At 46.0% G+C, this 72,089-nt stretch overlaps 1 protein-coding gene and 3 non-coding genes across 4 annotated transcripts; all 4 read right to left on the bottom strand.

The window, feature by feature from the left end:
* Positions 1 to 43,253: 43,253 nt before the first annotated feature.
* Positions 43,254 to 47,141, bottom strand: LOC123102473 (heat shock cognate 70 kDa protein 2). The gene is made up of 2 exons (XM_044523843.1): positions 46,778 to 47,141; positions 43,254 to 45,189 (listed from the first exon to the last, which is right to left on the bottom strand). Exons 1-2 carry the CDS (start codon positions 46,989 to 46,991, stop codon positions 43,460 to 43,462), a joined length of 1,944 nt encoding a protein of 647 aa, XP_044379778.1. The 5' UTR covers positions 46,992 to 47,141; the 3' UTR covers positions 43,254 to 43,459.
* On the bottom strand, positions 45,377 to 45,520 carry LOC123109350 (small nucleolar RNA F1/F2/snoR5a). The gene has a single exon (XR_006452583.1). It is a non-coding gene; the product is annotated as a small nucleolar RNA F1/F2/snoR5a (small nucleolar RNA).
* LOC123109172 (small nucleolar RNA Z196/R39/R59 family) lies at positions 45,582 to 45,665 on the bottom strand. The gene has a single exon (XR_006452468.1). It is a non-coding gene; the product is annotated as a small nucleolar RNA Z196/R39/R59 family (small nucleolar RNA).
* LOC123109171 (small nucleolar RNA Z195/SNORD33/SNORD32 family) lies at positions 45,752 to 45,838 on the bottom strand. Its single transcript, XR_006452467.1, has one exon. It is a non-coding gene; the product is annotated as a small nucleolar RNA Z195/SNORD33/SNORD32 family (small nucleolar RNA).
* Positions 47,142 to 72,089: the final 24,948 nt, after the last annotated feature.

The raw sequence follows: 72,089 nt of genomic DNA, 5'->3' as shown, positions 1-72,089 counted from the left end.
GAGCTACATGAATGTGTTGTCTCATATCACGCACATTACTGAATTGTAGTGCTTCTCTGGTTGCCCATTCATTCATTGTGTCAATGTTGCTTTCGTGTTACCTTACTTGGCTGATGATAGATGTGCCATATTGTGTTAATTTGGTGTAGGCTAGTTGCCCAAACGTTCGTTGTGTCAATGTTGCTTTCCTATTATCTGACTTGGCCAATGATAGCAATGCTAGTGTGTTAATTTTGTGCAGGCTACTGAAGATAAGAAGACAAACTCTGAAAACAGCAAGGCAACCCCATTGTTTCTTTCCAGTAAATCTAGGCCAAGTAATATGGCAATAAATCATGATTAATCTGTTTGGTGCCCGTCCTAATTTATGTTATGATGCAGTGGTCAAGACACTCTCCACTATCAATAATACAAGCCTGCCAAAATCGCCATCTGAATCTGTTCAGTATCCTCTGTCTCGAATGTGAAAGAATAAATGTATGTTTGTGAACCAATTAATGGCTTAAGCAATGATGGAAATGGTGGATGAATTAGAGGTGCAGAGTCGTGCGACACAACAACTGATCAATGTTTTCAGAGACAGTGTGGAAAAGCAGCAAGAACTTGCCCACATGCGTATGGGCGTCATCTGTGCTGAGGTTGCAGATTGTGACGTTGTAGATGGTTAGGTTCTGCTCGTTTAGTTGCACTGGCATCAATCTTTAATTTCCCAGTGGATGTAATTTCTTGTAATATATTCTGGATGTGCAACGTTATTCCCTGTATGTCGTACCTTTGCTCGTCGTAATGGGCTCAAATTATCTAATTTGGCCTAAAGACATGAACGAACTTTAGTGGGCCCATTAAGTTAATGGGCCGTTACTAGGACGAAAGTTAATGGTCGGCCTCTTACCTCCCGGGTCGTTAACAGGCCGACATCGAAGCGGGCAACAAGTGGCCCCAATTTATTTCACGGGCCGTTAACAGGCCGTTAGTAAGTTTGGGCTACATATGGTCCAACTATACTGTAGGCCTTTAGCAGGCCGAAGGAGACAGCGGGCTTGTATTGGACCATGAAGAGCATGGGCCGCCAAGAGGCCGAAAGTCAGGTCGTATTGTAAATGGCCCAATTGTGTTATGAGCCTTTAGCAGGCCGAAAGAGAAACCGGGCTGGTATTGGACCATGAAGGGCATGGGCCATTAAGAGGCCAAAACTAAGGTCCGACTACAAATGGCCCAACTCATTTATGGTCCGTTAACAGGCTGAAAGGCACACAGGGCCGGGAATTGGCCCAACACTTAAATGGGTCGCTAAAAGGCTAAAACTCAGGTCAGACTACAATGGGCCCAATTGATTTATGGGCCGTCAATAGGCTGAAAGTGACACCGGGCCAGAAATTGGCCCAACACTTAAATGGGCCGCTAAAAGGCCGAAACCCGGGTCCGACTACAAATGGCCCATCAGATCTATGGGCCATCAACAGGCTGAAAGACACACCGGGCCGGAAATTAGCCCAACATTTAAATGGGTCGCTAAAAGGCCGAAAGATGTACATCCTGAAAATTGGCCCATCCATTAAATGGGCCGTTAACAGGCCGAAATCTCATCGGGCCGATATTGAGCCCAAATATATAGCGGGCTGTTAACGGGCTCGAACTGACGATGGGCTGCAATGGTGTCAAATCTTTAACGGGCCGAATTGGCACATCTCGTATGTGCCGTGGGCTTAAATGGACCTGACACAAGTAGGCCTTATATGGGCCGGCCTGCTAATTTTTACTGGGTCGGCCTTTTTCACCGGAATGGGCCACTGTTGGGCCGTGCCACGTGTTGACCTATCATAGGCGCCTCCTGTCCAATGAGTGGATGACATCTGTCCCAACGATGAGCTGACACGTGTTTCCTCTAGCTAATGATGATTTTACACGTGGAAAATCCCCATTGGTCGGTGTTGTTAACGGGTTATCAGATCCAAAACCCGACCTGATAGCTTAACGGTGTTCCGTTACGGTGGATTCCACGTGTCGGTCACCCTTGACGAAAGCACTTCTATGACGCACGATTTATCATCATGGAAGTGGACACTTCCGTGATGATAATTTTGGTAATGTCATGTAACACTTCCACGACAGCACGGGTATGACTATCTTGATTCTGTCATAAATTTGTCATGGATGTACATGCATGACAAAAAAGCGATCTACTGTGACAAACATGTATCATCACGGAAGTGTATTTTTTTTTGTAGTGCGTGGAGTGTATTTGTTGGTGGAGGGGGAGTAAACCTTTACTTTTATCGCTTGGGAACCGCCGCTAATGTGTTTAGCATGGAAGGTATTGATAACTCTTGGTCGTAACATTGATAGGAAGGGCGTACCTCCCAAAATCATATTTATATCTGTTTTAAGCTTTGAGCTCTGGCACCTCTGCAAATCCCTTCTTCCCTCTGCGAAGGGACTATCTATTTAATTTTATGTTGAGTCATCACCTTCTCAAACAAGCATCGGACCTGAGAGCACTATTGTCATCCTCGTGCATTGTGTATAGTTAATGTTGGATGCATCATGATTGGATCTTTTCAACCATGAATTACAATGTTTAATCGTAGCTTGAACTTTGGAGGTGCTATGCATTTATGTTTTGCGGTCTCGGAAAGGGCTAGCATATTGTATCATGATTGTTTTGACAAAGTGTTGTCATTTGATATATCTTATTATTGCTCTCTAGTTGATTATGCTATTGATATGAGTTAATGCAATTCCTAAGAGTTATTGTTACAAGGTTAATCATAATCTTTGCTGAAAACCTCGGTGCTACTTAATCTTATTTATGTAAACAAGAGCAAAGGAGTTCGTAAAAGTTTCTATTTTTCAGTTTCAGTTTGTCAACCGAATTGCTTGAGGACAAGCAAAGGTTTAAGCTTGGGGGAGTTGATATGTCTCCATCGTACCTATTTTTCCTAATGCTTTTTCTCTTGTTTTGGACTCTAATTTGCATGATTTGAATGAAACTAACCCAGATTGACGTTGTTTTCAGCAGAACTACCTTGGTGTTGTTTTTGTGCAGAAATAGAAGTTCTCGGATTCAGATGAAACTTTTTGGAGAACTATTTCAGAATATATCAAAAATACTAGCACGAAGAACCACCGGAGGAGGGCTGGCTGGGCACAAGACACGAGGGCGCCCCCCCTTTGGCGTGCCCTGGTGGGTTGTGCCCACCTCATGGCCCGTAGACCTAATTCCAACTCCATAAATACCTATTTTTGGAGAGAAAAATAAGAGAGGAAGTTTCATCGCGTTTCATGATACAGAGCCGCCGCCACCTCCTGTTCTTCACCGGGAGGCCAGATCTGGAGCCCGTTTGGGGCTCCGGAGAGGGGAATCTTCGGTCTTCATCATCATCAACCCTCCCTCAACACCAATTCCATGATGCTCTCGACCGGGCTACTAATCACTTTGCTGCAGATATTTAATCTTCGGGTGTGGTTGAATTGACAACTCAACTTCTAATACTTGCAAATATTCTTTGGCTCCATTTGTGTCGAATCTATAAATTTGGGTTGAATACTCTACCCTTGAAAACTGTTGCGATCCCCTATACTTGTGGGTTATCAATTGCTCGGCAAAGAGAGAAGCTTTCTCTTTCAGAAGTGCATTATGAGATTCCTTTAGAGACTCGAGTTCTTGATTCATGTTAAATTCATCAGATAAACTCTCGAAGTTTTCTGAAACCTGTGACAGTGGGAGAGGCTCCCACTGTGATATATTAATTTTCAAAAGTTACAATGTACATTGTGAAAGGGCTATACAGAATGCATCCCTGGCCACTTTGTGGCACAGGTAATGTGAAACTAGTAGTGGGGACTAGTCAGAAGGGAGGGAGTCTAAAACTAGGAAGATAAAGTCCTTCATATTATCTTTTACTCTATATTCTAGTAAACCAAAGTCTGTTTTAAATCTAGCTAGCCAAGAGTTGTAGGATGGGTTGATGTTTCTGAAGAGTTTATTATTTCGCTCCTTCCAAATACTCCAAGATGCTTGTAGGAAGATTTCCATGAACATAGGTTTGTTCCAATTTTTCTTGGCCATTTCCAACCGGGGTAGCCGTGTGACATGATGTTCAGGATTGATCCCAAGTTTGGACCAACAGTACTTACTGAACGGGCAGTTTAGAATCATATGATCCACATCTTCCTCTGTATGGCCGCAGAGGAGGCATGTCAGGTCCTCTCCCACATTGTAGTGTCGACGTTTGAGCATGTTTCATGTATTGAGGCGATCAGAGAGTAGAAGCCAACCAAAGACCTTTATCTTAATTGTGACCTTGGATTTCCAGAGCCAATGATATGATCGATGGGCTTTAACATCTGTTGAAGATATAACCACTGAGGGTAAACCGCCCAGGAGGGGCCGGTTCACCTTCAGTTATACTGAAGCCCAAGGAAACCCAGAAGATGGCGCTTTACGGATGAAGCTTAGAGGCCCAGAGCCCACAGGCGGTTTAGGGCCCATGATAGTAAACTGCCATGATTGTATACTTGCATTGTAAGATAAGAAAGAAGAGACCGAGGCAGACACTTGTATGAGCCAGCCTCGGGACTCCGTAGACCGGCCGGGATCCTCCCTGAATATATAAAGGGGTGACCCGGCGACGGTTCAGGGACAGAAAACAACAACTCGAAGCCAGACAAAGCGGATTCGCTCCCTGGTCTTCGAAACCCCAGCAATACCAATCACAACTAGACGTAGGCTTTTACCTTCATCGAAGGGGCCGAACTAGTATAAACTCTCGTGTCCATTTGTCCGGTTTAACCCCTTCAAGCTAACCCGTAGTGATGGCTCCATGACTAAGTCCTTCCATGAGGACATCTATCGTAACAATTCCACGACAGTTGGCGCCCACCGTGGGGCTATCACACGATGGTTTTGAGTTCTTGAAGGGCAACTTCGATGGACTGAGGGGATACGTTGTGGGCCGGATGACAAAGAGTTGCCGCGGCAAGCTCTACATCGACAACGCAGGATGGGGTCCTGAGGTGTAACACCCCGGATATATTTTCCCAATTTGTAATCCAACTCTTGCCGTTTCTGGCGTTAAGTTATTTTATTTTCTCGGGTTCGGGTTTTTGTCTCCGGGTGCTGTTGTCATTGTCATGCATCTCATATCATGTCATCATGTGCATTGCATTTTCATACGTGTTCATCTCATGCATTCGAGCATTTTCCCCGTTGTCCGTTTTGCATTCCGGTGCTCCGTTCTCCTCCGGTGGTCATTTCTACCTTTCTTTTGTGTGTGGGGATTAAACATATCCGGATTGGACCGAGACTTGCCAAGCGGCCTTGGTTTACTAACGGTAGACCGACTGTCAAGTTTCGTACCATTTGGACTTCGTTTGATGCTCCAATGGTTAACCGAGGGACCGAAAAGGCCTCGTGTGTGTTGCAGACCAACACCCCTCCAAGTTGGTCCAAAACCCACCAAAACCCTCTCCATCATCTAGATCGTTCGATCACGATCGCGTGGCCGAAAACCGCACCTCATTTGGACTCTCCTAGCTCCTCCTATGCCTATATAAAGACCCCCCCGAAATTTCTCCTTCCCCTTCCTCCCAAAAAACCCTAGATCTGACCCTCCGCGCGCCGGACACGCCGCCGCCAGCCATTCCCGCGCCACCACGTGGCACCCCGCGCCGTCCCCGCCGCCGCGGCCCAGAGAGCCTGGATCGGGCCCTCTCGGCCCATCTTCCCGCGCGCCGCCCGGATTCCGCGCCGCCGCCGCCTGCTTCTTGCTTCGCCGCCTCTGCCGCCCGCCATCGACGCTGGCCGCAAGCTCGCCGGAGCTCGTCGCTGGAGCCCCGCGCTCCCTCGCCTTCCCCGCGCCTCGGGAACAGTCGCCGAGGGCGCCCGCCGCCGCCCGCTGTCAGATCCGGCCGGGTAGAGGCCGGCCTCGCCTCTCCTTCATCTCCCCGCCGACGGACCGACCTCGCCGGAGCGAGTTGACCTCGCCGGAGTCACCTCGGGTTGCGTGCCCGCGAGGAACCCTAGATCCGCGGGTGGTGATTTTCTTCTAAGTCCTCAAATTCCCAGATCCATATGCCCATGTTCATCATGCTATAAATTAGCATCCGTAGCTCCGTTTTGGGCATATGGCATATCAAAATGTTCGCCTCAGGGAGCACATTATTTCATCTCATTGCATCCTTTTCATTTGAGTTCATCTTGATGCCCGAAATGTTGTTAGAAGAATGCTATTTGAGATAATTGTCAGATCTGCTGCTCCAATTAGATATTTGTCATTTTTGCCATGATTATTGTGTGCATGATATGCCCCTAAGCTCTTCATGAGTTTTGTTATATGTGTTGCCATCTATCCATAGGTGCAACCCATGTATTTTTGTGATATGTGTGGTGACTATCACAAGCTTGCAAAGTGGGGCATTCGTTAATGCTGATTTCAGGGACTTCGCATTTCCACTAAGTCCTTGAGCTATTTATCTCATTATGCCATATGTTCATGTTGTTTCCTAGTGATCCGTGCCTCTTTTGAGGATGGTCAGTAAGGATGTTTTGTTAATCTTGTAGTGCTCTATCCATCCATGCCTTTGTTTGCAATTATGGAGCACCCTAGCTTGAGTCAATCGAGCTCTACTTTTGTCATTTCGTGAATCTGGGCAAATTGTCTACTTGTTAGCGATTTTGCCGAGGATGTTGTAGTTGATCCGTTGCTATGTTATTGTTAGATGCTCGCTCTTTTGCTATGCCTATGCTACGATGCCTACCACTTGCTTATCATGCTTCCTAAATTGCCATGTCAAACCTCTAACCCACCTTGTCCTAGAAAAACGTTGATTGGCTATGGTACCGCTTTGCTCAGCCCCTCTTATAGCGTTACTAGTTGCAGGTGAAGATTGGAGACCGTTCCTTGTTGGAACATTATTTACTTGTTGGGATATCATTATATTATCTTGTTATCTTAATGCATCTATATACTTGGTAAAGGGTGGAAGGCTTGGCCTCTCGCCTAGTGTTTTGTTCTACTCTTGCCGCCCTAGTTTCCGTCATATCGGTGTTATGTTCCCGAATTTTTTGCGTTCCTTACGCGGTTGGGTGATAATGGGAACCCCTTGATAATTCGCCTTGATTAAAGCTTTTCCAGCAATGCCCAACCTTGGTTTTACCATTTGCCACCTAGCCCTTTTTCCCTTGGGTTTCCGGAGCCCGAGGGTCATCTTATTTTAAACCCCCCCCCCCCCGGGCCAGTGCTCCTCTGAGTGTTGGTCCAACTCGTCAGCCGTCGGTGGCCACCAGGGGCAACTCTGGGCTGGCCTACCAGAAGTTAAGACAATCTGAGTGTGCCCTAAGAACGAGATATGTGCAGCTCCTGTCGGGATTTGTCGGCACATTCGGGCGGTGTTGCTGGATTTGTTTTAACTTGTCGAAGTGTCTTGTAGAATCGGGATACCGAGTCTGATCGGAATGTCTCGGGAGAAGGTCTATTCGTTCGTTGACCGTGAGAGCTTGTCATGGGCTAAGTTGGGACTCCCCTGCAGGGATTTGAACTTTCGAAAGTCGTGCCCGCGGTTATGGGCATATGGGAATTTGTTAGTGTCCGGTTGTAAATGACTTGAACCTTAACTTAATTAAAATGAATCAACTGTGTGAGTTACCGTGATGGTCTCTTCTCGGCGGAGTCAGGGAAGTGAACACGGTGTTGGAGTAATGCTTGCGCAGGTTGCTCTCTAGTTTCTCGTTCGCGCTTTGCCTCCTCTTCTCGCTCTCTTTTGCGAACAGGTTAGGCACCATATATGCTAGTCGCTTGCTGCAGCTCCACATATATTACCTTGTCTTACCTATAACCTTAAATAGTCTTGATTGCGAGGGTGCGATATTGCTGAGTCCCTGTGGCTCACAGATTACTTCCAAACCAGATGCAGGGCCTGATGATTCCGTTCCAGATGACGCGCTTGAGCTCAAGTGGGAGTTCGACGAGGACTCACGCCGATACTACGTGTCTTTCCCTGATGATCAGTAGTGGTGCCCAGTTGGGGTGATCGGGACCGTGTCGCATGTTGGGTTATCTTTCATTTTGGCGCCGTAGTCGGGCCATGAGTGTTTGATTGATGTAATGCTATTTATGTACTTTGATTGACGTGGCGAGTGTAAGCCAACCATGTATCTCCCCTTTTATTATCTATATTACATGGGATGTTGTGAAGATTGCCTAACTTGCGACATTGCTTTCAATGCGGTTATGCCTCTAAGTCGTGCCTCGACACGTGGGAGCTATAGCCGCATCGAGGGCGTTACAAGTTGGTAATCAGAGCCTTCCTCGACCTTAGGAGCCCCCATTGCTTGATCGTTTTTAGCAGCCGTTGTTGAGTCTATAAAAATGTTTTGAGTCATTTAGGAATTATATATCGGAGAGTTTAGGAATTCTTTTTACTCCCCAGTCTCCTCATCGCTCTGGTAAGGCATCCAGACGTAGAGTTTTGACTCTTCTCTTCTCAAATTTCACTAAAAAAAATTTAGGATCACGCGGGTATCTTGGAATCGTTCCGATGGTTTTGTGACGAGAACATTGTTCTTGGTGCCTCCTGACTTTAGGGGTTGTGGCAGTGTCCCGGGGAGTTGAGCTCCGAGGTGTTGTCGTCACAATTTTATCGTTGCAGTTCTGGAATACCTGAGTTTAGTATGCCGACATCGAAAATCTCTTTTATGCAGTTCGTTGGTGAGATAACCTCGATGCCACCCAGTACTGGGGCGGGAGTTCAGGAGTATCGCCATAACTTGTATAACGGATGCTTTTCGAAGGTTGAGGTAGATGGTTTCCAAAGTTTTCTCGGTTATGTGTTGAAGGATGGATACAGCTGGATGTAGGAATTGCTAGATTTGGGTGAGATATTATGCTTCCCCTGTATCCCCAACACCTGAATGCATAACCGGAAAGGTTTGGGAGTTTCATAGGTGGGAATTCTTGTAGCTCTAGTTCTTCTTCCATGGATATTTGGTTTGAGATTGGGATTTCTTACCGAGTATTCGTCCTTGATCCGTACCTTGTTGATTTATTCCTCTACCTAGATTCTAAGTGGCTTCTCAATTTATGGATATGTGACCATTTCAAGTGGAATGCATTCGTTTTTATGTTCGTATGTGAAGACTATATGTTGCAATTTCAACCCGTTTGATTCAGCTTCATTTTATCTATCTATGTGCTAACGGTGGTCAACCTCTTCAGGATGGCTCCCGCTAAGAGCACCAATCAGAATCAGAATCAAGATCCGCCACCACCTCCACGTCCTCCGGAGGCATGGAAAGCTGTGATGGCCGCAACCAATGCAAACACACAGTTGATCATGCAAATTCTTCAAGAGCGCAATCAAGTGAACCAAGGCAACAATCAAAATCACTTTGCTACACTCAACCAGTTCCTTGCTAACGGGCCAAAGACTTTCAGCAATTGTGTTGAGGCAACTGATGCTGACGATTGGCTCGTGGATCTGTGCAAGCATTTCGAGTGCAGTAACGTCAGGCCTGAGGACTTCATCAAGTTCGCTTCCTTCCAACTCAAAGACCAAGCTGCAGATGGTTCCAGCAGTACAAGGATTCCAGAGGAGGCCGTGCGATTACCTGGGATGAATTCCGTCAAGATTTCAGAGCTCATCATATCCCCCAGAGCGTGGTTGAAAGCAAGCGTGAGGAATTCCGCAACCTGAAGCAAGGCTCTTTGTCTGTCTATGACTACAACAAGTTGTTTCAGAAGCTCGCCCGCTTTGCTAAGAAGGATGTCCCTGATGAGAAGAGCATGATATACCAGTTCAGGGGTGGTCTCAGGGAAGAAATTCAGCTAGCTCTTGTTCTCTTTGAGCCCTTGAGGTACGATGAGTTCTACAACATGGCATTGAAGCAAGAGGCCGCTCAACTGAGGTGTGATGCTTCCAAGAAGCGAGCCAGAGACACTACTCCTTCTTCCTCTACTCAAGTGGCCAAGCAGTAGAAGTATTGGCTTCCTCCTCCTCCGTTTCGTAGCCATATCAGCAGAAGAGCAAAGATGGCAATGGATCTTCCCACCCACCCAACCCTGGCTTTCAGAACAAGACTTCGTCTCAAGCTCCAAGATCGAGTGCTCCGTATCACCGTCCGCTTTCAGAGGTCACGTGCAACAAGTGCCAACAGAAGGGTCACTATGCCAACAAATGCTTCAATCAGAGGCGTCTTCCTCCTCCTCCTCTTGTGAGATCGGCAAGTACAGCTGTGGTCAAGCATAACCCCAAGCACGCCAAGGTCAACTTGATGAACGCAGCTCAGGTAGAGGACTCGTCAGATGTCATCATGGGTAACCTTCCTGTTAACGATGTTCCTGCAAAAGTTCTTTTTGACACTGGTGCATCGCATTGTTTCATCTCGAGACCTTTTGCATCTAAGCATGGGTGGTTTTCTCAAGTTATGCATACACCGTTAGCAGTTGTCTCTCTGGGTAGATGTTAGCTCACTAACTATGAGGTTCCGGATATTTCTATCTCGTTGGGTGATTTCAAGTTTCTGGCTTCTCCAATGATCCTTGGTAACTCGGATATTGATCTTATTCTCGGGATGGATTGGCTATCTAAGCACAAGGCTCAGCTTGATTGTGCAGCCAGGCAGATTCAATTGACGCATTCGTCTGAGGATGTAATTGTCTTTGCCGCTCGGGATAATACCATCCGTCTGTTTTCTCTCAATGAGAAGGGTGAACTGGATGCTATCTCGCAAATTCCAGTCGTTTGCGAATATCAAGACGTCTTTCCAGAAGAGCTTCCAGGAATACCTCCGCACCGGCCAGTTGAATTCGTCATTGATCTTGAGCCCGGCACGGAACTTGTGTGCAAGCGTCCTTACAAGCTCGGACCTGAAGAGTTGAAGGAGCTGAAGAAGCAACTCGATGTTCAAGAGAGAATGGGTCTCATCCGACCTAGTTCTTCTCCGTGGGGTTGTGGTGTTCTTTTTGTGAAGAAGAAGGATGGAATGGACCGACTTTGTGTTGATTACCGTCCATTGAACAAGAAGACCATCAAGAACAAATACCCACTTACCAACATCAATGAGTTGTTCGAACAACTCAAAGGTTCCCAAGTATTCTCCAAGCTTGATCTCTGTATGGGTCATCATCAGATTCGAATCCGTGAGCAAGATATTCCCAAGACGGCTTTCAGGACAAGCTTTAGTTCATATGAATACACTGTCATGTCTTTTGGTCTCGTCAACGCTCCTCCGACTTTCTCTCGCATGATGAACTTCATCTTCAACGCCTACACCAATGACTTCATTTTGGTCTATCTCGACGACATTCTGGTCTTTTCAAAGAACAAGGAAGATCATGCCAAGCACTTGCGTTTGGTACTCGATAAGCTCAGGGAACACAAGTTCTACGCCAAGTTCTCCAAGTGCGAATTTTGGCTCGATGAGGTTCTTTATCTTGGCCATATCATCTCTGCCAAGGGCATTGCGGTGAATCCTGAGAAGGTGTTTGCAATTGTAAATTGGGAACCACCTCAGAACGTGAAGCAACTCCATAGCTTCCTCGGTCTCGCAAGCTATTGTCGAAGATTCATTGAAAACTTTTCTAAGATCGCGAAGCCTCTCTCAAATCTTCTCCAGAAGCACGTCAAGTATGTTTGGTCTCCGGAGTGTGACATTGCTTTCAACATTTTGAAAGAGAAATTGGTCATTGCTCCAGTTCTGACTCCTCCTGATGAATCCAAGCCGTACGAGGTCTTTTGTGATGCCTCTCTCCAAGGTCTTGGCGCAGTATTGATGCAAGAGAAGAAAGTTGTGGCTTATACCTCTCGCCAGTTGAAGCCCAACAAGAAGAACTACCCCACTCATGATCTCGAGTTGGCGGTAGTAGTGCATGCTCTTTTGACTTGGAGACATCTCTTATTGGGAAGAAAAGTGGACATCTTCACTGACCACAAGAGTCTCAAGTACATCTTCACTCAGCCTAATCTCAACCTCAGGCAGACTCGATGGGTCGAAATGATTCAAGAGTATAATCCGAGTATCGAGTATACTCCAGGCAAGGCCAATGTGATTGCTGACGCATTGAGCAAGAAGGCTTATTGCAACAGTCTGATTCTCAAGCCTTATCAACCCGAGCTTTGTGAAGCTTTCCGCAAACTTAATCTGCAAGTTGTTCCTCAAGGTTTCCTCGCCAACCTTCAAGTCTCTCCTACCTTGGAAGACCAGATTTGCCAAGCTCAACTTCTTGATGCTATGGTGAAAAAGGTGAAGATTGGGATTTCCAAGAGTCAACCCAAGTACAAGTGCTACCGCCTTGATGACAAGGATACTCTCTTCTTCGAGGATCGTATTGTTGTGCCCAAAGGTGACCTTCGTAAAGTGATCATGAACGAGGATCACAATTCTCTCCTCTCCATCCACCCTGGGAGCACGAAGATGTATCAGGACCTCATGCAGGCCTATTGGTGGACTCGAATGAAGCGCGAGATTGCTCAATTCGTGAATGAGTGTGATGTCTGTAGAAGAGTAAAGGCAGAACACCAAATACCAGCGGGTCTCCTCCAACCTCTTGCCATTCCAGAATGGAAGTTTGACCACATTGAGATGGACTTCGTGACTGGGTTTCCAAAGTCCAAGCGTGGCAATGATGCTATATTCGTTGTCATCGACAAACTCACTAAAGTGGCTCACTTTCTGCCTATCAAAGAGTCAATCACTGCAACTCAATTGGCGGAACTCTATACCTCTCGGATTGTCTCTCTGCATGGTATTCCTCAAGTGATCTCTTCAGACCGTGGCAGCATCTTTACCTCCAAGTTTTGGGATTCTTTTCAGAAGGCCATGGGCACCAACATCCGCTTCAGTACAGCTTTCCATCCTCAAACTAGCGGTCAAGTCGAGCATGTCAACCAGATTCTTGAAGATATGCTCAGGGCTTGTGTGATCTCCTTCAGCATGAAGTGGGAGGATTGTCTTCCATATGCTGAATTCTCCTACAACAACAGTTTTCAAGCAAGTTCGGGCAAGGCCCCATTTGAAATTATGTATGGCAGGAAGTGCCGTACCCCTCTCAACTGGTCTGAAACCGGTGAACGTCAACTTCTGGGAAATGACTTAATCACAGAGGCAGAGGAAATGTGCAAAGTCATTCGAGATAACCTCAAAGCAGCCCAATCCCGCCAGAAGAGCTACTATGATAGTAAGCACCGTGATTTGGCTTTCGAGATCGAAGATCATGTTTACCTCCGCGTCTCTCCAATGAAAGGTACTCGTCGCTTCGGTATCAAAGGGAATCTTGCCCCTAGATACGTGGGACCTTTCAAGATCGTCAGCAAGAGAGGCGATCTCGCCTATCAACTCGAGCTTCCTTCAAACTTTGCAAATGTTCATGACGTGTTCCATGTCTCTCAGCTCCGAAAGTGCTTCAAGACTCCTGACCGCACCGTCACCTTCGAGGACATTGAGCTCCAAGAAGATCTCTCTTATTGTGAGCACCCCATTGCTATTCTTGAAGAGACTGAACGCAAGACTCGCAACAAGTCAATCAAATTCCTCAAAGTCAAGTGGTCACACCATTCCGACCGTGAAGCTACCTGGGAACGCGAGGATCACCTCTGTTCTGAATACCCGGCGTTCTTTCAGTCCTAGATCTTGGGACGAGATCGTTTCGTAGTGGTGGAGTGTTGTAACACCCCGGATATATTTTCCCAATTTGTAATCCAACTCTGCCGTTTCCGGCGTTAAGTTATTTTATTTTCTCGGGTTCGGGTTTTTGTCTCCGTGTGTTGTTGTCATTGTCATGCATCTCATATCATGTCATCATGTGCATTGCATTTGCATACGTGTTCATCTCATGCATTCGAGCATTTTCCCTGTTGTCCATTTTGCATTCCGGTGCTCCGTTCTCCTCGGGTGGTCATTTCTACCTTTCTTTTGTGTGTGGGGATTAAACATTTCCGGATTGGACCGAGACTTGCCAAGCGGCCTTGGTTTACTACCGGTAGACCGCCTGTCAAGTTTCGTACCATTTGGACTTCGTTTGATGCTCCAACGATTAACCGAGGGACCGAAAAGGCCTCGTGTGTGTTGCAGCCCAACACCCCTCCAAGTTGGCCCAAAACCCACCAAAACCCTCTCCATCATCTAGAGCATTCGATCACGATCGCGTGGCCGAAAACCGCACCTCATTTGGACTCTCCTAGCTCCTCCTATGCCTATATAAAGACCCCCCGAAATTTCTCCTTCCCTTTCCTCCTGAAAACCCTAGATCTGACCCTCCGCGCGCCGGACATTGTCCGCTGGCGCCGGACACGCCGCCACCAGCCATTCCCGCGCCGCCACGTGGCACCCCGCGCCGTCCCCGCCGTCGTGGCCGGGAGAGCCCAGATCGGGCCCTCCCGGCCCATCTACCCGCGCGCCGCCCGGATTCCGTGCCGCCACCGCCTGCTTCTTGCTTCGCAGCCTCCGCCGCCCGCCATCGACGCCGGCCGCAAGCTCGCCGGAGCTCGTCGCCGGAGCCCCGCGCTCCCTCGCCTTCCCCGCGCCTCGGGAGCCGTTGTCGAGGGCGCCCGCCGCCGCCCTCCATCAGATCCGGTCGGGGAGAGGCCGGCCTCGCCTCTCCTTCATCTCCCCGCCGACGGACCGACCTCGCCGGAGCGAGTTGACCTCGCCGGAGTCACCTCGGGTTGCGTGCCCGCGAGGAACCCTAGATCCGCGGGTGGTGATTTTCTTCTAAGTCCCCAAATTCCCAGATCCATATGCCCATGTTCATCGTGCTATAGCTTTGCATCCGTAGCTCCGTTTTGGGCATATAGCATATCACAATGTTCGTCTCAGGGAGCACATCATTTCATCTCATTGCATCCTTTTCATTTGAGTTCATCTTGATGCCCGAAATGCTGTTAGAAGAATGCTATTTGAGATAATTGTCAGATCTGCTGCTCCAATTAGATATTTGTCATTTTTGCCATGATTATTGTGTGCATGATATGCCCCTGAGCTCTTCATGAGTTTTGTTATATGTGTTGCCATCTATCCATAGGTGCAACCCATGTATTTTTGTGATGTGTGTGGTGACTAGCACAAGCTTGCAAAGTGGGGCATTCGTTAATGCTGATTTCAGGGACTTAGCATTTGCACTAAGTCCTTGAGCTGTTTATCTCATTATGTCATATGTTCATGTTGTTTCCTAGAGATCCGTGCCTCTTTTGAGGATGGTCAGTAAGGATGTTTTGTTAATCTTGTAGTTCTCTATCCATCCATGCCTTTGTTTGCAATTATGGAGCACCCTAGCTTGAGTCAATCGAGCTCTACTTTTGTCATTTCGTGAATCTGGGCAGATTGTCTACTTGTTAGCGATTTTGTCGAGGATGTTGTAGTTGATCCGTGCATGCTATGTTATTGTTCTTGCCATGTCTAGCTTGTATTTTGTGTATTCTTGATGGGTGTATGATTAGATTGTCATGACTTGCTATGTAGTGAGTGCATCAAGCTCATAAACATGCCTACTTGATATCTGTTTCAACATGCTCCAGTTTTCACTAAGTCTGAGAACTGGTTATGTTTTTGCCATGTTCACATGCTTGCAAATGTATTTTCCGATCCCTTTTGGCTCATGGTCACTAAGGGACTTTTGTTAAGCTTTTTGAGTAGCTCCTTGCCATGCTTTACTTTTCCATGTTCAGGTCCTGTAGCATATTGTTTTCATGCTCCAAAGTGTGCTATCTGATCTGAAATTCCAGACAAGTGTTAATTTCACTAAGTCTGAGATCTGTTTGCCAAATGAATTTTTGCCATGTTTGTTTGAACCTGTTAATGGATGAATTGGACGTAGCTCACTGCTAGTCTTTGGTTAAGCATCATGAATGGATCCCTGCCATGTATTTTGATGCCATGTTTGGGTGTTGTAGCATGTTCATCTTGTTGCATCTAGTTGGCTACTTGTTGTAAATCGCAGAACGTGGTCATATTTGAATTGCTTGCCATTTCCAAACCGTAACTCCGATTCCGGCGGTCTTTATATCGTTTTCAAGCGATTTCATCTCACCTTTCCAGTGGCACACTTGGATTTCCAAGTTGAGGCCAGGTTCATGCATTCCTTGTCAAATCTTGCATATGCATCGCATATTGCATCCCGCATAGCATACCATGTTTGCATCATGTTGATTGAGTTTACACGTGGTTGATTGTGTCCTTGTTGCTTGTTTGTCTTGCTTGGGTAGAGCTGGGAGACAAGTTCGCTAACGAGGAGCCCGTTGAGTTTGCTTTTGAGGATCCAGTCAACTCTGACAACTTTGCAGGCAAGATGATCATACCCTCGAAATCACTACTATCTTTGCTTTGCTAGATGCTCGCTCTTTTGCTATGCCTATGCTATGATGCCTACCACTTGCTTATCATGCCTCCTAAATTGCCATGTCAAACCTCTAACCCACCTTGTCCTAGCAAACCGTTGATTGGCTATGTTACCGCTTTGCTCAGCCCCTCTTATAGCGTTACTAGTTGCAGGTGAAGATTGGAGACCGTTCCTTGTTGGAACATTATTTACTTGTTGGGATATCATTATATTATCTTGTTATCTTAATGCATCTATATACTTGGTAAAGGGTGGAAGGCTTGGCCTCTCACCTAGTGTTTTGTTCCACTCTTGCCGCCCTAGTTTCCGTCATATCGGTGTTATGTTCCCGGATTTTTTGTGTTCCTTACGTGGTTGGGTGATAATGGGAACCCCTTGATAGTTCACCTTGATTAAAGCTTTTCCAGCAATGCCCAACCTTGGTTTTACCATTTGCCACCTGGCCCTTTTTCCCTTGGGTTTCCGAATCCCGAGGGTCAGCTTATTTTAACCCCCCCCCCCCCCGGGCCAGTGCTCCTCTGAGTGTTGGTCCAACTCGTCAGCCGTCGGTGGCCACCAGGGGCAACTCTGGGCTGGCCTACCGGAAGTTAAGACAATCTGAGTGTGCCCTGAGAACGAGATATGTGCAGCTCCTATCGGGATTTGTCGGCACATTCGGGCGGTGTTGCTGGATTTGTTTTAACTTGTCGAAGTGTCTTGTAGAACCGGGATACCGAGTCTGATCGGAATGTCTCGGGAGAAGGTCTATTCCTTCGTTGACCGTGAGAGCTTGTCATGGGCTAAGTTGGGACTCCCCTGCAGGGATTTGAACTTTCGAAAGCCGTGCCCGCGGTTATGGGCAGATGGGAATTTGTTAGTGTCCGGTTGTAGATAACTTGAACCTTAACTTAATTAAAATGAATCAACTGTGTGAGTTACCGTGATGGTCTCTTCTCGGCGGAGTCAGGGAAGTGAACACGGTGTCGGAGTAATGCTTGCGCAGGTTGCTCTCTAGTTTCTCGTTCGTGCTTTGCCTCCTCTTCTCGCTCTCTTTTGCGAACGGGTTAGCCACCATATATGCTAGTCGCTTGCTGCAGCTCCACATATATTACCTTGCCTTACCTATAAGCTTAAATAGTCTTGATCGCGAGGGTGCGAGATTGCTGAGTCCCTGTGGCTCATAGATTACTTCCAAACCAGATGCAGGGCCTGATGAATCTGTTCCAGATGACGCGCTTGAGCTCAAGTGGGAGTTCGACGAGGACTCACGCCGATACTACGTGTCTTTCCCTGATGATCAGTAGTGGTGCCCAGTTGGGGTGATCGGGACCGTGTCGCATGTTGGGTTATCTTTCATTTTGGCGCCGTAGTCGGGCCATGAGTGTTTGATTGATGTAATGCTATTTATGTACTTTGATTGACGTGGCGAATGTAAGCCAACTATGTATCTCCCCTTTTATTATCTGTATTACATGGGATGTTGTGAAGATTGCCTAACTTGCGACATTGCTTTCAATGCGGTTATGCCTCTAAGTCGTGCCTCGACACATGGGAGCTATAGCCGCATCGAGGGCGTTACACGAGGCTAATTCAATCGAATACGGGTACCGGGTCCCCTTTGGTGGGATTCACGTCTTCATTGGCAAGATCGGCGAACCGGCCCCTGAGCCGGACACCTGCACGGACATCATCGAGACGGCTCGGCGTGCAAGTTCTTCACCGGTTCAGCCTGAGGCCAGGCATGTTTTCGTAGGTGTCGTCCACGGTTCGGGTTATGAGGAGGAACCGATCTCCGATGGAGAAACCGTAATTCGTAGTGATGACGAGTCTTCCGGAGAAACCGAATCGCTTTACCAGTTGTACGACGGCCGGATTGAGGGAGGATCCGAGGGCAACAGTATTCCGGATTCCCCCGGTCTGCCAAACCGGGTCATTGTCTTCATGGTCGGCACACGACCGGTGCCTCATTCATCTACCGCCGCAGCGGTACTCTCCGGTTCAACAACGGCCATGCCGGCAGGTGTAGGAAGCTCGGCGCCGCCTCCGGCCCAAGTCTTGTCTGATTTGTTCGACGCTTTAGCGGCACTGATGTCCGCGGAGGTAGACGCAGCAGCTAGGGATCAGCACGATGCGGAGATTCTAAAGGTGAAAGATCAGATAGCCCAGGCTAAAGCGGACCTGACAGCAGAGAACGCCAGGATGGCCACAGAGCGGGCCGAGTTGGAAGCACAGGCTTACCGGATTAGACTAGATCAGAATGCTTCAGAAGAGGTCATGAGAAGAAGGTACCGATCACGTCTCACGTCGGTTTATGAGCCGTAAAATCTTTTCAACATGCCAGGTGCAGGAGCTGGTAACCAACCCGCGCCAAACCGAGCGGGGGCACTGGAAGCAGGAGCGTCGGTTCAGCCACACGCAACAAACCTGCCTCGCTAGAACAACGTTGTATCATCGACACCACCCGGGCATTATTCCAACCCGTTGGATAATATTGTGGTCGCCGCTTCATGCCTGGCGGCTCTCCCAACCGACGGCGAATCACCAGTTGCAGTGGAAGCGCGTTGGGCCAGGGATCTCCTTCAGACAGCATTGAATCAACAGCAAGCGTATTCACACAGCCGTGAGAGGATTCATTCCACTCCCTGTCCAAGCCGGAGTTATAGCATACACGTGGAAGACGAACCGGCCGTATCCAGTAGCGCACGCCACCGAAATTCGCCGTGGGAGAACAACCCGGCCAGGGAGGTGCTAATGCGCAAGATGTTGTGGACCACGGCCGCGTACGACGGGGGGCCGAGTTGACAGCTCGACACGAAGCACGACATCATACTCTGGTTCACCCCACTGCCTCCGTGGAGCCAGGGGTAATGTTCAGTTCCCTAGGAGTACCATGTTTAACTCCCGCACTGCGTAATGTGCGATTGCCCAAGGATTTCAAGGGACCTCGCAAGGTACCAAATTACACCGCCGAGTTGCAGCCAGAGGCGTGGGTGGAGAGCTATGAGATGGCAATGGAGATGTTAGATGTGGATGAGGCGGTTTGTGTTAAATATTTCACCATGATGCTGGAAGGAACAGCTTGCACTTGGTTGAAGAGCTTGCCAACCAACTCTATTGACTCATGGGCCGAATTAAAGCGCCGGTTTATCTAGAACTTCAAGGATACATGCAAGCAGCCGATGTCAATTGTGGATCTGGCCGCTTGTGTCCAAGAGGAAGGGGAGTCCACGACCCATTGGGTTAAACGAGTCTCGACGATTTTGCATTCGTCAGATCGTATTAATGCAGATACCGCGGTATTAACGTTGGAGGGCAATTGCCGTTTCAAGCCGTTAAAACAGAAGTTGGGAAGGCTCAAACATCATTGCAACGACATGTCAACACTCATGGCCACTTTAGTTAAGTATGCTGATTCAGATAATACCAAGGATCCGGATTCAGAGGAGGACAAACCGGAGAAGGGAAAGAAGAACGGCGGTGCAAAAGGGCAGCACCACAACCAAGGGGGCCATGGGAATAACAGTAAGCGTAAAGCGGATAATTCAGATTTGGTGGCTAACACAAATATGCAGCGTCGCAAAGGTAAACCGCCCCAGCGCGGCATGAATCTGGAGCGTTTGTTAAACCAGCCCTGCCCGAAGCATGGAACCAAGGAGGCCCCTGCCACACATCTTTGGAAAGATTGTCACATAATGAGGGAGTTCAAAAATTCTGATTTATACCGGTATGATCAGGATCCACCGGGCGGTTCAGGCCCAGGTTTCCATGGGGGCGGCGGTTCAAGCTCTGGATTTCAGAACAACCAGGGCCATCAGAACAACCATGGTAATAACCAGCAGAATAACCAAGGGAATCAGCAACAGTCAGGTTACCAGAGTCACCCAAAGCAGTTGAACAGTGGACAGTATCATGTGTTCACTATCAGCTTGTGCAAGCGGGATCAGAAACTTCACAAGAGGGCAGTCAATACTATTGAACCGGCTATACCGGATTATCTACGATGGTCGGAGCGGCCTATTGTGTGGAGCAGGGAGGATCACCCGCCCCGGGTTGACAATCCGGGCCAGCTAGCCTTGGTGGTAGCACCTCAGGTGGGGGGCTATAAGTTTACCAAGGTTTTGATGGATGGAGGGAGCAGTATCAACATCCTATACTATGAGACTTTCCGTCGCATGGGTTTGACGGATAAGAATCTTAAACCGTCAAACACTATCTTTCATGGTGTGGTACCAGGTAAATCGGCCTACCCTGTGGGAAAGATTGCTTTGGAAGTTGTGTTTGGGGATGAGTTTGATTCCAGGTCTGAGACTTTGACCTTTGAAGTGGTGAAAATCCAGAGTCCATATCACGCGCTATTTGGACGGCCGGCTTATGCGAAATTCATGGCGAGGCCCTGTTATGTCTATCTACAGCTCAAGATGCCAGGTTATAAGGGGACGATCACAGTACATGGGAGCCGAAGGATTGCCTTGGATTGCGAGGAAGGTGAAGCAGCTTATGCAGAATCGGTTTGTGCCACGGAGGAGCTGAAATTCTATAAAGACAATGTTGATCCGGCGGATATGACCCCTCTGAAGAAACCTACGACTGAACATGGCACGGCCCTGGCGTTCAAACCGGCTAATGAGACTAAGCTTGTTGACTTCGTCCCTGGTGATTCATCCAAGCAGTTTAGTATCAGTGCAAATCTGGATCCGAAATAGGAAAGCGCGCTCATCGAGTTCATCCGTGAGAACCGGGACATCTTTGCATGGAAACCTTCTGACATGCCAGGTGTACCGAGGGAACTCGCTGAGCACACGCTAAATATTGATCCTAAGTTTAAACCGGTCAAGCAGTACCTTCGCCGCTTTAACGAAGAAAGACGCAAGGCCATCGGCGAAGAGGTAGCCCGGCTGCTGGCAGCTGGATTTATCGTCGAAGTATTTCATCCCGAATGGTTGGCTAATCCGGTGCTTGTTCTTAAGAAAAATGGCACTTGGCGTATGTGTGTGGACTACACTGATTTGAATAAAGCTTGCCCGGCAGATCCTTTCGCTCTCCCACGTATTGATCAGATTATTGATGCAACGGCGGGTTGTGAGCGCCTGAGTTTCCTGGATGCTTATTCAGGTTATCATCAGATTAAGATGGCAGTTAAGGACCAGGAGAAGACGGCCTTCATCACTCCCTTTGGAGCCTTCTGCTATGTTTCTATGCCCTTTGGGCTCAAGAGTGACCAAGCAACCTACCAGCGTTGTGTGCAAAATTGTCTTCACAAGCAGATCGGGCATAATGTTCATGCCTATGTGGATGACATTGTGGTGAAATCCAGGAAGCAGGAAACCCTGATAAATGATCTCAATGAGACGTTTGACAATCTTTGGGTTTACAAAATGATGCTCAACCCGGACAAATGTGTTTTTGGTGTTACGGCAGGCAAACTCTTGGGTTTTCTTGTGTCTAACAGAGGTATTGAGGCAAATCCGGAAAAGATCAAAGCAATCACATCCTTGGTTAAACTGGCATGTATCAATGATGTTCAGCGTCTGGCGGGCCGGATTGCAGCCCTCAGCCGATTTATCAGCCATTTGGGAGAGAAGGCGATTCCCCTGTATCAGATGTTGAAGAAAACAGATAAATTCGTCTGGACTGACGCCGCCAATGCGGCATTTGAGGAATTGAAGCGGCAGCTAGCTGAACCGCCTGTCCTCGCTACTCCAGTTGATAATGATCCTCTATTGTTGTACGTGGCTGACAACGCCCGGGCGGTCAGTGTGGCGATTGTGGTTGAATGTAAGGAGGCCGGAAAAGAATATCCGGTTCAACGACCAGTTTATTATATCAGTGAGGTACTGATCGAATCAAAGCAAAGATATCCGCATTGGCAGAAGCTAGTGTATGGAGTTTTCATGGCAAGTAGGAAACTCAAGCACTATTTTCAAGGTCATTCCTATCACAGTGGTCAGTTTTGCTCCCTTGGGCGATATAATCCAGAATAGAGAGGCAACTGGCCGGGTTGCGAAGTGGGCGATCGAGCTCGGTCCCCATAGTTTGAAGTATACACCCCGAACAGCCATCAAATCTCAGGCGCTTGTGGACTTCATCAATGATTGGACCGAGTTACAGGCACCAGAAGACAAACCGGATAATACATACTGGACCATTCACTTTGATGGATCCAGGCAGCTGGAAGGCTCGGGGGCTGGAGTTGTCCTCACTTCCCCTCGAGGAGATAAGATTTGTTATGTTCTCCGCTTAATGTTTCCTTGTACTAACAATGCAGCAGAGTACGAGGCCTTTGCTCCACGGTCTTCGTGTAGCTAAGGAAATGAACTTAAGCCGGGTTCGATGCTTTGGAGATTCTGATCTGGTGGCTCAGCAAGTTTCTGGTACCTGGGATTCTAAAGACCCGCTCATGGCGGCTTATAGGCGCGAGGTGGATATTGTAGCAGGTCACTTTAAGGGTTATTAGGTGGAGCACATCGACCGGCGCAAGAATGAAGCAGCAGATGCTCTAAGCCGACTGGGATCTCAGCACAAACCAGTACCTAATACCTTTCTAGATATCTTGCATAACCCGTCTGTAAAGTTGCCTACAGAGGAGGATTTAGCTGTTCCTGATCCGGAGGCCCAGTTGGTAGCCGTTTTACATGCCACTCCGGATTGGACGGTTCCATATTTGGCGTATCTGAACCGGGACGAATTACCAGAAGACGAACTTTTCGCCAGGCAGATAGTCCGGCGGTCCAAGTCTATGGTTATTCACAATGGCGAATTGCACCGTTCTAGCGTTTCAGGCGTATTCCAACACTGTGTTTCTCCTGAAGAAGGACAAGAGATTCTACGGAAAATCCATGAAGGGGATTGCGGTTACCATGCTAGCTCAAAGTCCTTGGTTGCTAAGGCTTTTCGACACGGGTTCTACTGGTTGACAGCTCATTCTGATGCGGAAGACTTGGTAAAGCGGTGTGACGCTTGTCAGAAATTTTCACGTCGTGCTCATGTTCCTGCTCAGGAGTTACGCATGATCCCCATCACTTGGCCGTTTGCTACTTGGGGGCTCGATATGGTTGGACCCTTTAAGCGTTCTAAGGACAAGAAGACCCACCTGTTGGTGGCGGTTGACAAGTTCACCAAATGGGTTGAAGCGGAGCCCATCAGTAAATGTGATGCAGCCACGGCGGTTCAATTTCTCAAAAAGATTATTTTCCGTTTCGGCTTTCCACATAGCATCATCACAGATAATGGTACGAACCTTTCTAAAGGTGAGATGGAGGAGTTCTGCCAACGAGAGCACATCCGGCTTGATGTAGCGTCCGTGGCTCATCCCCAGTCAATGGTCAAGCTGAGAGGGCGAATCAAGAAATCCTGAAGGGTATCAAGCCTCGGCTCATGGTCCCTTTGAAGCGGACGCCGGGTTGTTGGGTGGAGGAATTACCATCAGTGTTATGGAGCATAAATACCACCCCAAACCGATCTACGGGATATACACCCTTTTTCCTGGTCTATGGGGCTGAGGCTGTCCTCCCAAGTGATATTCGTCACGACTCGCCCCGGGTCGCGAATTATGTTGAAGCGGATAACGAGCAAGCACGCCAAGAGGCCCTGGACCTGTTAGATGAGAAGCGAGACATGGCTTTGGCTCGGTCGGCGGTTTATCAGCAAGACCTGCGGCGTTATCACAGCCGCCGGGTTAAGACAAGAACCTTTCAAGAAGGCGATTTGGTACTTCGGCTCATTCAAGACCAGACTGATATGCATAAGTTATCCCCACCTTGGGAAGGGCCTTTTGTGGTCAGCAAAAATCTGCACAACGGATCATACTACCTCATTGACGTTCGAGAAGACTCACGTAGCTCTGAGGAGGAGACCCGGCGGCCATGGAACATAGCTCTCCTACGGCCTTATTACACTTGAAGCCACAGGCTTTTCATATGTACATATTTCAACAATGTATATATTATGATTAATATAATAAACCGGCATCCTTGCTATCAAGCAGGGCCTCCGCCGTTTTTTCTTCAAATATCTGTTAACATGGGGGCTTCCTGTTCAAACATAGGTGTATTCACCAAAGAGAACATAGCATTACTACCCTCCTGATGCAGCTATCATGCCACAACAAAGCTTGGGAGCTTCACACCCAAGGGGCCAAAGAGAGTCTTGTTGCTACGCACAACTCAAACATAGGCACCCATTGAGCACAGCTCACAAAGTTACTTGGGGGCTCTTTGCGTCAAATACCAAAGAGTTTGAAAGGACCCTTGTAGCTGGGTATCGACCCACGGCTTGGAAACCTGGTGTATTCACCTAAAACCCCGGGTTAACCTGCCTTCATCAAGTAAGCCGCTCCTATCCAGGTAATCCTGGCACGACCCTTCGAACGTTTGACAGTTACTCTCATTGAGACCCTGAACTTGTCAAAGTTAAAACGATGATTGGTTAGTTGGAGGGCCATCTTAAAAGGCTTTGCCAAAATGGTTTAACTCAGTGGCCTGGCAGCCCATGAAAAGCCTCGATTTGGGCCTGGCAGCCCTCGAAAAGCCTCGACTACAGTTTTTTGTTTGCTTTTTTCTGCCAAGTTTTTGTTTTTCGCGAGGTCTACGTTAAACTGGAGTTTTTTAAACCCGGCACGGCTTACGGATCTTCTGTTCAAATATACAATTAAAGGTAATCCGGCATCCTTCAAAACCGGTCTGGCTTTGACGCTTTGTCTCCAGCAATCGGCCGGCGTTCATCACAACCCGGTTCTATATCATATATATACCAACATGGTACGGTGGAGTTTGGGTTTTCACCCTTCTTCAAATCACAATTGGTAAACCGACAGCAATGTTTTATATCATAGGTATGATTTATTATTTGCTGCAACCATAGTTGCTTACCAAGTGGGATATTTTGACCCGTCCGGTGGTAAACCGCCTGGACAGATTTTCCGTATGCAGACACATGGATTGCATAATATTGTAAAAATACATAAGCCAGTACTGAAATTCTCATGACAAATCAACGCAAAGTGTATCCCACTGCACGAGGGCAACGTATCAAAGTATTTCCACTAGCTTATTACAAGGCGCTTGAAGGCCCAAAATATGGTGTTTCCAGCAGAACAAGGTTTCTGGAGCATCACTCTAATTGCCGGATCAAGTCTCATTACCATGTTGCTGCGAAGTTGATGGGTCATCTGGCGTCGGTTCAGCTTCCTCTTCCCCACTTAGCGGCTGGAAGTTTGCGGTGGTCCAGTCAATCCGGGTTAAGGCCTGAAAGATAGCTTCTTCACTGATAAGTTCTGACGGATCAATGTCAGGGGCATAAGTGTGCTTACGGATTCCTGGAATAAGATTTTGCGCCGCTGGAATGACAGGGTTAACCCGTTTGTTGTTGGCATCATAATAAGACCGGTGAACCGTCAAGTTAGCATCCTCTGCCAGCTGACTCGCCAGAGGACGCATCTCCCTTGTCACTCTTTTAAGGGCTGCATCATCAAAATCTGCCCCGTTTTCTTGTGTGCTTGGAAAGCCTTTGGCAAGGTCAACCGGATCCAAGTCAGCTATCCATGCTTTGGCTCGGGTAAGTGCCAACAAAGCGCCGGCCCTGGCAGCAGATCGCTTCACCTCTTCTAGCTGTGCTGGTACCATGGATAGCCTTGTCAGAGTATCCTTGATCAGTGTTGGGGCCGGATTGTCATAGGAGGCTGCACAGATAACCCGTTGAGCACCGGTGTAAAGTTGTTCCAGAAGAGTATATGCTGCTTTCAGCTTCATCCGTACATCTGAGCCCAGATGAGTAATGCGGCTCCCTGCAACGGTTTAAGAATTTCATATTTCAACCGGCACCTTACAAGATGGGTATTTCAAATACTTTGCTAGGAGTACTTACCAAATACTGCGGAGGTCATGGCGTTCACTTGACGCTTTAACCCAGAAAGCTCTTCTGCCACCGGTTTAAGTGCAGATTCGGCGTCTTCAGCCTGTTTCAGCAATGTCCCCTTTTCAGTGTCCCAGTTGGCACGTTCCGTCTTGAATTCTTCTTTCAGTCGTTCTATGGAAGTTAAAGCGGCTCGAAGCTCATCTTTGGCTTTGGAGGATTCTTCTTGGTGAGATTTGATACTTTCTTGAAGATCAGCAATCTGCGTCCGTTGATGGTTTATGTCAGCCTGCCAAAAACAAGAGGAGCATTTCAATATTTTATCAAAAGTCCCAAGCATACAACTGGTTCTACACTTGGCACTTGGGGGCTAATGTGGATTAATTCTTTCTTACTGCTTATTCAAAGTCCCAAGGATTCATACAAGTTTCAATCCTGGCACTTGGGGGCTAATGCGGATTAATTCTTTCTTACTGCTTCTTCAAAGTCCCAAGGATTCATACAAGTTTCAATCCTGGCACTTGGGGGCTAATGTGTGTTTGTTCAAAAAACTTAAAAGTCAACAATGTGCAGTTTGGAAATTCAAAGTCCCGGTTTGTTTTTACAAATTAAACCGACCCTTGGGGGCTACAGGATACAAGGCAGTGAAAATACAAAGATAAGGAGGAAAATGTTTACCTCATAACGTTCCTTCATCAGATTTACCAAGTCAGCCTCATTATCTCGACTTGTATAAAGCCGGTTCAAGAAACCGGAATGAAGATCCTGGGCAGAAAGATTAGCATATTTTGACATATCAGTTTCCATCTTCCTCTTGCCCATTGAAATAAACTCATCCTTGGCGGTATGTTTTGCCAAGACAACTGGATCACCCGGAGCGGTATAAGCAGTGCCAGTAACAATAACGTCATCGTCTTTGGCTGGGCTTGGCGGATTAGCACTTGACTTCAGCGGATCAGCAGCCGGACTTGCAGGCATAACATGTGGACTTGAGGTATCCTCATGTATGGCCGGATCAGCTTCCGGCGGATTAGCATTGATAGTTGGCTCTGGCAGGGTAAAATCATCCATGAGATTATCAAGATTTTTATCAAGATCCTCAGGAGTTTTCTCCGGTTCAACTTCACCGGTAGGGGCGCTGGTCTTGGCCTTCTTACTCAAACGAGCTTGAGCACTAATATTAAAACAAAGATTAGCATGGTCAACTGAGTTATGAAAGAGAAGGGAAGGCTACACACTTACCCAGGGACGGTTTTCAGTGGAGGCAGCTGAGTGGTTGATGAACCGCCAGACGAATTAGAAGATGCCTGATAATTTGAATCAGATGAATTGAGAGGGCATCGGAAGAAACCTTTCAAAAGATAACGATTTTCAGGAGAACAAGCAACCTCTGGACGACGTTTCCGGTTTGGGGTATGAGGTAAACCGGAAGAAGTGACCTGTTGACCACTGTGCCGGGTTGTGCGACGCCCTTCGGTTTGCTGTGTCTTCAAAGAAAGTTTTTGATCCAAATGAGCAACAGGGTGAGAGCATTTCACTTTCCGAACTGCACGGCGAAATCGTTGAACCGACACAAGTTCTGAGTCAGAAGAAAGACAAATTACCTCAATCATGATCTGCATGGCTGGCCTCCGCATCATCCTGGGAGTAATCATTATCAGTAAAATATATGGATAGAAGTCAAGGGAGTCAAACTTTACCTCTTCAGCCGAGTCATCAACATCTTCTGGTGGCTCTGAAGACTCAGCAGTTTTCTTTTTGGCAGCTTTCTTGATGACCTTGGTCTTACCACGAGGGGCCTTAGATACTTTGTCTTGAGTTTACTTTTTCCAAAAAGAGTTACTGGCCTATGGGATTGCACAAAAGTATTATTATAGCAGTGTCAAAGCAGAGAAGAATAATAAAAAGTACAAGGTTAAAATATTTACCCCTGGCGGTTTGTTGGAGGCGTAAAAAGGACGAAGACCAATTTGAGTACATACGGCGAGCGGTTCGTCGAGTATTTTCTTTACACTTTCACTGACTTCATCGTCTGTCAGTTCTATTGAGTTAAACCGTTGAGGATCATTGGTGTCGCCGGTGTATTCAAACATCAATCCGGGCCGGCGGCTTAAAGGGAGAATGCACCATGAAATCCAGCAACAGACGAGATCAACACCAGTTAAACCGTTGGCAAGGAGAGCCCGGAGTTTGGCGAGTTGAGATGCATAAGCTTGTCGGTCTTTGGTAGGCAATCTCTGAGGTAAGGGGTGATTATTGCTGAGTCGGTGCGGACGGTAGCCCGGTAGAGGATTCTCTTCAGCAGGGGCAGTATTTTGGCAGTAGAACCAAGTGTGGTTCCAGTCTTTTGGATGGCTGTGAAGTTTGGCCTGAGGAAAATCAACCTCTTTCCTCTTTTGAATCGACACACCGCCAAGTTCAGTATTAGGTCCATCAGAAAATTTCGTCCGGCGGTTTAAGTGAAAGAGATCGACAGTGGGTTCTTCTTGCAGATAAACCTCACAGAATACTTGGAAGTTGCATATGTTGGACACAGAATTTGGTCCAATATCTTGAGGATGAAGTTGGAGCCTGGCAAGAACATCCTGGAAAAATTTTGATCCGGGAGGACTGAAACCTCGAGCTAAATGCTGCAAGAATACAATCACTTCTCCATCTTGAGGTTCAGGGGGGCATTCAGGGCCAGGAACTCGCCAACGGAGGACATTTTTTGAGGCTAAAGCGCCGGTGGTGACATATTCATTGATTTGCATTTCTGTGATCCGAGACGGAACCCAGTTGCAAGCAGCAAATTGTTTCATCATCTTACAAAGTCTGTAAAAGGAAAATGGACGGTTTACGATTGGCGGTTCATATCTGTTTGTCAAAATGTTAAACCGGCAATTCAAGATATACGTATGAAGTGAACCGGGCATGGTTGTTCAAAGTCTAGATGGCGGTTTAAGAGAGGGCTAATGACATATGACGAATTATCAACACTAAAGGATAAACCGCCCTTTTGGAGGCAGAACCCCAAGCTGGAAATTTGTTAAGTATGGAACAAACAGGTTTCACAAGTTGCAATTATTATTTTCGATCAAACGGTCGCTCTGGAAGGAAAAATTTCTAGACCTAAAACAGTGCAGAGAAGTTCATACACTCAAAGAGAGCTTCCAAACAATGGAAATGAGATCTATTTTTATGCAAGATAAGCGCAAACAATTGCTGCAGCAGTTCTACGTTGTTTTTACAATTTAAACAGGGTATTGGAGGTGAAAAATAATAAGGGTTTGCATCGGGCGGCGATGACCGCCGACGAACTCAACAAAAAGTTCCAATGTAGATCTGAGAAGGGGAAGGAGAAGAACTCACGGATGAGGACGAGCTGCAGAGGTTCGTCGTCGATCTCTGGTCAGAGTTAGGTCGATGCAGCGGCCTGAGTCGGTGCGGACTGGAAGATCAACGACGGCGGCGGCGGCAATACTTGAGGTCTTCGGGTCGCGAGGAGGAAGACGATGCGGTTTGGAAAGGGAGAAAATGGAAGGCGGCCTGGTTTTATTTATAAGGAAGTGGGATAAAGTGGCAGGCGCAAAAATCAAGGAATCGGAGGCGGCAAAAGAGGATGCAGCTGTCGCCTCGATCTTTGGGAATTAATTAAAGAGAAGGGAATCTTTATAAAAACTTTTTTATACAGGAATGACGTCACAATGATTTACTACAGTAACAGAAGATGACGCCATGGCGATTCGTCAAAGTTCACAGGGAGAAGACAATATGGCGGTTTACGAGAATTGCCAGAAGTTCAAGGATTGAAGACTGACATGAACAGGTTCAAATAAATCTGGGGCCTAATGTTGAAGATATAACCACTGAGGGTAAACCGCCCAGGAGGGGCCGGTTCACCTTCAGTTATACTGAAGCCTAAGGAAACCCAGAAGATGGCGCTTTACGGATGAAGCTTAGAGGCCCAGAGCCCACAGGCGGTTTAGGGCCCATGATAGTAAACCGCCATGATTGTATAAACTTGCATTGTAAGATAAGAAAGAAGAGACCGAGGCGGACACTTGTATGAGCCAGCCTCGGGACTCCGTAGACCGGCCGGGATCCTCCCTGAATATATAAAGGGGTGACCCGGCGGCGGTTCAGGGACAGAAAACAACAACTCGAAGCCAGACAAAGCGGATTCGCTCCCTGGTCTTCGAAACCCCAGCAATACCAATCACAACTAGACGTAGGCTTTTACCTTCATCGAAGGGGCTGAACTAGTATAAACTCTCGTGTCCCTTTGTCCGGTTTAACCCCTTCAAGCTAACCCGTAGTGATGGCTCCACGACTAAGTCCTTCCATGAGGACATCTGTCGTGATAATTCCACGAGAACATCCCTGAAGCAGAATTTATAGAATCTTCGTGCAGTATATTTTGCGGTCCCCCTTGTGGTGTGCTCATTATCTAAAGCGATGTGGGCCACCAGACGCTGGATGTCACGAACCTCTGCATGAGCCTCTATAGAGAGGGGGAGATGAAATGCCTCGTCTAATGAGGAAACACGTAGAAATTTTTTTACTGAGACATCTTCATTCTTAGCAAAGGAAAATGCCCTTGGGTGTGAGTCAACTAGAGTTTCCTCGAGCCAGAGGTCCTTCCACATCAATACATTGTCGCCACAGTTAACCTCAACCTTTGAGATGCCTCGATAGGTTGGAGTTAGTTTAAGGACATCTCTCCACCAGAAGGAGCCACAAGGATCAGAAGCATGGGGTATCTTGTCCGTGTAGTATGTAGACCAAATCAGATCAACCCAAGGGAGGTCATGCTGGTTGTAGAACTTGTGCAGGTATTTGAGGAGGAGCGCATCACTTTGTATCTTTAAGTTGATGATCCCAAGGCCTCCACTATCTTTTGGGCGGCAGATCCTATCCCAGGCAACCAAGGAGTTGCATTTTTCCCCTTGTTAAGTTTTCTTTGTCCATAGACATTTTCGACGAATCTTATCCAATAACTCCAGGATTTTCGGTGGGAACTTTAGAGTGCATAGAGCAAACATGATGAGCGAGGTGATGACTGTATTTAGCAACGAAAGTTTGGCTCCATATGACATCATGGTCAGGGTGGAAGTCAGTCTTCATTCTACATAGCATACCATCGGCATTAGGTCTTGGATGGAGGGTTTACTAGTCCCCAAAGGGAGGCCGAGGTATGTGAACAGCATGTTACCAATCTTGCATTCAAAGATACTAGCAAGCTCATTTGTAAGATCTGCCTCACAATTCATCGGAATGAGTGTCGATTTATGAAAGTTTATCTTGAGACCAATAGATGTGGCAAAATCATTAAGAATTCCTTTCATAGTACGCGCTTGAGCTGGGCACGCTGGCATGATAACTATTGTGTCATCCGCGTATTGAATAACTGGATAGTCCTGTTGGTGCTGTCTGTCAAACGGTAGATGGATCTTCCCTTGTCGGAATGCATCATTAATGGCAGCTTGGAGGAGATCCGCTGCAATAACAAAGAGAAGGGGAGACAATGGGTCGCCTTGTCGGACACCACACTTACATAAGAATTGTCTGCCTGGTACGCCATTGAGGAGCACGGAAGATTTACCGGAGGAGAAGATAGACTTGATCCAGGAAAGCCACTTGTCATTGAACCCCATATGCTTCATAATCTCAAGCATAGCCCCATGTTCTACGGTGTCGAAGGCTTTAGCGAAGTCAAGTTTGAGTAGAACAATTTTTTTCTTGGAGACTTGGCATTGATGGATGTACTCAAAGGCCCAAGCAAGACAGTCTTGTATAGTTCCACGTTTGATGAAATCGTATTGGTTACGATGTGTAATTTTGAGAATGATCTTCTGCAGACGGTTGGCCAATAGTTTGGTGATTATTTTGAGGCAGCAATTTAGCAGTGTGATCGGTCTAAAGTCGTTAATCGTCTCTGGGGAGGGAACTTTAGGTATTAGTGCAATAAAGCCCTCATTGATGCTTTCTAAGTTAGAATCATATTTGCTGGAAAGATCATCAATAGTTGTAGAAAAAGCTTCATGCTCTTCCATCAATTTTTGATTTTTCTCCACCTCTTTGACCAGTAATTCTTCGGTTTTCCTAAGATTCTTCTCAAGCATTTCAAGTTCATCATGTTGAGATTTTGCAATATTAACAAGTTTAGCATAGGCAATGTATTCAGGAGAATATCCATCCATGGATTTTTGGTGTTTTGCTGATACCTCATGCTTAGATGATTTTTCCATGAGATAGAATGCAATTGGTTCATCATCACTTGAAGCATCATCACCAGTGTCTATCTCGATTGAATTCTTAGATGTTTCACAGGCAATGAAGGCATTGCTCCTTCCTATCCTTTTGTAGAATTCTTCATCATCTTATTCAGTGTCTATTGCCTCCTCTTTGGAATCCAGGGTCATATCAGCACATGCTTTATTCAGCTGTGATATTATCTTCATGTTTGATTCGATGGTTGCTCTTTTTTCACGTCAGTGACTGGTCTCGTCGGAGAAAATGAGGAAGCTTCATTTTTATTTGAGAGCTTAGTATAACGATCCATTCGAGTGAATCCACTATAGTGAAGACATTTCCATCTGTTACTAGGTTTTCCTTCCTAGCTAGGAGAGACTGCTATTAGATGACCGAACAGTTTGCATTTGAAGCATTTCATTTGGAGATAACCTTCTTGATGATTCTGGCAAGTCAAATTCGTCATCATTCGTGGGGCTTAGATTTTGTCTTCAAGGATCACTTAGCATTTTTGTTAGCATCTCAAGTTCTCTGGTGATGGTGTGTTGATTCTCAACATCTTCTTCTTCTTCCGAACTGTCATAGTGTGAGAGAATTTCTCCTTCACTTTCCGAAGAAGATTCTTGATCTGCATTTTCCAGATCCATCTTTTCTTCATGAATCGACAACAGCTTCATGACTTCAACATAGTGAAGTTCTTCATACTCTGGTCTTTGCTTGATTTCAGCTATGATGATGGGATCGAAGGTTTCATCAAGGGCACTCAGAAGCTTGTTGACTACATCTCTATCGGTGATATCAGTTACTCCTCACTGATGAAGTCTTTCAACGATGTTTGTCCAACGACCAGTCAGTTCCATAGCACTTTCCTTATGAAGACTTCTGAAGCCAGCAAACATAGCATGAAGCATTTGAATGTGAGGATCTGATCTGGCAAAAAATTCTTCATGGGCATTTTTGATAGCATCCCAAAGTTGCTTGGCAGTGTCGAGCTTTTGGAACCGAAAGAAAATGTCTTTCGAGAGAATGCTACAAATGATATCTTTTGCTTGAGCATCCAGCTACAGATTTCCTTTGTCATCGAAATTGGGATCATCTGGTTGCTGAATAGTGTAGCCACTTTCCACAATCTACCACAGATCATAGTTGATAGTTTGAATTCTGAATCTCATGCTTGCCTTCCAGTAGAGATAGTCATTTCCATCGAAGATAGGAAATCTTTCATAGTGCGAGGATCTACCTGCAAATGACATACTCAAAACTCCAAGGACGTTAGACCTTTAATAAACAGAGACATGGAGTACCTGCTCTGATACATTTGTTAGGACTGAGAGTATATCGACCAGAGGGGGTGAATGGCAGATTCAAAAATTATTTTGAATGTTTCCCAATCACAGCAGCGGAATAATGGAAAGAGGGAAATGAACTAAATCATTCTTCATCTTCAGAAGAATATTCCTTGATGAAGGAAGTGACAACAGTACGAGCTTGGGAAATCATAGGTTTAACTATGATCAGAGTAATGCAACAAGCTAACAAATGCAGTAGAATGAGACACAACATGATACGCATAGAGAAATAAAACTCTAGTAAGATATCACAGATGAACCGAGGAATATGACAGTGACAAATGAAAACAAGTGATGAAAATGAAATGATATGAACACAATGATGTCCGAGGTTGACAACAGAATAGAACGATACATAAAGGGAACACAACAGATGATAATGATCAGGTAAACTATCGACACGGAACACGAATGTAAACTGCTGAAGGAATTGCAGTAAAGTAGAATGAACCAGTGGTGATCGATGGCGACAATCATATTTGGTAGACCAGTTCACCCTTTTGCCAAAGAGCTACGTTTGGTTGGAGGGGTTGTCACTTAACACGGAAGATAAACTCTCTTCGACCTATTCTCCTTCAACTCAAAGCTGATCAGACTCTAGTTGATTTCACTCATGGTAGATACTTGACGGTGTTCTTTTTGGATGGTCGGTGGCGCCATAAACTCGATAACCAGCACCGCAGAGTCAAGAAATTCAACTAAATAGAATCCTAAAACAATCTTATTCGAGCACACACGGGACCCACAGCAATGAAATTCACACAAGTGGCAATCATCCGAGCAGAGAATGGAGAACGGAAATATACTTGAAATTGTTTTTTATGAATGAGAAAGCCTTTGGGAAACTCCTTGCAAATATGTTTTTGCCGGGCACAATAGACATATCTGCTTAGTCACAACATAGTTGAATGATCTAATCCCAAAGCAAGCTTTCTACTTAAATTGCTATGACTGGCCAACTAATGATAGACTACCAATCTTGATGCTTTGAATCTATATTCAGAGCTTTTTTCCAACTACCGGGACTACTAATTTCAAGTACAAAGCTCTCCTGTGAATATGCTACTGCTCTTACTTTCTACCTGAATCCGAGCATTGAAGAAGCTTCGGTCGACCTTCGCAAACCACAATCACTCTTGGTTGCTGAAGATCTAGCTCGGTCAAGACAACAACTCTTCAACATCGAGCGGAAACCTATCCGTCTAGAGAGTGCACAGCTCTCAAGAGTAATAGGTACAAGAACTCTAACTCAAAACTACTGTGATGCTAAACCACTGTCTAAGTTTGGGATCTTGATTTTTCTCTCGGTGGATCTTAAACTCAAATCACTCGGAAAGGGGTTGCTCAAATCAATCTTCTCAGAAATCTCAAGCGGAGCAGCCAACGGACAATGTTGGAGCGGGTGGCTATTTGTAGGTGCAACCTTCCCTGATGGGAAATGACCAAATTGGACACGAGGAGCACCCAATGACTGAACGACACGAGTCCAACGGTCGGAAATTTGAGGATAACGGTAACATTACTTGCGGAGCAAGTAATGCTAACTCCCAGAATATATCTCCTGCAGCACGAAGAATAACGTCTACTGCTGCCAGGTAATCATTCGGAGCATAAAAAGATTTCTCTCGCATCTTTCATAGGTTTTGTGCTAAGCATCACAGCGGATCTAAGCTTCGAGAAACTATACCCCTCTTAATAGTACAGAGGTCTTATGACTCAAATGAACCAAAGAACAAAGACGAAAAGAATATTATGTCTTCAATTTGTCTTCGACTTCCGTTCGCTGCAGTCAATTTCTTTGGACGACGATACCGAACCAAATGCTTCGCTTCAGCAGTAAACGTTCGAGGGGTTAATTCCTTCACATCAATCTTCTCGCATACATGTCTTCAACAAATGCAGCTCATTCTTGTCTACAATGCAGATATACTTCGGTGAAGTTCCTCGAACTTGGCCCCGGAGACAACATTCTTTGCGGTTCTGTATGGACTATTTCTCTCTGTATGCACTAGCAAACAAATCAGTCCATACCTGTTTCTGTCAACAATCTCCAAAACATAGGTAGGAAGATATTGCACCAACAAGAAGAAAACTCAAAAACTTCAAGACTCTGACTAAAAAGCGTACTTACAATGGTACTTACTCGGGCGTTGGTCTGCAACGCTTCACTCTCGTCATATGCCTCCTTCAGTCGCTTGTTCCTCACCTTGACTTGAATCAGAGCCTCCTTGCTCGCCCCCACCTGGTCCTCCAGGACCCTGTACAACGTGAAGGCGGTGACAAGGGCTGGCTTCAGCATGGATAAGGGTTTAGGAGACAGAGTTGTGGCCACAAGCTTGGAACCAGCCCAGGCCAGAGGGCTTGGACCCCGCGGGCTTCACAGCAGCTTTGGCTGGAGAGTCGCGGCCCACTCGGCTTGGTGAAGCATCCCGCAAGATAATATCGGTGCCAGTTGGCACCCTCTCGTCAACCTATGGGTTTGGCGGGTCGGCCTTGTCATCATCATCAAGCTGGATTGTGTCAGTTGGTGCTACACTCACACGAGTAATAAGACATCATCATGTGGGTCACTCGGACATGATTCGAAGAATGAACCAGTCAATACCTTTGGAAGTGGTAGCGTCCGCGGCGTCGGCTTTAGTCTGGCCCTTCCTAGGGGCATTCGGGTCCAGTGAAGTCGTCGATGTCTCATTGCTACAATCACAGAATCGCTCGACTATCTATCAAGACAAATTTGCACAAAGAAAGAATTCGGTCTCTAACACTTACGTCGAAGCCACTGGCATGACCACCATGATCTTCGGCAGGTCGGCCTTCCGAGGCTTGGTAGAAACATGCTTCCGTTGTTTCTTGACTGACTCCGTAGACTCTGCCCGCTTGCGCTTCAAGCTGCGAGTGGCAGGAGCTGTAGCAGTCGGCTTCGAGCCACTCGGCGCCCGAATGCCAACCACGCGGGCGCTCGAATCATGGTGTGCTTTGGTGCGAGGCTCCCTGGGAAATTCTTCTGATGGGGAGGACTCTGCCTCCTCACCTTCCTCGGTGCTCTCGTCATGTCGCTCTCTTCCTCCTCGTCGCACTCCTCCTCCTCCTCATAATGATGATGCTCGGTGCCGCTCGCCACATCCCCTAGGGCGTGATCGACATTTGGTACCTGCGAAATCACCTTCTGGAAGCTCTGCTGAAAAGAAATCACATTGAAATCAGATCCAAGCATGAGAAAGTCGTTACAGAGAATGACTCGGTTGATCTAGATGCAAACTTACATTGACAGGCGGGTGCTCCTGGTCTTAAGCGGGCACTTTCCTGGCGCCCCGCGGGTTGTCTCATGCGGACGTGATGGCCTTGAGCTTTCACTCTATGGCCTTCTCAGTCAAGTCCTCGGGATGAACTCGAATTGGATCACCCGGCCGATCTTCATCCACATGGGGTGCGCCCTGGCCTACAGCAGTTAGATCCTCCGACTGAGGAACACCTCTAGCAGGTCCATCCTGTCAACTCCGACCCTCACAACTCCAACCAAGGCGTTGACTAGAATACCTACATCTACTTTCTCATCCTTGGCTACCTCGAGGGACGGGGGAGCAACAACTCTCACCCTCGAGTAAGGGGGAAGTCCATTTAGAGATCTAGCACTCGGGAGGTCCCTCCAGTAAAACCAACTGTCATGCCAGCCCTTGACGGAGTTGGGGAAGCTCATCTTGGGGAAGGCGCTCCGCCCCCTGAGCTGTATGCCCAGTCCGCCACACTGCTAGGTCACGTTGGTCTTCGCCCCATCCAGCGAATCCTTCTTCACGGTCATCGACCGACAGGTGAAAATGTGCTTGAACAGCACCCGGTGGGGGTAGCAACCGATGACATTCTCACAGAGTAAGACAAAAGCATACAGATAGATGATGGCATTCGGCGGAAGTTGGTGGAGCTGCGCCCCGAAGAAGTCCGGGAATGCGCGGAAAAAAGGATGGGATGGCAAAGAAAAACCTCTCTCGATGTGGGCAACGAGGAGGGCCTGCTCGTCCGCCTGTGGTGCGGGCTCTACCTCGTCTGCCTCCGGCAACCTCCAACGGCCCTTCGAAATCAACTTTTCGTCCTCCAATTCCAGCAATCTCTTCCGCGTGACCCTGGACGGCATCCAGTCCCCCTCGGTTCGGCCCGCCGGTGGACCGCCGCTCGACGATGCGCTCTTCCCCGCCTTCGCCTTCTCCAGCCTCACCGTCGAGTCGTTCCCCCATTCTATCGTAGTGGGATGATGCTTAGGGTGGACGTGGATGAGTCGAGGAACAACGGAGTGGGCGAGGTGACAAGGGGATCTATCCCCTCCGCCCTAGTTTGTTCGCTCTTTATACCACGGGTAAATCTGCCCCGTGAATCTCCGACCTCGATCTATGGATCCAACAGCGCCCGCCGCATTCACCGCGCAGAGGAAACAGGGCACGTGGCGGATTTCCTGGGCGAAAATCGAGGCGTCGTGCCCCACTTTGCCCACTAGCCGCGGTGCAACCACTTCCACGCGCGCATGCGAAATTTCGAACAACAAGATTCTGGCTACGATTCAACTCGATTGGTCGCTTCCGATTCCTTTCCTAAGTAACACTCGTCGGTCCGACCAATCGCCCTCCAAGGGTTACCGTGCACTCGGACACCTAATCAAACCCGACTCAAGTCATCTTCAGGATTGCGATGGGAAGAGCTCGACGCCCCTCTACGGGTTAACTTGGCCCTTCTTCTAGGCTCCAAGGCGCGAGCCTCATAAATTTGGACTCGAAGATGGCCCGCACTGGCATTCCCCCGTGTTAATGAGTGGCGTCTCTCCAGAGAATCGGACCACACGCCGACGTCGTCACTCGAGTTACATGGCATTTCCTCACTCGGACCTCTAGTCTATCTCTCCCGAGAGATCACTAGCACTCGTCTGATGTACACATGAGAATCCTCTACAATGCAACATGTATTAATGTATTTTAAGTGGGTTTTAATTGTGACGTGTACAATTTTTCGTGTTAAGACTTTTTTGCTTATGCAAAAATTTCTCTCGTAGTTTAAAATAGTAATGACAGAATTAGTATTCTACACAGACTATATATAAATATTAGAAAACTATATATATCTAATTTCACGGTGATGAGCGGGGTATCGAGTATGATGTGAACAGTTGGTCCGGTTAACCTTTTTCTCAAGTCGTGTATTGAATTGTGTGCTTAGATGCATCTTGTATCAATATTTCCAATAAAATCCGTTTTTTATGTCTTTTTGGGAAGCATTGTATATGTTGTTGATAAAAAAATATCACTAGGTACCTAAAATAACTTAGTTGGTTAAATGTAAATGGTATCATTAAAAGAAGAAGAAATCATAGCACAACATAGTTTATAATTGTCAAATTTGGAAGCTGCAAAGTACAAAAAAACACATATATTTTGAAACTGAAGGATTATGTTGTAGTCTCAAAGGAGAAAATGTGTGGGCTTTTTTCTTTTTTGAAGCACTTGTTCTACGGTAAATTTTTCACATACCAAAGAAAGCAAAGCAGATACTGGTTGTATCTTTTTATATACAAAGGTGTAACTGATTGTTCAGATAGTTTGTGAATCTCCTCATCTACAAATATGTCCCTGGGAGCTCAAGTGCGTGAGCAGAGCGCTGACAGTGCAAGGTACGACTAGTGCGCGACGAGGAATCATCAACCAATCAATCAGGCAGAGGCAGAGGCAGGCAGCATCAAAGATATCTTGGCCTGGAAGACTCCTCCCTCCCTCCCTCTAGTCTAGGTTCCCCAAATATATAGGCAGTCAAAGATGGCCGGGAGGGGAGGAAAAAGCAGCCGGCAGCGAGGTAGGCGAGGCGAGTGCCTCCCATGTGACCCGATCCCTCTCCGGTTCAGCGCCCACCGGCGCGGCCTCCGAGGCCGGCGTCTCGTCGCGGCAGCTTTTGGTTGGCTCCCTGCCGGGCCAAATCTAGGGTAAAGCTACCGCCGGCCACTGCCGACCCGGCGGGGAGGACGAGCTGCAGGCACGGCAAGGCAAAGCTCGCATGCTGCCGCGACGGGCTGGGTTCTAGGCTTCTACTACTAGCTCGGAAGAATCAAATGGGATTGCGCTGCAGGCAAGAGACGCTTTATATGCTTCGAGACCAAGGAAAAACTCCTCTCCTGCTGCCGATTCCTTCTCGCCCTCGACCGACCGGCCGTCAAACGGAAGCCGGACGACGGGACGTGACTGCCATTGCGAGTGTGACTGTGAGGAGGCACCTGAACGAACAAAAGCAGTCGCACCATGTCACCGGCTCTGCACTGCGTGCCGCTGCATCCTACTCCCTCTGTAAATAAATATATGAGCGTTTAGATCACTACTTAGTGATCTAAACGCTCATATATTTATTTACAGAGGGAGTACCTACAAAACGGACTCGTATCCCGTCCCATGCCACTGCACGCCGCGTTGCCACAGACACGTTCCAACTCGCGCAGCATACTAACTTAGCCGCGCGCAGCATTTTTTTTTTCATGAATATGTATAATTGTGTATCGTCTCATTGATAGGGGAGAGAAAATACAGGGTGCAACTCCTGGTAATGCGCACAAGCTGGAGTCACAAAAACCGGCACATCAGGTTCATGTTACAAGTACTCCCTCCGTCTCAAAATAACTGTCTCAATTTTAATATAATTTTGTACTAAACTTAGTATAAAATTGAGACATTCGAGACAGAAGGAGTATAATTTTATCTAAGCCTTTGGCTCCGGTGCAAGCTCAGAGTGTGCCTTTGATGTCATGGCCGCATACCGTCGAAGATGAAAGCGTTGCACATGCCGGTGGATGACGCAGTCGTGACCTCACATCAATTGAAGAAGGCCGCTGTGCCGTCTGATGGTCAGATGTTGAGGTGGAAGCACGACAGAATTTTCATGCCCAGTGGTGTGGGAGAAAATGCACCCGAGAAAGAAGGTGATGCATGATTTCATTCTCCTCGAACCAAGGAGCGCAGAGCAAAAAAAATTGATGTTAAGCAAGGCCCAGCACTTCCAGATTATGCGCTAGGACGACGCCAGGATGGAACAAAAGTGCCATGACGGAGCAGAGGAAGAGGGTTACAGTGTAGATGCCACTAGCGAACCCCTTCCGGAAAAAATCCAAAACAAACCTTAAATTTGTAGACGAAAGCACATCGAAATTTCAGATGTTGAGGTGGAAGCACGACAGAATTTTCATGCCCAGTGGTGTGGGAGAAAATGCACCCGAGAAAGAAGGTGATGCATGATTTCATTCTCCTCGGACCAAAGAGGGCAGAGCAAAAAAAATTGATGTTAAGCAAGGCCCAGCACTTCCAGATTATGCGCCAGGACAACACCGGGATGGAACAAAAGTGCCATGATGGAGCAGAGGAAGAGAGTTACAGTGTAGATCCCACTAGCAAACCCCTTTCGAAAAAATTCCAAAACAAACCTTAAACTTGTAGACGAAAGCACATCGACTCTCAGATTCCAGTCTGTTTTGAACCCTGAGCGAGTTAACAAAGAGATTGTTGACATGGCAGGTTTTTTTTTAGCAATGTTGACATGGCAGGTCTGGCTGCGGCCGAAGGCGACTGGGCCAGCCCACCAGGAGCGAAGCATGTTTTTCTTTTTTGTAACGCGAGGCTTAAAACTATCCATAAAACCGAGACTCACGAGGAATCAAACTTGGGACCGGGTGCTTCTAAACTACTCCCACTAACCACTCTAACTGATAACTTTTGGTTATAAATGAGAAGCGCAAAATATTTAACTACACAACGCAATGTCGAGATTTGGAACATTTTATTAAAAATTATCAACAAGTTTGAAATCTGAATATTCTTAAAAAAAAATTCCACACGATTTTGCAGAAATGCGATTTTTTTAATTACAAACAGTTTTTGAAAAACACAAAGAAATATTGAAAACGTGAACCATTTTTTAAATCCCTGAATTTTTTTAAGTGGCAATATTTAAAAAATGAACAAATTTTTTGAAAACACGAAAAAAAATTAAACCTGAAAAATTAAAGTGCGAACAATTTTTCAAAACAAGACAGTTTTTAAACATAAACATTTTTTGTAAAAGTGGGAACAAATTTTGAAATCTGAACAAAAATTTAAAGTTCAAACTTCCTAATTTTTGAACAAATGGGAACAAATTATCAGAATTTGTTCGCATTTCAAAATTTTGTTCAGGTTTCAAAGTAGTGTTTTTTTAAAAAGTGTTTGTGAATTTCAAAAATGGTTCACGTTTTCAAAATTAGTTTATGTTTTCTAAAGAAGATCATGATTCCAAAAATTCCAGAAAATGTTTGGATTTCAAAATTGTTGACAATTTCTAAGAAAACATTTCGAAAAATTTCAGAAATGTTTTTAAATGTCGATGATGCGGTATGTGGTCAAATATTCTTTGCGCTTCGTATTGATCACCAATACCCATCAGTTAGAGTGGCTATCAAGACGAGTTCGGCAGCAGGTTGCAAAATCGATTCCCCGTGCTCTCTCTTTTTTTTTCAAATTTTTAACTCACGTGTTACGGAAAAGGTGGGCCAGCCCAGTCGCGCTCGGCCACAGCCAACTATCCCAGGTTTGAGCTGCCATGTTTGGGACCCCTCAAAGTTTAAAATAGACCAAAACGCGTTCAAGGTTTAAAATAGACCGAGATTAAAGAGTTTGATGTGCTAATTTCAGGAATTAGAAGTTTAGGGTTTGAATTGTCTTTTGTCTGCAAGTTCAAGGTGAAGGATACAAATTTTGTAGGAAATATTTCTTTGAAGTATAAATTCCTATTCCTATATAGGATAGGAAACAATCCTTCAAATTTCAGTTCAAAGGAATCATAGAAATAGGAACCGATCCTTCTCATTTTAGTTCAAAGGAAAAAAACATTAGACACTCAATTTTAGGAACCAATCCTTCTAATTTCAAATCAAAGGAAAAAAACATACTGCACTCACTAAAAAATCCTATCCTTAGCCTATAGGAATGAGACACGTCTTTAGGAGAATGAATTGATTTTCCTTCATCAAAGCTAGGTTCTCCAATAGTAAAAGGGGCCAAAAGATCAAAGTACTAAGGCTAGTCATAGTGGGAGTAACTTAGCTAGTAACATAGCACACTCCAAGAATTTTTTGCTTATATGGCAAATATTTAATGTGAGGTGGTAACATAATATGTTACTGTAACATAGCGCTAGACAAGATGAGTCTACAAACTAATAAATAAAGTCATCTATGACACTACTATCATGTTACTTTGCATTATGAAGGTAGTAACTTAGACTAATATCATGGTGTGGGGGCGATCTGAAGATAGCCAGTAGAGGCAGAACTCACCGGTTTCGTCGTCCACAGCCTGATCCTGGCACCTTCATCTGCCTTGCGACGACCCACGGCATAAAATTTGACACTCCGACCACTCAGTCCAGTGAACTCCAAAACAACAGAGTAACCAATCCAGTAAATAACTCAACAAAAAAGAACAGCACAGGAGTAAGAAAATATAACAATGGGCAGCAGAAATACCAACGAACTAGAATAATATATTACTTAGACGTGACATCGTGGCCCATTTAACCCACGAATGTTCCAACTCGCACTGGAATAACTCCGACCACCCGGAGCGAAACAATAACCATCACAACCTCAAGTCTCAGATGACAGACACGACATAATAATACTGTAACTAGCAGCAGGCTTCACCGCCTCTGTCACAGAACATCGACTGTTTAGTCAACCTCCTCGATCTTGGGGCCAGGGCCGCCGGACGCAGCTGGGGTATCGTCGTCCATGCCGCCCTCCATGTCAGCACCAGCACCCTGGTACATCTTGGCGATGATGGGGTTGCACAGGGCCTCCAGCTCCTTCATCTTGTCCTCGAACTCGTCCGCCTCAGCAAGCTGGTTCGTGTCCAGCCACTGGATGGCAGCATCAATGGCATCCTCGATCTTCTTCTTGTCGTCCGCCGGCAGCTTGGAGGCGACCTTCTCGTCCTTGATCGTGTTGCGCATGTTGTATGAGTAGTTCTCCAGGGCGTTCTTGGACTCCACCTTCTTCTTGTGTTCCTCGTCCTCGGACTTGTACTTCTCAGCCTCCTGGACCATCTTCTCGATCTCCTCCTTGCTCAGCCTGCCCTTGTCGTTGGTGATGGTGATCTTGTTCTTCTGCCCAGTCGTCTTGTCCTCGGCAGACACGTTCAGGATACCATTGGCGTCGATGTCAAAGCAGACCGTGATCTGGGGAACTCCCCTGGGAGCAGGAGGGATGCCAGACAGCTCAAACTTGCCAAGAAGGTTGTTGTCACGGGTCCTGGTCCTCTCACCCTCATACACCTGGATGAGCACACCGGGCTGGTTGTCCGAGTAGGTGGAGAAGACCTGCTCCTTCTTGGTGGGGATGGTGGTGTTCCTTGGGATCAAGACTGTCATCACACCCCCGGCTGTCTCCAGACCAAGAGAAAGAGGGGTGACATCCAATAACAGCAGGTCCTGGACCTTCTCGTTGCCCTCTCCGCTCAAGATGGCAGCCTGGACAGCAGCCCCGTAGGCAACAGCCTCATCAGGGTTGATGCTCTTGCACAGCTCCTTGCCGTTGAAGAAGTCCTGGAGAAGCTGCTGCACTTTGGGAATCCTGGTGGAACCACCGACAAGGACAACATCATGTACAGTGCTCTTGTCCATCTTTGCATCCCTGAGACACTTCTCCACAGGCTCCATACACTTCCTGAACAGATCCATGTTCATCTCCTCAAACCTGGCCCGGGTGATGGTGGAGTAGAAGTCAATGCCCTCAAACAGCGAGTCAATCTCAATGGTGGTCTGCGCAGTGGAGGAGAGAGTCCTCTTTGCCCTCTCACAGGATGTCCTCAGCCTCCGAAGAGCTCTCGGGTTGCCACTGATGTCCTTCTTGTTCTTCCTCTTGAACTCCAAGACGAAGTGGTTGACCATCCTGTTGTCAAAGTCCTCACCACCAAGATGAGTGTCACCAGCTGTGGCTTTAACCTCAAAGATACCCTCCTCAATGGTGAGAAGAGAGACATCAAAGGTACCACCTCCAAGATCAAAGATGAGGACATTCTTCTCACCAACACTGGAAGCCTTCTTGTCAAGACCATAAGCAATGGCAGCAGCTGTTGGCTCGTTGATGATACGAAGGACATTGATGCCAGCAATGACACCAGCATCCTTGGTAGCCTGCCTCTGCGAGTCATTGAAGTATGCAGGTACAGTGACAACAGCATTCTTCACAGTGCTGCCAAGGAAAGCTTCAGCAATCTCACGCATCTTGATGAGAACCATAGAAGATATCTCCTCGGCTGCAAACTGCTTCTCCTCACCCTTGTACTGGACATTAATCATAGGCTTGTCACCAGGTCCAGCAACAACCTTGAAGGGCCACAGCTTAATATCACTCTGGACAGTAGAATCGGTAAATCTCCGGCCAATGAGACGCTTGGCATCTGCATAAAAGAGTTTACGTCAGAAATGCATAAAAAACAAACTAAAAAGTAAACAGTTGTCATTATATGAAAAGTTCATTCACAGACAGACTTGGGCAGAAAACATGGTAAGTATTTAAACGGGCTGGAAATAGGGCTGTATCTAAGAGGACCATTATCCAATATTAAACAGTTATCATAAGCAAAGTAATATAAACAGGTAGTATATAGTAATTAGAGGCTCATTATGAGCAGCCAGTGTAGCAAAGTTTCGTTCCCCCTCATTTTTTGCCATGTTTTGAGACACAGAATCACAAAAAAAAGCAAAAAAGTCAGATGCCAAATGGTATTTAGTGTAAAAGCATGGATGCATTCATCAACATTGCATTAAACAAATCAACATAAACTTGTCATGCAATCTCAGCCGAAAGATGGTGATCTTGTTTATAATAATCACAGTGATTCAGCAAATGGGATTGTTTGCATCACAGATTGCACAGCAACAAAAACAGGTTCAGCATTTCAGTTTTCAGAATTCAAAAGTTGAATTATATAAAAATATATCAACAGTAAAAATAGCAATGGGAGATCAGATGGTAGTGCATGATGTAAGTTGATCATCACAGTGAATACAGAAATGTGGTATGGTTATGATATCATCACTTCTCCCATCAAGAATGAACCAGACAAAAATGAACCAGTACAACAAAATCCAGTAGGTAACAAAAAATGCAATGAGAGATTGAGCTGCAGATTGTTCAGATTGAAAACCATGAAAGCTATGGGCACATTTAGCTTGCTACCCTATTTTGCCACATCTAAAATTAGACGGGCAAAAAAGGAGCAAATCACAAGGAATTCGCCCAATTCCGCTTCACAAAACATGGTAGCAAACTTATGGCCCAAAGCCATCCATCATAAATTCAGCAGAAAAGCGCTTGGATTTTATTTCATCATCAATCTGCTAGCTCTAGAAATAAAACAAATACACCAATAATAACTAATTCAAAAGATAAAGCTACACTAATTGGTGCAGAACTGCTACAAAGAATGAGAATCAATGAAAAGTGCAGTGAACAACAAGCCTGTCATGCAACCAAGTGGGATTTGATAAAGAATCGTTTCAATCCACAATCCGCTAGAATTATTCTCCAACAGAATAGCTAATTGACAATGTAGATTTAAATCATGTTAACCAAACACACTTGGCAAGACAAAGCAATCAAACCCTATAATAACATTAATAATATAGATATCATTCGAGTCACATGCCAATGAAGTGTAAAATAACTCACTGTCCAGATCTACTTTAAACAAATAGACTAAGTGGGACCAAACAATTAACAAGATCCAACTGCGCAAGTCATATATGTTTATACTAATAGATCTGAAACCTCAATACCAACCAGCTAACAGCTACCTCTAGTAACAAACCGTTGGCAGCACGGATCTAAGCGACCAAGACCAATAATATATATCAGACTAGAACACATGCGAATAATACTAAAACACACTAAACAGAGTAGATCCGAGGTAGAGTGCTAATCACTTTATGAAAACAGTAAACAGATCTGAGCTTGTAACGGATGCAAGGTAAAGAGACGCTCACCGAAGACGGTGTTGATGGGGTTCATGGCCACCTGGTTCTTGGCGGCGTCACCGATGAGGCGCTCGGAGTCGGTGAAGGCGACGTACGACGGCGTGGTGCGGTTGCCCTGGTCATTGGCAATGATTTCGACTCTGTCGTGCTGCCACACGCCGACGCACGAGTACGTCGTGCCGAGGTCGATGCCGATCGCCGGCCCATCGCCCTTCGCGGCCATCTCTCGCGCTCCGGAGAACTTGAAGCTCTCTAGGGTTTTCTTCCGGAGGAGAAGAAGCGGCGGCGGGTTGAGGAGGAGGGGGAGGACTAGGGTTTGAAGAGCAAGAGTAGAGGAGGCGGAACCGGGGATTTTGTAGGACGGAAGAGGGCTCGTGAAACTCTAAAGGTTCTTGGGCTGCGGGTCGGGATATTAGGCCAACTCCACCGCGCGACCCTATCCTGTCCGTCCCTGTCCGTTTGAGATAAAATAGACAAATAAGACGACCCAGCGGCAAACCCCATTTTGCTTTTTCATCTGTTTCGTGTCCGTTTCACCCCATCCCTGGACCAAAGTTGGTCTCGTTTCGAGCCCAAAGCGGACGCAGCTCGTCCGCTCGTGTCCGGCCGGGCCCATATGTCAACCTCTCTCCCACCTACCCCGCTTTTCTCTCTCTCCTCTCTCTCCCCCACCCCTCTCTCTCTCCTTCCTTTCCACCCACCTCCCCACCAACCGTGGCACAGCGACGAGCACACCGGGGCGTGACGGCATGCGTGTACAGCGGCGCGGGGCGGCGGGCGCGGCGGCGGGTGGGCACAACAGCGTGACGGCGCGGGGCGGGCACGGTGGCGGGGCGCGACGGCGCTTGCGGCTGCGGGCGAGCACGTCCTGACGCGGGCGAGCGTGCTGGCGAGCACGTCCGGGCGTGGGCGAGCCCACGGCGGTGAGCACGAAGTGCCGTGCGCGCGGTGGTGGCGCGAGCGGGCGGGCGAGGCTGCGGCGCTCGGGGGTGGGGTCGCGCGTGGCTGTGGCGCGAGCGGGCAGGCGAGGCAGCGACGCGCGTGGGCGGGCGCGGCGCGAGCGGGCGGGCGCGGCGTGGGCAGGGCGCAGGGCGTGCGGGAGGGCAGGGCGCGGGGCTCAGGGCGCGACCCGGCGGCGAACACGATGGGCGGGCACGGGGCGCTGGCGCGAGCGCGGCACGGTGACCGGGCAGGGGGCGCGCGGGAGGGGCACGAGCGCAGCGCAGGCGCGACGTGGGTGGGACGCGTGCGGGGCCGCCGGAGCGCGGCAGACGCGGGCACGCGAGCGCGGAACAGGCGCGGTGGCCAAGGCAGCGCGACTGGCGAGAGGGCGGCGGCGGGCGCGGCGTGAGGGCGGCGGCGGGCGCGAGGCGCTCGCGGCGGGCGCGGCGCAATAGGGCTCGCGGCGAGCGCGGGTGTATTCGGCATGTGCGTCGTCGAGTCGGATAGTTTGGGGTAGTCGTCGCGATGGGTGCCTTGACCTAGAACGAGCCGGACATGCATGTCTGGTTTGTTATCTATTGCTACCTCAAACTGACAAAATCTGAATAAAGCGGACGTCTATTTGGGGTCATGCGGTGAAGCCGTTCAGATGATGGCGCAGGGTCTCCTTTCCACAGACGCCTCTCTGTTTGGAAGATGCTTTATTTTTTTTATTTTTGCGAATCTTGGTTTGGGATGTTCAAACGGCTAGTTTTTACACTTTCGGCAAAAGAGTTTGCTTCCATATGGGTTGAAGGAATCTGATCAATCTTCGCAAAAGGCTACCGTGTAAGAGCATCTTTAACAGGCGCCGGTCGTGCCGCGCGCAAAAAATAGATATGTCGCGCGCGTATCGTTCGGTTTGGCGCGGCGCGCAGCGCTGGCTCCAGCAGCCGCGCTAAAATGCACAGCGCGTGCGCCGCTCCAGCAGCGCGCCAAAATGCAGCGCGCGCGACTTGCACAAATAACATATGCATTCGAAAACAGAAGCAAAAAGATCAAAACAAACAAAAATAAATAGTTCAATTTCGTTTATTACAACTCAAACAAACAGTTTTTATCGTTCAATACAACAAATAGTGCAATTAAACATAACAAATAGTTTAACAATACAATAACGAACGCACAAATCATGATGCTCTTTGTCGTCCATTCCATGCCCACCACTCAATGAGATCCTTCTGAAGATCATTATGCGCTGCGGGACGTCGAATGGTATGATAGGAGGCAACAAAACGGGCCACCCTTTTAGCCCTCCGTCGCACTCGCACAGGATGTCCCAAGAGCTCATACTGAGAGTAGTCTACATCTTGGCCACGCTCATTCTCGATGATCATATTATGCATGATCACACAAGCGTGCACTATGTACCAAAACATCTTCTGATCCCAAAATCTAGCCGGTCCACTCACAATAGCAAATTGGGCTTGCAAAATCCCAAAAGCTCTCTCCACATCTTTTCTAGCCGCCGCCTGAGCATTGTGGAAATCAAGATTTTTCTTACCTTCTGGCTTTTTCAACGGCTTGACAAAGGTTTGCCACTTTGGATAGATGTCATTCGCTAGATAATAGCCATAGTTGTATGTACGGCCATTTGCTACAAACTACACCGGTGGCAACTCCCCATTTGCAATCTTACTCATCAGTGGTGACCGGTTGACAACATTGATGTCATTCAAAGATCCAGACATTCCAAAGAATGCATGCCAAATCCAAGTCTCTTGATCGGCCACCGCTTCAAGGATTATAGTGGAACCCTTTTTTTGGCTGTGGAATTGCCCATGCCATGCCTTTGGACAATTCTTCCAAGTCCAATGCAAGCAATCTATTGAGCCAAGCATGTCAGAAAAACCGCAAGCTTTGTTCATCGCTAAAAGCCTTGCGACATCTTCAGCGTTGGGAGATCTCAAATACTCCTCGCCAAACACTTGCACAATTTCGACTGCGAGGCTCTTGACACACATGATGGTTTGGCTCTCACCCATAGCCAAGTGATCATCAACTAGATCAGCCGGTATACCGTATGCCAACATATGCAAAGCGGCTGTCACCTTCTGAAAGGTGCTACGCCCGAGCTCTCCGGCGGCATTCCTCCTTTGCTGAAAAAAGCGGTCATGGCTCGCTAGTTTCTCTGCAATGCGCCTGAACAACTCGGTGCTCATCCTAAACCGGCGACGAAAATACGACTCGGGGTATGTGGGATTCTCCGCAGAATAATGCCTGATCAATCTGTTGTGGGCGTCGATCCTATCCCTCCAAAAATTTTGACGACCCATAACCGAACCACCGTGCTTCGGTTTTTTATTAATATGCATAGCTAGGATCATTGCAAGATCCTCCTCCTCTTCCATATCAAATTCTTCTTCGGAAGAATCATACGTCGAACTCATCTACAATGTTGAATACTATGCTATAAATACAAAACTACAATCAACATGCATGAAATTCATGGCTTTTGAGCAATACATACCTTCTAGGCGTTTTGCCGAACACCTTGCGGGCGCCGAGCGGCAGCGAGCGCGCGGGCGCTGTTCGTCGGAGGACTAGCACGCGCGCGGGGCTGCGGGACTAGAAGGGGGCCGGAGAAAGCGCGTGCGGGGCGGGGATAGGTCGCGGAAGCGCCGGAATGGTCGCCGGGTGGCGCGGTCGGCGGCGGCGTCGCGACTAGAGGGGGGTGGGAGGTGCGAGCGAGCGCGCAGGAGCGGGCGCAGCAAATAAGCGACGCGCGATTGCGTTTCGGCCCGCGCGCTGGACTACGTATGTCGCGCGCGCAGTTTTCGCGCGCTCGCTGGAGCAACTATTCCGGTTGCGTGCGCTAAAAGGGGGGATTTTGCGGCGCGGCGCTAGTTTAGCGCGCCTGTTGGAGATGCTCTAACAATTTCAAAAAAAATGTATCGAGCGACCATTCGCTCGGTCGCTGGGTTGTGTGGCTCAATTTTTACACGTTCGCTTGTGATGTAACTCTGCTAGCTTTGTTTGTTGTGTACCTGGCCATACCACGGGTCGGGCCGGACCTACAAAAGCCCGTAGCAGAAAATCTAGGCCCGAGCCCGGCCAGGCCCGGCCGTCAGACCTAAAAATTAGGTCCAAGTCCAGCTCGTGAGTGGAAAAGCCCGTCAGGCCGCACGCCTCTTCTCTAAAACGCATAAATGTCAAGCCCAAGCTTGACCTGACCTAGCATTCGGGCTCAAAATCTAGACCCTGGTCCCGCCCGTGGGAAAGATCGAGCCAAACCGGGTCGGATTTCCCATGGCCAGGACTAGTTTGTTGCATCCCAATGGACTATGTTGTCCCGCTTCTCATACTGTCCACTATTTTCTAGTAGTGACTTTGTGGGCGATCTAGACCGTGCGATGGAAGTTGATCCATGGAGGCGAACGTCAAAGTTCAATGTCCATACATATTTATATCTATCTATACCTGCTATTAAAGGGAATAGGTATTCTTGGTTTGATTTAGTCCTTTTCGTTCGGTTTGCACACACTAAGCAATCTGGCCCAGATACTTGTATGTTGATGGGCCTTTTATGGGCTTTCATAGAGACCGTGAAAAATAATTGAATCAAAATAAATCAAGATTGTTGGAATTAAACACAGGACCTCCTGTGTAGCTCTTCGATGTAACAACCAACGGCCTATGCGCCTTTCACATTTACTAATTCTAACTCGCTCTAAATATATAAGTGACAGTCATCATGTTTAGGGCGAGCTAATAAAGAAGGATTGTGGGCTTAAATAGAATATTTAAACGGATGTGCCTAATTAAAGAAAGGATTATGGATAAACCGGTGAAATAACTAAAAGAAAGATTGTGATCTTAATAAATTCTACATGAAGGATTTGAGGCAAAAAGGTAGGATAATTAAAATTTAAAAGGAAGGATCTGTAGGCTTCAATGTGTTGGAGCTACTAAATTAGAAAAGTAAGGATTTGATTTCCGACTAAAACAGGTAAGGACGCCATGGTAATTAACGAAATAATTATACTTAAATGTCATTAAAAAGAATTATACTTAGATGGAAACAGTGGGAGATTATGCCCAGCAAAGAAAATATGAACACGGCTAAATTGCAACATATTTTTATGTTCATTTTGTAGAAGGATGCTGCGTTGCAGCATGTTCTTCATAGTGAATCCGGTGCTGTGAGACATTATGCTTACATAAAACATCAATTTTTCCCGTTGCAACGCATGGGCATATGTGCTAGTGTTCATATAAATCGTTATTTATTTGATCCTAAGATTGCAACACTAGAGTCCAAGACTAAACCACCGGTGCATGCACCTATTGTAACGCGAACTTGGATTTCACCACTATCGAGTTGTCATAAAATGAATGTTTATGTTGCAGTTGGCAAGAACATGATGAGGGGCTTTATATCGGATGTGTGCCACAATGATTTTGGCTCATATATAGGTTCGTCGGCTCTTGTTTACCAGGGTTTGACGGGTCCTACAATCCTCAAGGCTCTTGCATGTCGAGAAGCCTTCGCTCTGGCAAAGGATCTTATGTTGCAACATATCAGAGTTGCATCAGACTGCAAAACAATGGTCATGGGTATCCACAATGGCACATTAGGCCTAATAGCACCAATTGTGAAGGAGATATGAGAAAATACTAGGGACTTTCTTTCTTGCAATTTTATTTTTAAAGGCTGGCTTTCAAACATGGACCCGCATAGGTAAGCTGAACATGCTTTACATCTAGATGATGAGGGACGCCGTTTTTGGCTGCTATGTGGTTAGGATCAGAGGTTGAGCCTGAGGCGTCCGACGAGTTCTCAAGTCGATCTGGCATCCAGCCAGAGAGGGCGAGGTCACCGCGTGAATCGGCGGTGTATTCCAAGCTTTCGAACACGGCCACCTGGTTAGGGGCGACATTCTCGATGCGGTCGAGGCGACCCGCTTAGTTGGCGTGTAGTACGATGTTGCAGAAAGCGAAGAGTTGGCCCGGGACGAAGATGTCACCGCAACCAGCGTTGAAGTTGATCTGCAGATGTGCCATTGATCTTTTTTCAATCATACCGTGGAATTCTCAATGAAAGCACCAACGTCGATACTAAAACCGGCAGACCTCGGGTAGGGGGTCCGGAGCTATGGATCTTGGATCTATTGGTAACATGAGATGAAGGGGACAATATTTACCTAGGTTCGGGCCCTCTCGAAGAGGTAATACCTTACGTCCTGCTTTGATTGTATTGATGATGATGTATCAAGTACAAGCTTGATCTACCTCGAGATCATAAGTTATGTTACAACCCTAAGGCTAGGTGGTTGTAATTGTGATTGTCCTCTCTACGGACTAACCCCCGCAGTTTATATAGACACTGGGGGTACCTAGGGTTACACATGGTCGGTTGCCAATCCAGGGATTCACATGCCATCGCCCGATGAAGTACTTGGAGCACACGTCAAGTCTTTAGCAGAGTCCACCTTGATCACGCCGAAGTGCGAGGCTGCCGGTGTCCTCCCTTGTAAGAACGGTGGGACGTAAGCTCGACCCATGGACTATGGGTCAACTAGGTTGGTACCCCCTAGTCCAAGACACCATCAGGTGCCACTATTCAAAAGCAAAACGAATCAAGATTGGACATGACTAACACAAATATTGCAAGGTTTTTAAATGTGTCAAAACTAAAGACGAAGGCTCTACCACAAGCAAAGCATGAGAGAACACGAGATAAGCCACGAGTGTTAAATAGACTATGCAGCTAGATTATTGACTCTAGTGCAAGTGGGAGACTATTGGAAATATGCTCTAGAGGCAATAATATTGTGTTATTATATTTCCATTTTCATAATTAAGAGTTGAGTTAATTGGATAAATGACACTCAAATTCTGGAGATTCCAAGAAATGCCACTGCATTTTTTTCAAATTTGAAAACACCACTACAGACTTAGAAAAATGCCACTGGAAATGGCATTTTTCAAAGTTTGGAAATTGTAGTGGCATTTCTCGGAATCACCAGAATTCGAGTGGCATTTATCAAATTAACCCTTAAGAGTTTATATTTCATGTTATAACTGCTATGATTCTGGAATATGCGATTTAGTCGAAAACTCCTATGCATGTGTGAAATGATAAAATGGCAAAGTATAGGTTCCTGGTCTTGCCTCTATGACTGGCTCAAGTGTTGTTGGTGATCATGTTTTCCGAATCTTAGGTTATAACTAAGTGTAATGATAGTCCTAAAACAACATTGAAAGTATGACGTTAGAAGAACGATCATATTGAATCAACCCAATCTTGTTTATTATACTTTGAGATAATATCGTATGAGATCAATTGCTATAACATAGAGTGTTAGCATGTGTTCAGTTCCTCGGACCATGAGGGTAACTTAGTCACTTCCAACCGTATGATGGACTTTGGGGTTACTCAAACATCATCAGCAACACGGTGATGAAAACGACAACTTACGGGTTCATCGGAAAGATTGACAAGGGACTAAATAGCTCGAGAGTGGGATTTGCTCCTCCTCCGATGGAGAGATACTCGTAGGGCCCTCTCGGTGTGATGGCATCAGTCAGCAATCTCCCTCTTCATGTAAACCTTGCAAATTAAGGGAGAAAACACATTAGAATTGCACCACAAAGTATTATATTGATCAAAAACATCATATATAATAGTAGGAAAACATGATGCAAAATGGACATATCAACTCCCCCAAGCTTAGACCTCGTTTGTCCTCAAGCAAAAGCCGATATCAATAATCATTACCACATGTTTAGAGAGGGAGGTGTCGATAAAAAGAAAATACAGACATAGAAGCATCATGATCATTATTATAGCAACAATATATATTATCATAAAACTTCTCATGAGAAAGTAACAATTCATCACAACCATGAAGTATAAATCATAAACTTTCTTGAAAACTAACAAACTATTTTCTCATTCAACAAGGCAATTGCAATTCATCATCTTTTCAGGAAGGGTCTCATGTAAGAACTTTTTTTAGCAAGTCCACATACTCAACTATCATTTAGTCTTCTATGATTGCTGACACTCACGACATATATATGGAGCAAAAGTTTCAGTCAGACACATAGAAAGATAGGGGCTTATATTTTTTCCTCCCAACTCATTTACCTCAAGGGTAACGTCAACAATAAGAACTCATGATCACTCATATCAAAAGTGAATATATATATATATATATATATATATATATATATATATATATATATATATATATATATATATATATATATATATATATGCCTAGATCGTTCCCCACCACATGATGGTTACAAAAGAGAAAAATAGAAAGGAATAGAGAAGAGCACTATTGACACTTGGATGAAAAGTAGTAAATACATAAAAGTAAAAGATAGACCCTTCGTAGAGGGAAGCAGAGGTTGTCATGCGCTTTTTGTTTTTGGATGTGCAAGCTCTTAATTCAAAGGAACATCACTTTATATTGTGCCTTGTGATAGCAATCTTTAATATGTAGTTCGTCGCTTTTATTTCTTTACCATCACAAGATCGTACAAAGCTTATTTTCCCCTACAATAAAAGATCATACATATTTAGAAGCAATTTTTACTGCTTTATGCACCAATGCCAACTTACTTGAAGGATCTTGTTCAATCCATAGGTAGATATAGTGGACTCGCATGACATGAAGCTGGGTTTAAGTGTTTTTAGATGCACATGGTGCGGGTTTTTGCTAGCAAAGATATTTGAGCAAGCACCACATGTTGGAGGATATATAACAATATAACTTCTGTGTGAATATAAGCAAACACAACTCATTACGTTGTCTTCCTTGTCCATCGTCAGCAATTTGACATAAGATACTTAATGGGGGCTCACAATCATAAAAGATGTCCAAGATAGTATATTTATATGTGAATCTTCTCTTCCCTTGTTAACTTTTTCATGAATTGCATCATTGACCAATGCTATATTTGTTAACTTCCAATAAATTTTACCACTTACACTTTTCTTTATGTGATGTCATTACTTCCATAAGATTAGCACATGATCTTTTCATTATTTTCATTGCTAAGATTGAAACATGAAAGTAAAGAAGCAAGACTCAAACTAATCTTTATTATACAACTCTCAACTCCATTAAATAGATAGATAGATCAAAATACAAGCACTCAAAAATAGATCATACTAAACTTTTATTCAACTAAATCAAGAAATAGCTAAGGATCAAACTAAAAATAGGTAAAGATAATAAAAGTGATGGTGATACGATACCGGGGCACCTCCCCCAAGCTTGGCACAATCCAAGGGGAGTGCCCATTGACGATGACATGTACCTAGGGTAGGGTTCTAGGCCTGACCTACATACCCTACCGAAGGACACTACACAAGATGCCAAGACCTACAAAGATAGAAAGAAGATACCGACTCAAATTATCGGGAAGTGCAACTCACTCAACATAATATTCACTCGGATATCCCACTTCCACTCGACCATCGTTATTCACTCGAAATACAAGATTTCACTCGAAGGACAGAAGACCTAGAGTCACCCCAGGATGGCAATGGTCGGACATTCACTTCATTGTCATAAAGATAATTAAACACAGGCGTTATCGGTAACGTTTGTACCTTTATTCTCTCATTGAACCCTTGCGTAACTAAGAACTGCGAGGATCATCGTACTCTATATAAGCTACCCCTCCCCTCTGGCACAAGGGTTCGCATCCCCTGTAACTCAACACTCCAATCAACAAAGCCTCTATGGCACCGAGTGTGACAGCCTGGTTTTGCCCTCTTTCATTTTCTAGATTTCTTTGCCATTTGAATTTGAATTTGGAGTTTTGAATCAACTCACTTGGACTTAAACACTTGGGCATATCCTTGATTTTCACCCAAGTGACCCATCTCTCTCTCAAAACCATCATTTCCTCTCTGATAAATCCCAAAATGGCCATAGGAATATTTTTCATAAATGAAAAATATTCTTTTTCTTCTCTGAAAATCATTTCAGCAACATATCCTCCAAAGCAACCCTCATTTTTCTTGCCCACAAAAATCTTAGAAAATTCCTAAATATTCTTTGGACCTTGGCACACCTCCCTGAACAAAAATATTGCATGGGTATTTGGAATATTTTTGCTACAGAAAATCTTTTCTATTCTGGCCTCAAAATGCAGTTTCTACAGGAAGTGCATTTTTCCTTGATCAAATGAGGCTGAGATTTTTAGGGCATCATTACCCTCCTAAGAAACTACTAACCACCAAAGATCGGCCCTAAACTCCTTCTAGATTTTTCGCAGTTAACCTCACAAGTTTCTATCCAGAAACTTGCCAGGAAGAAACCCACGCGCACAGCCCACTTGTGATCAACTCAAAGCATTGGAGCAACCCAAACCATCAAAGACTACACGCCAGACATGAATTCAATGCATTGCGCAGCGTGATGCCAGAGTTCACGCAGTGACCGCGTTCGTACAAGCGTGCTGGCATGCATCCGACGCACTCTGCGTCGCGCCCGAGCCTCTGTTGCGCTCGTGCTCACTTCCCCACTCGCCGCGCCTTGCCAAACCTCACCACAATCATCGTCCCGACGCCCTTAACTCTCCCCTGGCACTCGCCAACGCTGGAGCTCGCAGCAGCGGGCACTGCTGCCTCTTGAGCTTGCGTTTGTTTTTCCCTTGAAGAGGAAAGGGTGATGCAGCAAAGTAGAGTAAGTATTTCCCTCAGTTTTGAGAACCAAGGTATCAATCCACTAGGAGACAACGCGACAAGCCACCGAATACCTGCACAAACAAACACCAACTTGCACCCAACGCGATAAAGGGGTTGTCAATCCCTTCACGGTTATTTGCAAAGTGAGATCTGATAGAGATGGATAAACGGTAAAGTAATATTTTTGGTATTTTTGGTTTATGGAACAGAAAGTAAAAATTGCAAAGAAAGTAAATCGGAAACTAAAATTATAGATCGGAAACTTATATGATTGAAAATAGACCCAGGGGCCATAGGTTTCACTAGAGGCTTCTCTCAAGATAGAAATTATTACGGTGGGTGAACAAATTACTGCCGAGCAATTGATAGAAAAGTGCAAGGTTATGACGATATCTAAGGCAATGATCATGAATATAGGCATCACGTCTGTGTCAAGTAGACCGAAACGATTCTGCATCTACTACTATTACTCCATAAGAATAGAGAAAAAGATTAAGATGACATAGTGTAGCGGGATTAACTCAAGCAATATGATGAAAACCCCATCTTTTAATCCTCGATGGCAACAATACAATACATGTCGGTTCCCCTTATGTCACTAGGATCGAGCATCGCAAGATTGAACCCAAAGCTAAGCACTTCTCCCATTGCAAGAAAAACCAATCTAGTTGGCCAAACCAAATCGGTAATTCAAAGAGACTTGCAAAGATATCAAATCATGCATATAAGAATTCAGAGGAGATTCAAATAATATTCATAGATAAGCTGATCATAAATCCACAATTCATTGGATCTCGGCAAACACACCGCAAAAGAGTATTACATCTAATAGATCTCCAAGAACATCGAGGAGAACACATGGACCCGTAGGTCTGTGGTAAACTACTCACGCTTCATCGGAGAGGCAATGGTGTTGATGTAGAAGCCCTCCGTGATCGAATCCCCCTTCGGTAGGATGCCGAAAAAGGTCCCTAGATGGGATCTCACGGGTATAGAAGGTTGCGGCGGTGGAAAAGTGGTTTCGTGGCTCCCTGGAAGTTTTTGGGGTATATGAGAATATTGGGAGGAAGATCTAGGTCAGGGGGTCACCGAGGGGCCCACAAGGTCGGGGGGGGGGGGGGGCGCCCTCCACCCTTGTGGCCGCCTCGTGGCTCTTCTAATTTGCACTCCAAGTCTCCTGGGTGTCTTCTAGTCCAAGAAAAATCATCGCGAAAGTTTTATTCCGTTTCGACTCCGTTTGGTATTCATTTTCTGCGAAACTCTAAAACAAGGAAAAAATAAAAACTGGCACTGGGCTCTAGGTTAATAGGTTAGTCCCAAAAATCATATAAAATAGCGTATTAATGCATAAAAAATCCAAAACAGATAATATAATAACATGGAACAATCAAAAATTATAGATACGTTGGAGACGTATCAAGCATCCCCAAGCTTAATTCATGCTCGTCCTCGAGTAGGTAAATGATAAAAACAGAATTTTTGATGTGGAATGCAACCTAACATATTTATCCATGTAATTCTCTTTATTGTGGCATGAATGTTCATATTCGTAAGATTCAAAACAAAAGTTTAATATTGATATAAAAACAATAATACTTCAAGCATACTAACAAAATAATTATGTCCTCTCAAAATAACATGGCCAAAGAAAGCTTATCGCTACAAAATCATATAATCTGGCTATGCTCCATCTTCGTCACACAAAATATTCAAATCATGCACACCCCCAATGACAAGCCAAGCAATTGTTTCATACTTTTGATGTTCTCAAACCTTTTCAACTTTCACGCAATACATGAGCGTGAGCCATGGACATAGCACTATGGGTGGAATAGATGGTGGTTGTGGAGAAGACAAAAAGAAGGAGATAGTCTCACATCAACTAGGTGTATCAACGGGCTATGGAGATGCCCATTAATAGATATCAATGTGAGTGAGTAGGGATTGCCATGCAACGAATGCACTAGAGCTATAAGTTTATGAAAGCTCAAAAAGAAAACTAAGTGGGTGTGCGTCCAACTTGCTTGCTCATGAAGGCCTAGGGCGTTTTGAGGAAGCCCATCGTTGGAATATACAAGCCAAGTTCTATAATGAAAAATTCCCACTAGTATATGAAAGTGATATCATAGTAGACTCTCTATCATTAAGATCATGGTGCTACTTTGAAGCACAAGTGTGGCAAAAAGGATAGTAACATTGTTCCTTCTCTCTTTTTCTCTCATTTTTTCTTTTCTCTTTTTTGGGCCTTCTCTTTTTTTATTTGGCCTTTTCTCTTTTTTCCTCACATGGGACAATGCTCTAATAATGAAGATCATCACACTTCTATTTACTTACAACTCAAAGATTACAACTCGATACTAGAACAAAAATATGACTCTATGTGAATGCCTCTGACGGTGTACCAGGATGTGCAATGAATCAAGAGCAACATGTATAAAAAATGATGAACGGTAGCTTTGCCACAAATACGATGTCAACTACATGATCATGCAAAGCAATATGACAATGATGGAACGTGTCATAATAAACAGAACGATGGAAAGTTGCATGACAATATATCTCGGAATGGCTATGGAAATGCCATAATAGGTAGGCATGCTGGCTATTTTGAGGAAGGATATGTGGTGGGTTTATGATACCGGCGAAAGTTGCGCGGTACTAGAGAGGCTAGCAATGGCGGAAAGGTGAGAGTGTGTATAATCGATGGACTCAACATTAGTCATAAAGAACTCACATACTTATTGCAAAAATCTATTAGTCATCAAAACAAAGTACTACGCGCATGCTCCTAGGGGGATATATTGGTAGGAAAAGACCATCGCTCGTCCCCGACCACCACTCATAAGGAAGACAATCAAAAAACATCTGATGCTCCAACTTCGTTACATAACGGTTCACCATACGTGCATGCTATGAGACTCACAAACCTTAACACAAGTATTTCTCAAATTCACAACTACTCACTAGCATGACTCTAATATCACCATCTTCATATCTCAAAAAAAATCATAAGGAATCAAACTTCTCATAGTATTCAATGCACTCTATATGAAAGTTTTTATTATATCCCTCTTGGATGACTATCATACTATGACTAATTTTATAACCAAAGCAAATTACCATGCTATTCTAAAGGCTCTCAAAATAATATAAGTGAAGTACGAGAGTTCATCAATTTCTATAAAATAAACCACCGCCGTGCTCTAAAAAGATATAAGTGAAGCACTAGGGCAATTTTGCATAGGTCAAAAAATATAAGTGAAGCACCTAGAGCATTCTAATAAATCACGATTCATGCGCGTCTCTCCCAAAAGGTGTGGACATCAAGGATGATTGTGGAAAACTAAAAAGCAAAGACTCAGATCATACAAGACGCTCCAAGCAAAACACATATCATGTGGTGAATAAAAATATAGCCTCAAGTAAAGTTACCGATAGACGAAGACGAAAGAGAGGATGCCTTCCCGGGGCATCCCCAAGCTTAGGCCCTTTGGCCTCCTTGAATATTACATTGGGGTGACTTGGGCATCCCCAAGCTTAGGCTCTTGCCACTCCTTATTCCATAGTCCATCAAATCCTTACCCAAAACTTGAAAACTTCAGAACACAAAACTTCAACAGAAAATCTCGTAAGCTCCGTTAGTATAAGAACATAAATCACCACTTTTGGTACTATTGTGAACTCATTATTTATTGATATTTGTGTAATATCTACTATATTCCAATTTTTCCATGGTTCATACCCCCCGATACTAGCCATAGATTCATCAAAATAAGCAAACAACACGCGAAAAAAGAATCTGTCAAAAATAGAACAGTCTGTAGCAATCTGGATATTTCGAATACTTGTGTAACTCCAGAAATCCTGAGAAATTAGGAAGTCATAGAATTTTTTTTATTAATCCTCTGCAAAATTAATCAGTATTTTATCTCGCTTCTGTTAAAAATGAAAACTAATCTCCTGGGTGCAAAAGTTTCTGTTTTTCAGCAGGATCAAATCAACTATCACCGTAAGTTATCCCAAAGGTCTTACTTGGCACAAACACTAATTAAAACATAAAACCACATATAACCAGAGGCTAGATGGATTATTTATTGCAAAACAGAACCTAAAAAGCAAAAATGAAATTGGGTTGCCTCCCAACAAGCGCTATTGTTTAACGCCCCTAGCTAGGCATAAAACACGAATAGATCTAAGTATTGTCATATTTGGCATGCAATCCATAAGTGGCTCTCATAATAGATTCATAAGGCAATTTAATTTTCTTTCTAGGGAAGTTTTCCATGCCTTTCCTTAACGGAAATTGAAATCTAATGTTTCCTTCTTTCATATCAATAATTGCACCAATCGTTCTAAGGAAAGGTCTACCAAGAATAATAGGACATGTAGGATTGCAATCTATATCAAGAACAATGAAATCTACGAGAACATAATTCCTATTAGCAACAATAAGAACATCATTAATTCTTCCCATAGGTATCTTAATAGTGGAATCTGCAAGATGCAAATTTAAAAAACAATCATCAAATTCACGGAAACCTAACACATCACATAAAGTTTTTGGAATTGTACAAACACTAGCACCCAAATAACACAAAGCATAGCACTCATAATCTTTAATTTTAATCTTAATAGTAGGTTCCCACTCATCATAAAGTTTTCTAGGAATAGAAACTTCCAATTCAAGCTTTTCTTCAAAAGATTGCATCATAGCATCAACGATATGTTTAGTAAAAGCTTTGTTTTGATTATAAGCATGAGGAAAATTCAACATGGATTGCAACAAGTAAATACAATCTATTAAAGAATAATTATCATAATTAAAGTCCTTCAAATCCAAAAGAATGGGTTCATTGCTACCTAAAGTTTTGACCTCCGCAATCCCACTTTCATCAAATTTTGTATCAAGATCAAAAAACTTCGAATCATTGGGACGCCTTCTAACAAAAGTTGACTCATCTCTAGTCCCATCTTTATCAAGATTTACATTGGAAAACAAAGATTCAATAGGAGTCACATCAATCACTTTAAGATCTTCATCATTATTTTCAGCCCCTGTTTTGGCGGCCGTTTTGTTTACTGAAGTAGCTTGTTTGTCAGAATTTTGACCTGCTAAATTTTCAAGGTGCGCAAACTGAGATCTCAAGCCATAAAATTCTTTAGACATATCATCAGGCTCTTTATTCATGTATCCCATAAAGTTTTTCTACTCCTTAAGCTCATTTCTAAAGAAATTGTTATGCTCAAATTGCAAAGACATGAAACTTCTAACGTTATTCTCAATTTAGTCTAACCTCCTAAGGTGAGGGTCAACATTTTTAGGAGGAGTAATGATGACAAGGCGGGCAATCCAACACACGAGTACACAAAAAGCAAGCAAAGAAGATGAACGGAAGAAGGGCGAGGAAAAGGTGAATCTTTTCGAAAATCATTTTAGAAGTGGGGGAGAGGAAAACGAGAGGCGAATGGCAAATAATGTAATGCGAGGGATGAGAGTTTATGGTGGGTACTTAGTATGTTTTGTCTTGGCGTAGATCTCCCCGGCAACGGCGGCAGGAATTCTTCCTGCTACCTCTTGAGCTTGCGTTGGTTTTTCCCTTGAATAGGAAAGGGTGATGCAGCAAAGTAGAGTAAGTATTTGTTGGGGAATGCAGTAATTTCAAAAAAATTCCTACGCACACGCAAGATCATGGTGATGCATAGCAACGAGAGGGGGGAGTATCGTCTACGTACCCTTGTAGACCGTAAGCGGAAGCGTTATGACAATGCGGTTGATGTAGTCGTACGTCTTCACGATCGACCGATCTAGCACCGAAGGTAGATCACCTCCGCGATCTGCACACGTTCGGCTCGGTGACGTCCCGCGAACTCATGATCCAGTAGAGTTTCGAGGGAGAGCTTCATCAGAACGACGACGTGATGATGGTGATGATGTTGCTACCGGAACAGGGCTTCGCCTAAGCACCGCTATGATATTACCAAGGTGGATTATGGTGGAGGGGGGCACCGCACACGGCTAAAGATCAATGATCAACTTGTGTGTCTATTGTAACGACCTATATTTTTTTACATAGTAATTCCACCCTTAACTAGATAATTAAGTAGAATCCATTAAGCAAATACATATCAGATTTCTTCAACAAGCATCATAACCACTCAAGTATATATATTTATATTCATACACCTCAGACAGTATAGCTGTAAAAGTGTATTACAAAGGAAGCCCAGTAACATTCAAGGCGATAGTTTATTAAGGCTTATAGAAGGCCTAAGCCCAGAGGCGGCTTAAGGTCCAATATTTTAAACCGCCGTATATAAGGAAAGTCTTGTAAGGAAAGGCATATAAAAGAATCCACCGAGCCGGACACGCTTTATGAGTCGGCCGGGACTCTGTAGGCCGCCAGGCGTCAACCAGTGTATATAAGGGGACGACCCGATGGCGGCTTAGGGCAAGAAACAAGAGATCGATAACCAAGCCGTCGGATTAGACTCTTGGTGATTGAAACCCCAGCAATTCCAACACCACTAGACGTAGGCTTTTACCTTCATCGTAAGGGGCCGAACTAGTATAAAACCTCTCATGTCCTTTGTCCTGATTAACCCCTTTAAGCTTCCTAGTTGCGATGGCCCTACGACTAAGTCCTTTTGCTAGGACATCTGCCGTGACAATTCCATGACAGTTGGCGCCCACCGTGGGGCCAGCGCACGGTGGATTTGAGTTCTTGAAGGGCAACTTCGAAGGGCTCAAGGGATACGTTGTGGGCCGGATGACCAAGAGTCATCGCGGCAAGCTCTACATCGACGACGAAGGCTGGGGCCCCGAGGCCGGCTCAATTGAGTATGGGTACCGGGTCCTCTTCGGCGGGATTCATGTCTTCATCGGCCAGACCGGCGAATCGGGCCCTGAGCCGGACGTTTGCACCAACATCATCGAGACGGCTCAGCGCGCGAGACCCGCCCGGGCCCGGCCCGCTGTAAAGTGTGCCTTTGTGGGTTGCATCCATGGAGGTGAATACTTGGAAGGATCAGTGGATGGCGGTGAGACGACCATCTGTTCTGATGCTACATCATCAACAGGCGAGACGAATTCTTTGTACCAACTGCAAGATGGCATGCTCGGGGGCTGTTCCGATGGCAGCAGTATTCCGGACCCCTTCGAGCCGCCGAATCGAGCCCCACCGAGTCGGCAGCGACCGGGTCAGGAGACCCCGCGCGCCCCCGGCTCAGATGCTAATGGACCTCACGGATAAGCTGACGGCTCTATTGACTGCCGCGGTAGAGCCGGTGGATAAAGCTCAGCATGACGCGGAGGTGGCACAGATACATGAAGAGATGGCACAGGCCAAGGAAAATTTAGCAGCAGAAGAGGTCAGGATGCCCGTGGAGGGGGCGGCTTTGGACGCTCGTTCTTAGCAGCTTCAAGCAGAGACTTTTCGGCTCTCGGTGGATCTGAACGCGTTAAATGAGGTCATGAGGAGAAGGCATCAGAAAACTCAGTCACGTCTACCTCTGACGCTCGATCCTAGGAACCTTTTCCATACACCCGGGGCTGGTCCAAGTAACCCGCCGGAGGCAAATCGGATCACGACACCCGGAGCACCGGTTCAGTCGCGGGCCATGGAACCACCTCGCATGTATACCGCTCCGCCTCATTATGCGCCAACACCATCGGGTCACTTCTCCAATCCTTTGGAAAACCTCATTGCTGCGTCGGGTCGTTTGGCGACTCTCCCGATGGAAGGTGACTCTCCGACAGCAATCGAAACACGTAGGGTGAGAGAACTTCTTAAGACGGCTTTGGCACAGCAGGATGCGTACTCTTACAGTCAAGACAGAATCCATTCAACCCCTCGCCCGAGCCGGAGCCCAATCTACAGTAGGCATATGGACTCCGCTGATATGTCAAGCAATGCTCAACGCCGCAACCAACCGCGCAGGCATGAGCTGGTACAGGCTGGAGCCCTTAACTTAGCGGATCAAGAGAGGATTCGACAAGAGGCTGAGCACACGGTTCAACTAGCAGCTAAACAGGCGGCTCATCAAACTTTTCCGGTTATCTAGCAACCTCTGTTGAGGCTGGAGTAGCCACAAGAACAGGAGGTGTCCCTTGCTTGGTGCCGGCTATACATAATGAGCGCTTGCCAAAAGACTTCAAGGGGCCTCGTAAGGTGCCTAATTACACGGCCGACTTGCAGCCTGGGGCCTGGATTGAGAGTTATGAGATGGCGATGGAGCTATTGGAGGTCAGCGATGCAGCAATGGCTAAGTATTTCACTATGATGTTGGATGGAACGGCTCGCACTTGGTTGAAAGGATTACCCCCCAATTCCATCGGCTCATGGGCGGAATTAAAAGACTGGTTCATTCAGAACTTCAAGGACACATGCAAACAACCTATGTCAATCGTGGACTTGACTAATTGTAAGCAAGAGAAAGGTGAGTCCACACCCCATTGGGTGCGCCGGGTCAAGGAGATAATACATTCATCTAATAAGATGGATGCCGGTTCGACAGTCTTAATGTTGGAGAAAAATTGCCGTTTTGAACCTCTGAAGCAGAAGCTGGGGCAGCTCAAGCGTGACTGCAATGACATGGGCCAGCTGATGGCGGCTCTGGTCGAGTATGCTGATTCTGATAGTACCAAGGACCTCGTGTCCGATGAAGAAAAAACAGGGAAGGGAAAGAAGAACGACAACGGCAAGGGTCACCAGCATAACCCGGCAAATCAAGGAGGTAATAAACGTAAGACTGACGAATTTGTGACTAACACCAATGCACAGGGCAACAATCAATGGCGCAAGGGTAGGAAACCCCCTCGGTCAGGCGGGTCACGTCCCACCCTCGAGCAACTATTGAATGAACCTTGTCCAAGACACGACACCCGGGAGAAACCAACCACCCATCTGTGGAAGGACTGTACAATCATGAAGGCATTCAAAAATTCAAACACGTCTGATGGAAGTCACGGGCCTGGCGGCGGTTCAGGTGGAGGCGACTTTCATGGCCCGGGCGCCAGTTCAGGTGGAGGCGGTTTTCACGATCAGGGCCATACGGGTAACCAGGGAGGTTATAATCCACAACCCGACCAAGGTAATCAGCAGCAACAGTCCGGGTATCAGAGCAACCCAAAATAGTTGAATAGTGGGCAATACCATGTATTTACCACTAGTTTATGCAAGAGGGACCAGAAGCTTCATAAGAGGTCTGTCAATGTCGTTGAGCCGGTGATTCCACATTATTTAAGGTGGTCAGAGCAGCCCATTGTGTGGAGCAGAGAAGATCATCCTCCCCGAGTTGATAATCCGGGTCACTTAGCCTTGGTAGTGGCACCTCAGGTTGGTGGATATAAATTCACTAAAGTGCTCATGGATGGAGGTAGTAGCATCAACATCCTCTACTATGAGATGTTCCGTCGGATGGGGTTGACTGATAAGAGTCTTAAGCAATCCAACACTATTTTTCACGGTGTTGTACCGGGCAAGTCGGCATACCCAGTTGGTAAGATTGAACTGGAAGTAGCCTTTGGGGATGAATATGATTCCAGAGCGGAGAAGTAAACTTTTGAGGTGGTTAAGATCAAAAGCCCATATCATGCTCTATTTGGACGGCCGGCTTACGCCAAGTTCATGGCTCGGCCGTGTTATGTATATCTGCCGCTCAAGATGCCGGGTTATAAGGGCACCATTACAGTACATGGAAGCCGGAAAATAGCCCTGGAGTGTGAAGAAGGAGATGCTGCATATGCTGAGTCTGTTTGTGCAACAGAGGAGTTAAAGTTTTATAAAGATAATGTTGACCTGGTAGACATGACGTCTTTAAAGAAGCCAACAACGAAGCATGAACCGGTGTTGAAATTCAAGTCAGTTGATGACACCAAGACGGTTGATTTTGTGCCCGGCGACTCATCCAAGCAGTTCATCATCAGTGCAAACTTGGATCCAAAATAGGAAAGCGCGCTCATCGAGTTCATCTGTGAGAACCGGGACATCTTTGCATGGAAACCTTCTGACATGCCGGGTGTCCCGAGAGAACTCGCTGAGCACACTCTCAATATTGATCCGAAGTTTAAGTCGGTTAGGCAGTTTCTCCGACGGTTTAACGAGGAAAGGCGCAAGGCCATCGGAGAAGAGGTGGCCCGGCTCTTGGTGGCCAGGTTCATTGTGGAAGTTTTTCACCCAGAGTGGTTGGCTAACCCGGTGCTTGTACTCAAGAAGAACGGCACCTGGCGTATGTGTGTGGATTACGCCTATTTAAACAAAGCTTGTCCAGTTGACCCTTTTGCTCTCCCTCATATTGATCAGATCATTGATGCTACGGCGGGTTGTGAGTGTTTGAGTTTTCTGGATGCTTATTCAGGTTATCATCAGATCAAGATGTCAGTCAAGGACCAGGAGAAGACAACTTTCATCACTCCATTTGGAGCCTTCTGCTATGTGTCTATGCCTTTTGGGCTTAAGAGTGCCTAGGCAACTTATCAACGGTGTGTGCAGAATTGCCTTCACAGTCAGATTGGGTGTAATGTTCATGCTTATGTGGATGATATAGTGGTGAAGTCCAGAAAAGAGGAAACCTTGGTAACAGATCTGAAGGAGACCTTTGATAACCTCCGGGTCTACAAGATGATGCTTAACCCGACCAAGTGTGTTTTTAGAGTCCTAGCTGGCAAACTCTTGGGTTTTTTGGTGTCCAACCGAGGTATTGAAGCTAACCCAGAGAAAATTAAGGCAATCACATCCCTGGCCAAACCAACATGCATCAATGACGTTCAACGGCTGGCGGGTCGTGTTGCTGCTCTGAGCCGGTTCATAAGCCGGTTAGGGGAGAAGGCGATGCCTTTGTATCAGATGATGAAAAAGACGGATGACTTTGTTTGGAGTGAAGCTGCAAATTCTGCCTTTGAGGATCTGAAGAAACAGCTTGCCGAGCCGCCGGTTTTTGCTGCTCCGGTTGAGAAAGGGGCGCTATTGTTATATGTAGCCACTAACTCACGAGCTGTTAGTGTGGCGATTGTGGTGGAACGCAAGGAGGCTGGCAAGGAACATCCGGTCCAACAGTCGGTTTACTACGTCAGTGAGGTGTTGATTGAATCTAAACAAAGATATCCACATTGGCAGAAGCTCGTGTATGGGGTGTTCATGGCAAGCCGGAAGCTCACTTTCAGGGTCACCCAATCACTGTGGTTAGCTCTGCTCCTTTGGTAGACATAATTCAAAATAGAGAAGCTACTGGACGAGTCGCCAAGTGGGCCATTGAACTTGGGTCTCATGGGTTGAAGTATGTACCACGTACTGCGATCAAATCTCAAGCGCTGGTTGACTTTATTAATGACTGGGCAGAGATGCAGATGCTAGAGGAGAAACCAGACAACACATATTGGACGATTCACTTTGATGGGTCTAGACAGTTGGAGGGCTCGGGGGCTGGAGTTGTGTTAACTTCCCCTCGAGGTGACAAATTTTGTTATGTGTTGCGATTGATGTTTCCTTGTACTAACTACATAGCAAAATATGAAGCCTTGCTCCAAGGTCTTCGAATGGCAAAAGAAATGAGTCTAAGCCGGGTCCGGTGCCTTGGCGATTCAGATTTGGTGGCTCAACAGGTGTCGGGCAAGTGGGATTCCAAGGACCCTCTCATGACGGCTTATCGCCGAGAAGTCGATGCTGTTGTAGGGCATTTTAAAGGTTATCAGGTGGAACACATTGACCGTAGGAAGAACGAAGCGGCCGATGCTTTAAGCCACTTGGGATCTCAGCGTAAGCCGGTGCCACCTAACACCTTTTTGGATGTTTTGCATAACCTGTCTATTAAGTTACCTACAGAGGAAGATTTAGCCGTTCCTGACCCGGAGGCACAGTTGGCGGCGTCTCTTCATGTCATCCCAGACCGGACAATACCGTTCTTGGCTTACATGACCTGGGGCGAGTTGCCAGAGGATGAGACCCTGGCCCGACAGCTAACCCGGTGGTCCAAATCAATGACGATTTCTGACGGAGAGTTATACCATCGCAGCATCACTGGAGCATTTCAACGGTGTGTTTCTCCTGAAGAAGGCCAAGAAATACTTCATGAGATCCATGAAGGGGATTGTGGTCATCACGCCAGGTCAAAGTCTCTTGTGGCCAAAGCCTTTCGTCATGGTTTTTACTGGTTGACGGCTCACGCTGATGCAGAGGATCTGGTCAGTAGGTGTGATGGATGTCAAAAATTTGCACGACGAGCGCATGTGCCGGCTCAAGAGTTGTGGATGATTCCAATCACTTGGCTGTTTGCGGTATGGGGGCTTGACATGGTTGGGCCTTTCAAAAAGTCTAAGGATAAAAAGACACATCTTTTAGTGGCAGTTGACAAATTCACAAAGTGGGTTGAGGCAGAGCCAGTGAGTAAGTGTGATGCAGCCACAGCGGTTCACTTCATGAAAAAGGTGATCTTTCGCTTTGGCTTTCCACACATCATTATCACTGACAATGGCACTAATTTATCCCAAGGGGCTATGGAGGAGTTTTGTCAATGTGAGCATATCCGGCTTGATGTTTCTTCTATAGCTCACCCTCAATCTAATGGGCAAGCTGAGAGAGCAAATCAGGAAATCTTAAAAGGTCTCAAACCCCAGCTCATGGTTCCCTTACAACGGACGCCGGGTTGTTGGGTAGAGGAGTTACCCTCGGTACTGTGGAGTATCAACACCACTCCTAACAGGTCCACGGGTTATACACCCTTCTTCATGGTTTATGGAGCGGAAGCGGTGTTGCCTAGTGACATCCGTCATGACTCGCCTCGTGTGGCGGCTTATGTTGAAGCTAATAATGAACAAGCCAGATAGGATGCACTTGACTTGTTAGATGAGGAGAGAGACTTGGCAGCGGCTCGATCAGCAATTTATCAACAGGACCTGCGCCGTTATCACAGCCGTCGGGTTAAGTCCATGACTTTTCAAGAAGGTGACCTGGTGCTTCGGTTCATCCAGGATCTGTCAGATGCACACAAGCTATCCCCGCCTTGGGAAGGACCCTTTGTGGTCAGCAAGAACTTAAACAACGAGTCATATTACCTCATTGACGTTCGAGAGCACAAAGACTCACGTAAGTCGGAGGAAGAGACCCGCCGGCCGTGGAACATTGCTCAACTTCGGCCATACTACACCTGAGCCACCGGCTCTCATCATGTACATACTTTGACATTGTATATACTATGATAAGTAATAAAGCAGTACCTCTGTCCTTTTCCCTTTCAAAGATTATATATCTTTACTCTTTTTTACTATTAAAATGACTATTAAGAAGCTGATCGTATCTGAATCAAGTCTAACCTTTTTGGTCCGGCTTATGATCGTATTCGAATCTAGCTATAAACCTCATGATCACTTGGGGGATTCCTATTCAAACATAGGTCGTATTCTAAACAAAGAGAACATAGCTGTTGTAACCCTCTTGATCGGCTCAAAGCCAAACTCACTAGGGGGCTTCTTGATCGTATCCGAATCATAGCTTAACCCCTTTCGGGTCCGACTTGGATCGTATTCGAATCAGGGTCGTTAAAAACCTCTCAAGGTAATTTGGGGGCTTCCTGTTCAAACATAGGTCGTATTCGAACCAAAGAGAACATAGCTGTCGGTACCCTCTTGATCGGCGCAACGCCAAAGCCACCGGGGGCTATACGATCGTATTCGAATCTTAGCTTAACCCCTTTGGTCCGGTTTACTGATCGTATTCGAATCAGAAACCCCCAACTTTCAGTTACAAAGTTAATTTATGTTGCAAACTGCTATTTTGCCTTCCTGGTCTTTTATTGTCTCAATTTTAAATGATCAGCACGGTCTTTTCACCGGCTTGACTATTTGACAATAAGCTGCCCAGGCATGATGATCATCAGGCATGAAGAAGCATTGACTTCTCAAAAATGGATTGGATCATCAACCTCATTACCCGGGTCATATAAACCGGTGGTCCAGAGGTAACAAATACAGGTACGATTGTTATTTATGAACATTTGTTTCTGTGTTAATTGAAGGTTGTTTCAACCTTGTTTATTTTCGCATCTGTTTCTGTTTTTTCTACTATGATAAACCATTGGTTATATACCGGGTGTTCTGACCCGTTCGGTGCTAAACCGCCAAGCCAGTTTTTTCATTTTCTACAGGAACAGAGCCGAAATATTATAGAGATAACCATAAATGTGACGCATATATTGACATCAAGAAGCAAAGAGTCACACATGGCATCTTATGCACGATGGCATAGGTAAATATGCGGTTGTTTCAAGCTAAATCTATTACAGGGCTCTAAAGAGCCCACGAATATGGTTCTCACTCTTCCCTCGCCGGTTCACCTCCTTCTACTGATTGGAAGCTGGGTTTTGACCAGTCAAAACCATTCACGACAATGAATTCTACTTCTTCATCAATCAGGCCAGCCGGATCAACTTTCGGAGCAAATGTATGTTGACGAACCGGCGGGATTAGATCTGTCACCTTGTAAGAGGGAGTTGCCATCTTCTTATTCTCCAAATCAAAACCCGGCTGATATTTGTCAATATTGGTTTCATCTCCAAGAATGGTAGCCTGAGGTCGAACTCCTCTCACACAAGCAACGAAGTCATCTTGCTCAAATGGAGACCCGTCTTCCTTCACGGTAGGGTACCCCTAGCTACATCCACCGGATCTAGATCTGGCACCCTGGCTTTGGAGCG

Source organism: Triticum aestivum, chromosome 5A (assembly GCF_018294505.1).
Source record: "Triticum aestivum cultivar Chinese Spring chromosome 5A, IWGSC CS RefSeq v2.1, whole genome shotgun sequence".
NCBI lineage: Eukaryota > Viridiplantae > Streptophyta > Magnoliopsida > Poales > Poaceae > Triticum > Triticum aestivum.
Note: the sequence above shows the minus strand (reverse complement) of the source record. Positions and strands in the feature narration are given on the sequence as shown.

Bases quoted from the DNA above. Each gene is read 5' to 3' on its own strand.
- LOC123102473 (XM_044523843.1), bottom strand. From the start codon at position 46,991: ATGGCCGCGAAGGGCGATGGGCCGGCGATCGGCATCGACCTCGGCACG. The intron at 45,190-46,777 runs GTGAGCGTCTCT...TCTTTTATGCAG, and splicing joins CCCCATCAACACCGTCTTCG to ATGCCAAGCGTCTCATTGGC.